Source organism: Geotrypetes seraphini, chromosome 2 (assembly GCF_902459505.1).
Source record: "Geotrypetes seraphini chromosome 2, aGeoSer1.1, whole genome shotgun sequence".
Taxonomy (NCBI): Eukaryota; Metazoa; Chordata; class Amphibia; order Gymnophiona; family Dermophiidae; genus Geotrypetes; species Geotrypetes seraphini.
Window position 1 is genome coordinate 262778292 of NC_047085.1, and position 72089 is coordinate 262850380.

The window sequence follows — 72089 nt, forward strand, 5'->3', positions numbered from 1 at the left end:
TTACCCTGAAGCCCTTGGGTCAAGTCCCTTATGAATATGTTAAAAAGGGATGGTCCCAGGACTGAGCCCTGCGGCACTCCGATGTCTCAGAGAGGGTGCCATTGTCCACCACTTTCTGAAGTCTTCCACTCAGCCAATCGTTGACCCACGCCGTTTGTTTCTCACCTAACCCCATCAATTTCATCTTGTTTAATAGTCTACGGTGTGGGACACTATCAAAAGCTTTACTGAAATCCAAGTATACTATGTCCAGAGACTCTCCCGAGTCCAGCTTTCCTGTCACCCAATCAAAGAAGCTGATGAGATTGGACTGGCATGACCTGCCCCTAGTGAATCCATGTTGACAGGGATCCCTCAGATTCCCCTCATCCAATATCGTGTCTAATTTCCCTTTAAGTAGAGTTTCCATGAGTTTACACACTATTGATGTGAGACTTACTGGTCTATAATTTGTGGCCTCCGCTCTGCAACCCTTTTTGTGCAGAGGAACCACGTTGGTAGTTTTCCAGTCCAGGGGGACTCTCCCCGTATTTAGGGAGAGATTGAAGAGTATTGCTAACGGTTCCGCCAAAACATCGCATAGCTCTCTGAGCACTCTTGGGTGCAGATTATCCGGTCCCATGGCTTTGTTCACCTTGAGTCTTGACAGTTCTTTGTAAACATCAGCTGGTGTGAACTCAAACTTCTGAAATGGGTCTTCCATGCTCTGCTCTGCTGCTAGCCGAGGCCCGTGCCCTGGCGCCTCGCAGGTAAAGACTGAACAGAAGTACCGTATTTTCACGCATATAACGCGCGCGTTATACGCGTTTTTACCTACCGCGCATACCCCTCGCGCGTTATATGCGTGAGCGCGGTATACGAAAGTTTTCAAACATAGTTCCCACCCCGCCCGACGCCCGATTCACCCCCCCAGCAGGACCACTCGCACCCCCACCCCGAACGACCACTCGCACGCGCTCCCACCCGCACCCGCATCCACGATCGGAGCAAGAGGGAGCCCAAGCCCTCTTGCCCGGCCGACTCCCCGACGTCCGATACATCCCCCCCCCCCGGCAGGACCACTCGCACCCCCACCCCGAAGGACCGCCGACTTCCCGACAATATCGGGCCAGAAGGGAGCCCAAACCCTCCTGGCCACGGCGACCCCCTAACCCCACCCCGCACTACATTACGGGCAGGAGGGATCCCAGGCCCTCCTGCCCTCGACGCAAACCCCCCTCCTCCCCAACGACCGTCCCCCCCCAAGAACCTCCGACCGCCCCCCCAGCCGACCCGCGACCCCCCTGGCCGACCCCCACGACCCCCCCACCCCCCTTCCCCGTACCTTTGGAAGTTGGCCGGACAGACGGGAGCCAAACCCGCCTGTCCGGCAGGCAGCCAACGAAGGAATGAGGCCGGATTGGCCCATCCGTCCTAAAGCTCCGCCTACTGGTGGGGCCTAAGGCGCGTGGGCCAATCAGAATAGGCCCTGGAGCCTTAGGTCCCACCTGGGGGCGCGGCCTGAGGCACATGGGCCCAACCTGACCATGTGCCTCAGGCCGCGCCCCCAGGTGGGACCTAAGGCTCCAGGGCCTATTCTGATTGGCCCACGCGCCTTAGGCCCCACCAGTAGGCGGAGCTTTAGGACGGATGGGCCAATCCGGCCTCATTCCTTCGTTGGCTGCCTGCCGGACAGGCGGGTTTGGCTCCCGTCTGTCCGGCCAACTTCCAAAGGTACGGGGAAGGGGGGTGGGGGGGTCGTGGGGGTCGCCAGGGGGGTCGCGGGTCGGCTGGGGGAGCGGTCGGAGGTTCTTGGGGGGGCGGTCATTGGGGGGGAGGGGGGTTTGCGTCGAGGGCAGGAGGGCCTGGGATCCCTCCTGCCCGTAATGTAGTGCGGGGTGGGGTTAGGGGGTCGCCGTGGCCAGGAGGGTTTGGGCTCCCTTCTGGCCCAACTACCAAAGGTACGGGGAAGGGGGGTGGGGGGGTCGTGGGGGTCGCCAGGGGGGGTCGCGGGTCGGCTGGGGGAGCGGTCGGAGGTTCTTGGGGGGGGCGGTCGTTGGGGGGGAGGGGGGGTTGCGTCGAGGGCAGGAGGGCCTGGGATCCCTCCTGCCCGTAATGTAGTGCGGGGTGGGGTTAGGGGGTCGCCGTGGCCAGGAGGGTTTGGGCTCCCTCCTGGCCCGATATTGTCGGGGAGTCGGCGGTCCTTCGGGGTGGGGGTGCGAATGGTCCTGCCGGGGGGGGGGATGAATCGGACGTCGGGGGGGGGTGAACGGAGAGTCGGGACAGCGCACGGAGAGGCGGGGCAGTGCACGGAAGTCAGGGGGGTGAACGGAGAGTCGGGACAGCGCACGGAAAGTCAGGGCAGTGCACGGAAGTCAGGGGGGGTGAACGGAGAGTCGGGACAGCGCACGGAAAGTCAGGGCAGTGCATGGAAGTCAGGGGGGGGTGAACGGAGAGTCGGGACAGCGCACGGAGAGGCGGGGCAGTGCACGGAAGTCAGGGGGGTGAACGGAGAGTCGGGACAGCGCACGGAGAGGCGGGGCAGTGCACGGAAGTCAGGGGGGTGAACGGAGAGTCGGGCAGCATGCGCGGTATAATCGTGAGCGCGTTATACCAAAGTTTTTGTGCTTATCATCGTGATTTCTGCGCGCTATACACGTGTGCGCGTTTTATACGGGTGCGTGTTATTTGCGTGAAAATACGGTAATCATTCAGTAGTTTGGCTTTATCGGAATCTGTTTCTACATAATTCCCGTCTGGTGTTCTAAGGCGTACTATCCCGTTTGCGTTCTTTTTCCTGTCGCTAATGTATCTGAAGAAGGATTTGTCCCCTTTCTTAATGTTCTTCGCTAGAGTTTCTTCCATATGAATTTTGGCCTCCCTGACTTCTGTTTTGACCACTGCAGACTTTTTCCTGTATTCAATGTTTGCTTCTTTTTTCCCCGTGCATTTGTATGAGAGAAATGCTCTTTTCTTCTCCTTGACGAGGCACGATACCTCATCTGTGAACCATTGGGGTTTCTTTTTTCTTTGTTGTTTGGTTACCGATTTTATGTAGCGGATAGTTGCTTCATGAAGGATCGATTTCAAGGTTGACCACATAGCCTCCACATTAGTAGTTACTTCTTGAACCTGCAGCGTCTGATAGACGAAATCTCCCATGCGTGCGAAGTCAGTGCCCCGGAAATTGAGTACCCTTGTTTTTGTTTGTGATCTAGGGGAGCCTTTCTTAAGGTTAAACCATACCATGTTATGGTCACTGGTGGCTAGCGTCTCTCCCACCGAGACCTCTGAGACGCTTTCCCCGTTCGTAAGTACCAGTTCCAGGATGGCCTGGGCCCTAGTGGGGCCCAGTATCATTTGTTTGAGCCATACTCCCTTCATGGACGTTAATATCCTCCTGCTATCACAAGTTGTCGCTGATAGTGTGTTCCAGTCTACATCAGGCATGTTGAAGTCTCCTAATAGTACAGCCTCCCCTCGTAAGGTGATATTTTCAATGTCTTCAATTAATTCTGCGTCCTTGTCCTCCGATTGTCTTGGAGGTCTGTATATCACACCAAGGTACAGTTGTTTAAGTCAACTCTTCAAAAGATAGACAATGGCGGTGACAGCAGATGCAGCAGTAGGGACAAGGGACTTGAGAGGCCAAATTGCCTGGGTGGGAGGGGGATGGGACTTGATATATCACTTATTCTAGGTGGTTACAATCAAAGCGGTTTACATATTGTAGGCAGGTACTTATTTTGTACCTGGGACAGTGAAGTGTTAAGTAACTTGCCCAGATTCACAAAGAGCTGTAGTGGGAACTGAACTCACAAGCTCAGGGTGCTGAGGCAGCTGCTGTAGCCACTAGGCAGAAGAACCCTGCCCTAAATTACTTCCTGTTTAAGTGCCAATTTCCTTCCATCCCTCTTGAAATAGCTAGGGAGTCCCATATGTGAGAATATGCTGCTTGCTTGTCCTAGGATAAAGCACAGTTACAAACCTGTAAACAGGTGTTATCCAAGGACAGCAAGCAGATATTCTCACAACCCTCCCACTTCCCCTAGTTGGCTTCTTAGCTTTTTTAAAAAACGGATGGTCCCGTGAGCTGACGTCAGGCAGAAAGGCACTCGCGCATGCGTGGTACAGGCAGTCTTGAGATTTCTAAAGAAGTTAAAGTGACAGCACACTTTTGCACTGTCCGAACCAGGGCTCTATGGATGACATCATCTGTCTGTGAGAATATCTGCCTGCTGACCCTGGATAATACCTGTTCCAGATAAATAACTGTGCTTTTTCCTTTGATTACTTCTGAGTCTATTACCTCTTAATTTCACCCTGTGCCCTCTCATTTTAGAGCTTCCTTTCAAATGAGAGACTCAGCTCATGTGCATTTATGCCACGTAGCTATTTAAACATCTCTATCATATCTTCCCTCTCCCGCCTTTCCTCCAAAGTATACATATTGAGATCTTTACGTCTGTCCCCATGTGCCTTATGATGAAGACCACTGACCATTGTAGTAGCCCTCCTCTGGTCTGACTCCATCCTGTATATATCTTTATAAAGGTGCGTTAGGGCCTTAACGCGCGGAATAGCGCATGCTAAAATGCCACGTGCACTAGCCGCTACCGCCTCCTTTTAAGCAGGCGGTAATTTTTCAGCTAGCGTGCACTAATTGTGTGCGTGCGCTAAAAACGCTAGTGCACCTTAGTAAAAGGAGCCCTAAATGAGATCAATACCTCATTGTTCCTACTGGCTATTGCTCTCCCTAAGCACCCAAGCATCCTTCTAGCTTTCTCTGTCATCTTTTCAACCTGTTTGGCCACCTTAAGTTCGTCACATTCTATCGCAACTGAGTCCCATTTATCTTTTGTGCGCTAAAGTTCGCCACCCCCTAAAACTGTACCTTTCCCTTGGGTTTTTGCAACCCAAATGCATGACCTTGCATTTCTTAGTATTTAATCTTAGCTGCCAAATTTCAGACCATTCTTCAAGCTTCACTGGGTCCTTCCTCATGTTTTTGTTTTCCACACCATCAGGGGTAAGTCCTTTTTATCAGTGGCTCCATTTGAGGCAAGAACTTTGTTTAAATTTGGTTGCATTCGCTTTAAAGTACTGTTCGGTCTGACTCCAGGATACCTATCCTCCCAATTTCAGTTACATAAGTCCAATAAAAATACTCAAAATAATTACATGTTTATGTATCCATCTTTAAAAGCATGTCGCTATAAGAGATTTCTGGACAAGACTTTTGCATTTCAGTTAGGAAAAATGAATTCCTAGTTAAGTACTCTGATTCCACAAGCACAATCATATTATGCTTTTAGGAAATTGTCAAAAGCATATCTGTTTGATAAGTTTGTAACTTGAATACACTTCTCCCTCCGTATTCGCTGTGATAGGGGATTAACAGAACTGCAAATACTGAAAAAACGTGAATAACTTTTTTATATGTTACTAGTCTTTAAGCCCGTTACATTAACGGGTGCTAGAATACTGTTCACCCTCTATGTTGCCCCTTCCATTCACTGCCCTCTCTTCTCTCTCCATCTCTCTCTTTCTCTCCCATATGGCCTCTCTCCATCTCCTCCTTCCTTTTGCCTTTGTCTGGCATACCTTCCTCCTTTCCTCCAAGCCATTCTCTCCCCCTCTGCTCCCTTTCCTCATTTAACTACTTCATTGGGCAGCAGCAGCATTCACAATTCATTGCTGTTGCTGGCTTCAGGTCTTTCTCTCTGGCCAGTCCTGTCTTCATGAAAACAGGAAGTAGGCAGGACCGGCCAGAGAGGAAGGCCTGAAACCAGCAACAGCAGCGAATTGTAAACGCTGCTGCTGCCTGAAGCACCCGAGGCAGACGCTTCTCTCCCCTCCCAACCCAACCCCTGCTGACTCTGTGACCCTCCCAGCAAGATGACTTTAATATCAAACCTCCCTCCAGCGTTGGCATCCGCTGCACGTTAAACAGGCTGCTTCGGCTTTATTCTGCAGTTGAGTCCCTCTGTTGCGTCATTGATGACGTCATCGGTGACGCGGCAGAGGGACTCAACTGCAGGAGAAAGGCCGAAGCAGCCTGTTTAACGTGCAGCGGCTACCAACGCTGGAGGGATGTTTGTACCGGTGCAGAAGCGATATGTCTCTCCTCCTCCAGTACCTGTGCAGCACTTTGCTGCGGCGTATCCTCCCACGGGGGGTGGGGGGGGTTTGCATAGTGGGAGCCCGTTGAGAGCGACGATCTCCAGTTGGGTTGTTTTTGTTGTTTTTTTTTAAAGTTGAAAGCCGGCGCTGCAGCTCCTCTCTCGATCCTGGTGCAGTTCGAGAGAGGAGCCGGTACCACTCACGGTGAGGAAGGCCACCGCAGCTGTGTAATTTTTTTTTTATTATTTGAAAGCCGCCGCGAGCAAGTGGTGACGTAAAACCCGCGCATGCGCAATCGTGTTTTCGCAACGGATCAGGGAACACGATTTTTTTAGTGCGCATGCGCGTCCTATCATTTTATTATATTAGATTTGCTGTTTTCTATTAAAAACCATTGTGAATATGGTGAAACCGTGAATAACATGGTGGGAGACCTGCCCTGTTTCTGAAGGAGAGGCAAAACACGGTGAAGAAAGCGCTGGGAATCAGCAATTTTTCTCTGTAAACGCTTGGAATCAGCGATTTCTCTATGCAAGCTGATGTAATTTGGGGGGAGGAGCCAGCAAGCTAAAAACTGTGAATAATCGAAACCGCATATGCTGAAACCGCGAATACGGAGGGAGAAGTGTATTGTTGTATCTCTGCCTATATTTCACTGATTGATGTGAACTGCCTGGAACTCATGGTTGGGTGGAAAAAAAGAATAAAGATTATTATTACTCTATTGTAGATTTTGATATCATCTGCAAAAAGGCAAATATTACCTTACAGCCCTTCAGCAATATCGCTTTCAAAAATGTTAAAAAGAACAGGCCCAAGAACTGAACCTTCAGGTGCATCCCTGTAACATCCCTTTCCTCAGAGAGATCTCAGTTGACCACTACCCTCAGTCACCTTCCACTCAACCAGTTCCTGACTCAGTCTGTCACTTTGGGGCCCACTGAATTGGTGCTTAGCACAAATCTTAATGGCGCCTAACTTTGAGTACTGCGTACTGAATCTAGCCCTATGCTCATATATCCTGTCTGTATATAAAGGGTAAAAGGTCATGGATTTAATATACCACCTTTCTGTACTACAACCAAAGTGGTTTGCATTTATTATATTGAAACAAACAGGAGAAACTGCCTTTACACCAGTGAACAGAAAACACAACAACAAAGGTGACCAATTGGTGTTCAGTCTCTTTTATTAAGATGGACTCTCGACATGATCGTGTTTCGGCCCGCAAAAGGCCTGCCTCAGGAGTCTTTTTATAATCAAATCGTACAAAATCCACAAAACTTCACCACATTCTATAGAAGACTGCAGCTCAATTAACTCGCATCTATTGCTCCCACCAATTGGTCACCTTTGTTGTTGTGTTTGCTTGCATTTATTATATACAGGTATTTTCTCTGTCCCTGGTGGGCTTACAATCTAAGTTTTGTACCTGGAGCAATACAGGGTTAAATGACTTGCCTAAGGTCACCAGAAGCCACATTTAACCCAGTTACCAGGTCCTCAGCCAATTGTCATAACCATTAGGTTCCTCCTCTACTTCTACTTTACCCTCAGATGCAGAAGGTACTTCTCAGGGTGAGTCTGGGACAGGTGTGCACTTATACTCACAGTAGTATGCATGTATGCCTATGGAGCCAGGTTGACCTATGGCGCCTGTCAGAAAGAAATTAAAACTGTATTGTTTGACAGATTTATCTCCTAAACAGAAGTCACACTAAATTTAATCATTTTATTCTGTCTATTTCTTGAGTAATATGTTGTACTTTCACTATTTGCATTTTGTAATTCGCTGACTGTCCAGCTGTCTTCAGTGTGAACCACCTAGAAATCATCTGATTATGGCGGTATAGAAGAACAAAGTTATGTGATGTGATGTATGTTATATTTTACTTCAGAAAAAGATATTGCCAATCCACTAGCAGTTGTATATGTGTGTGAACACAGTTTGCTTTATGTTTTGACAGACTTTAGAAACTTTGGCACAGGCCATACAGTGTGATGAAAATAGCTGTGGGATACATCTTGATTCCTGTGAGAGTAGAGTATCAGTTTATGCTGATGACTTATTGATTTTTATAACATATGCCTCAAGTGATAGAGAAGTGCTCCGATTTGTCTATGAGGAAAACTGAGGCAAGTTGAATATCCTCCCGCTGAATGTCGATTATGTAAAGAACCATTTTCTTCAAATCCCCAGACAATGCAGTCAGGAAGGCATTAGTCAATACTGCAGTAATGTGGTGGAGATAGTTTCATTTAATACATGTAGTGTAAAGCAGTGGATTTCAGGTTTTTGATGACAAATGATCTGAATTTGTCCTTGTGGGGAAGAATAACAGCTGAAACCCATATTGCCTCAGTTATTGCATGCGAGCCTCTTTTTTGAAAGCATTTTCATATATCAGTAGCAGTTTTGTGAAAGTGCTGTTACACCACATAGAGATTTCAAGGGGATATGGTGTGGGTGGGGCAAAAATCCACATGTGTATTCCCCATTTCGTATAGGGAATACACATCTGTGAAGAAACATATCTCCATCAGATTTCATACTAGCTCAGAGACACACGCAGATTTTTAACAAGTGCTCATTTGGCTAATCATTTTGGCTAATCATGTGGTGTAGTAAGGGGGGGAAGAGCACCCCAGACGCCAACTTGGCAAGAACTCCGGTATCTATCCTCTCTCATCCCAGCTCAGGGAGGTCTCGTAAATACATTCCCCACAAGTACCTCGTCTAGGGCTCCGTTTACTAAGGTGCGCTAGCGTTTTAAAGATTACAACGCGCAAAACCGCGTGATAGATGAAAATACTAATGCAAGCTCTATGAAGGCGTTAGCATCTAGCACGCGTGGCATTGTAGTGCACACTACTCCGCGCGTTAATGCCCTAATGCACCTTAGTAAAAGGAGCCCCTAGTTGTCAATGGTAGCAAGCAAGATCTCCCGGGCCTCCCTTCTCTGCTCACGCCAGCCTTAGTTCTCCCTCTGATGTCACATCCTGTTCTTGGGACCAGGAAGTGACATCAGAGGGCAGGTTCAACCAGCACAAGCAGCAGGTAGGAGACCCTGCTCATTGCAAGTGACAACTAGAAGTAGTACAAGGGGGATGCTGGGTGCCATCATTCCTTGCTGGTCACTGCTTTAATCCCATGCTGTGTATTTACACCTCTAAGATGAAATCAAATTAAAATTGCAGTCTCACTGCTCAGTTGAGGGCACTTACAAATGTAGGTTGTAAAATGGGTAACTACAAGTGCCATCACTTACACATGGAAGTGTGGGGACAGACTTAAAGATCTCAATATGTATACTTTAGAGGGAAGGCAGGAAAGGGGAGATATGATAGAGACATTTAACTATCTAAGTGGTATAAATGCACGAGTCGAGTCTCTTTCAATTGAAAGGAAGCGTCGGAATGAGAGGGCATAGGATGAAGTTAAGAGGTGACAGGCTCCAGCGTAATCTAAGGAAATACTTTTTTACAGAAAGAGTGGTAGATGTGTGGAACAGTCTCCCGGAAGAAGTGGTGGAGACAGAGACTGTCTGAATTCAAGAAGGCATGGCATAGGCACGTGGGATCTCTCAGAGAGAAAAAGAGATAATGGTTACTGTGGATGGGCAGACTAGATGGGCCATCATGTTTCTATACTCAATGGCTTGGGAAGTGTCAACAACATATTCCATGTTATTGTACATTGTCAGTAAATGAAAATGAGCAGAAAAACCTGGCATTTTGTTTTTATTTTATTTACAGATAATAGTGCATACTATTTCCCAAATTCTTATATGGCGTCTAAAGCTGTGTGTGTACAAATTGGTGCACACAGCTGATTTGCACCCACAGCTTAATTGTTTAATAAGCCTAATCGGTATCAATATTGGCAAATGACACCTCATAATTTGCACTAATTAGAAGTTATGCATACAACTTGGAAGGCACATTCTATAAAGTGTGGCACATCAGTTCTAGTACGTGACTGAAAAGGGGGCATGGCCAGGGGAGCATAGGCCGATCAAGGGCATTCCTAAAATGTATGTACCCTGCTTTTAGAATATGCCCGATTTGCGCACAAGTTAGATGGAGGTATTTAGACCTGATTTTCCTTGGATGTGCTTCGCATGATTCTATAAGGTAGATGTATCTTTTATAGAATCACGCTAAGTGCAATTCTGGTGAGCGCCAATTTTTGGGGCATCATATATAAAATATGGTCCTATTTGTATAGAGTGTGCCCTCTTTGCAAAGAATGTGAACTTTATGCAAAGAGGATGTACTCATTCAGAAAGAGGGTACACTCTTTCCCGACAGTACGAGAATGCATGGATCGTCACACCTGCACACTTTTTCTGACAGAGTGCACTCTTAAGAGGTAAGATTTGTCAATCTTTGGTTTTTTCCTTTGTAAATATTTGGAACGATCTTCTTATAGAAGTTAGACTACTTCCCTCTCTGATAACTTTTCGGAAAACTTTAAAAATTTATCTATTTCAGAAATTTCTAACTGATAAATAAGGGATTACAACTGATGACTTCTTTGCTCTAATAATTAATTTTCCTTGTCCTATTAGTTAATTCTTGTGCAAACCGAATAGAGCTCTTAGTTGAGATGACTCGAATACAAAACCAAGAATTGGATTGGAAAATGAAGACTAACCAAAACAAAACAAAGGCCTGGATTCACTAAATGGCACTGTTGTCTGCGGCCGCCGATCACATGCCAATCATGTGACAGCGCCGTTTAGAGAATCGTGCCTCAGAAAAGGTAGGCACTGGATATGTAGGCCAGGGGTTTCAAGGCCTACATTTTCAGCAGCTACTTTGATGTGAATTGTGCCTACGTAGGCATTTTATGGCGCCTAATGCCACTTCTGGCATTAGTAGGGTTACCAGATTTTACTCACATAAAATCTGGACCCATAGACCCACCCTCATGCCCACCCAATTCGACCCATCCCTGCCTCGTTATGCCCACACACTCCTAGCCCCACCCCCCTCAGCCTGCTTGTCGGGAGGAAGGGCATCCCCTCCCAACGCGATCTGCTTTTCAAAACCTGGACAAAGTGCCGGGTTTTGAAAAGCCGTCTGGGTAAATCCGGACGACTGGCATTAGCTACGCCTACAGCGACAATGGACGCTGTAAAGCACCTATGGAGGCATGATTCTAGTGCTGTTTTTTAGGTATCGGTAGGCATCATGGAAATCAGTTTAAGTTAAAGGTGCCGTTTATAGAAAATGGGCCAAAATGAATAAGGCTGCAAATGGCATGGGCAGGATTAACCAATAGGCCAAGTAGGCACGTGCCTAGGGCCCGAAATGGTCAAGGGGGCCCGATGAAGGAGGGCATCAACATTGTTTTTTCCAAACGGTGATGGGCCCCTCCCCCCCGATCGGCAACACGGGCCCCACCCCAATCGGCAACACGGCCCCCCCCCATCAACAGAAAGTAAGATAAGCAAGCAACGCAGGTAAGAAAGGCAACGGGAACTGTAATTGTGCAAGCGGTGCTGCTTGGCCAAAACTTCCCTCTGACGCAGCTTTCTGTTTGCCTGGGTGCATGGTGGGGTGGGGCGGGGCAGGGGGCCCAGTGTACTTGTGTGCCTAGGGGCCCTCGACAAATTAATCCTGCAATGGAGCAATTTTGAGGAACCCTTCCCTAGTGAGCACCAGAGCTGAAACTCTCAGCAGATGTTCAGTGCTTCTCAGCACCATGCATGCTGGAAATAGTCATTTTCTCTGTCATGTTTAGTTCTTTGACATTTGTTCCTTAATCAGTCAGTGTCAATGATTAACACATAATTACCAAATCTTAAATTCACTCAAAACTCTGCAAGGGAGGGGGGGAAACATTCCTAACTTGTACTGAGAACAGATATGAATTTTTCAACAGACTATGATGATATGGAATTTAATTTGCAGGTGATTATGCAAAAAAATTTTTTAAAAAGGTTGTTAATAAACATTTAAGAATGCTTGGGCATACAACTCATTTTTAGATTTTGTGGCCTAAGATCGTGGTTGCTGTAGGTTAGAAGGACTCTGGGATTTGACGGAGGGCTGCTTTTCATGGTGTGAAATGCTGTTCTCATCTGATTCTCATCTTCTGCAGCCTGATGTTCTGAAAGAGTTTAAATTGGAATCTCTAACTTCCATGTCACAGCGGTTATGGACCCTTCTAATGTGCTGTCTTCCTATTTTCCATCCCATCCACAGCTTCTTGATCTGGTTACGGAACCGTAGGATGCCAGAAAGTTCTTTCCGGCTCTCTAAAGCTATGACTAAGCTTTATCTGCCTGCTCCTGATTTTCAAATAAAAGAACTGTCTTCTCATTCAAATTGGTAACCAAACTTCAGGATTGCAACCGTCACGTTTGAAAGTCACTCAGAGGTATAGGGTTCTTCAAGAAGAGAGTTGCGCCCTCTAGTGATGAATCAAAGTATATTTTTCAGTCGTTGCAACTTTATTAGTTCTGGTTACGCTCCAAGTTTGATTACAAAAGTAAATAAATAAATAAATGTCTTTACAGTCTTTCAAACACTTGTATGAAAATACTTTGTTTTTTCTTATCTTTACAAATCTTTTCAAATGAACATCGCTCTGTGAGAAAATTGAGAGCAGCTTGATAATTCAGTTTATAACAGGTTCGGGGTCTCTGATAGCTGATCCTATGTTTTCTCTGACAGTTTAAATTCACAGCACCGACAGCGTTCTTTTGACGATGTTACCACATCGCAAACTTGAAGCATTCTATCAGCATTGAAAAGGTTTTTCAATTTACATACAATAGGGTCTCCTGAAGAAGGAATCGAAACGGGGCCACGTAGAGACCCCGAACCTGTTATAAACTGAATTATCAAGCTGCTCTCAATTTTCTCACAGAGCGATGTTCATTTGAAAAGATTTGTAAAGATAAGAAAAAACAAAGTATTTTCATACAAGTGTTTGAAAGACTGTAAAGACATTTATTTATTTATTTACTTTTGTAATCAAACTTGGAGCGTAACCAGAACTAATAAAGTTGCAACGACTGAAAAATATACTTTGATTCATCACTAGAGGGCGCAACTCTCTTCTTGAAGAACTCTATACCTCTGAGTGACTTTCAAACGTGACGGTTGCAATCCTGAAGTTTGGTTACCAATTTGAATGAGAAGACAGTTCTTTTATTTGAACTCTAATATTTTTCTGACTTCCACTAATATTTAACTATTAGTACCCCAGTGACATTATAAAGAAACTAGTGTTTAAGCCCGTTAGATTAACGGGTGCTAGATGTCTCCTGCTTTTGAACCTGGGCAGGGGCAGAGGCAGAGCCGGGGCGGGAGGGAGTGACGGTGGGAGAGCAATTTCAAAGCTTCAGCAGCGGCGGCTCCTTGACCAATCCGCGCTTACAACGTCCCCACACTTATGGTCTGGCTGGCTCCCCCACCAAAGCCCTTCGCAGCGGCAGCCCCTCCCGCATCCGTCCCCGTGTCCCAAGCCTCTCCGAAGGCCGGCTCCCACGAAAATGGTACCCCTCTGTCCAAAGCCGCGGCGGAAGCCTCCCTCAAGACACATTTCAAATCTGACATATTGTAATCACAAAACAGAAAATAAAATTATTTTTCTTACCTTTTGTTGTCTGGTCATTATTCATATCATGTAGGGGTCCCAGGCTATGGTTGGCTTTTGATAACTCGCTTGCCAGGGCCCCTTCTTTCTTCTTCCCTCCCTCCCTCCCTGCAGCTGAAGACAGGCACCTCCCCCCAGTGGTCTGAGACAGGAGGGAGCAGTTAGGAGAGGGTCTGAGGGCAAAGAGGGGCTCAACAGCACACAACCACCTTTCCTTCCCTCCCTCCATCAGGTGCTCCAGTGGTCTGAGACAGGAGGGAGCAGTTAGGAGAGGGTCTAAGGCTAAAGAGGGGCTCAACAGCGCCCAACCACCTTTCCTTCCCTCCCTCCATCAGGTGCAGTGAATCCACCAATGTTAAAAGGAGCCGCGTCGAAATCGGAGGCCTGCCACTGCTGTAGCACATTCCCCTCTGCCTTGGTCCCGCCCCTTCTCTGACATATGGGACCGCGGCAGAGGGAATGTGTTACGGTGGCGGCAGGGCTCCAATTTCAAAGCAACTCCTTTTAACATAGGCGGAGGTGAACTGTACCTGATGGAGGAAGGGAAGGAACGGTGGGCCAAATTTCGGCAACGGCAGGAATTGTTTTGCGGGCCAAGCACCGTGAAACTTTGTTTCTTTAGGCAGCCCCGGTTGTTTACTTGGATTCAATGTGAGCCGGGTGAGGAAGGCCGCCGCAACCTCGCGGCTAGGTAGGGGGACAACAATGGCGCTTATGCTCAAGCCCCCGCCGCAGCTCCTCTCTCGATCCTGGTGCGGTTCGAGAGGGGAGTCGTGGCGGCGGCTTGAACATAAGCGCGATTGTTGTCCCCCTACCTAGCTGCGATGCTGCGGCGGGGTTTCCTTGGCAACCCGATCGCGGATCTCAGTGTAGGGCCGGGTCTGGCGGCGCCGTGTAATACGGAAGCGGGAGGCGGGACTTCAGCACAGCGCCGCCGGCCCCCAGGAGCTCGAGGCCGGCGGCGGACATGCCTGGTGTGGCATGGTGCAGGAGGAACAGTGATCGGTGGAGAGCAGGTGATGACAGTGATAGGTGGCGCGAGGTGGAGAGTAGGTGATGACGTAAAACGTGCGCATGCGCACTCGTGTTTTCGGGACGGATCAGGGAACACGTTTTTTTTAGTGCGCATGCGCGGCCTAGCATTTTATTATATTAGATTATATTTGCTCCTGATTTTCAGCTGTTTTTTGAACAACCTAAGGTAGATTCCACTGTGGCACAGGTTACCTGGCACACGATCCTCCCTAGTGATGGGGGAGTAGTACTTAAGGACCCAGGACTGTAGAGTGGACATTATATTGAAAAAGCTTTTTGAAGCAGATTCTTCAGGTATCAAGGTGGTGGCAGCAGCTTCTTTTGCATCGTGTTCCTGTCACATGAGATTGCGCAGTGTGCCTTCTGCAGAAGTGGATGCCTGTCTCCAACTAGTGACTGATGGTGTGGATTATGTGGCAGACGCCCATTATGATCTTGTTCGAGTTCTTAGTAAGGTCTCAGCTTATGTAGTATCTGCGCACTGGACTGTTTGGATCCATCATTGGGCTGGAGATGCTGCCTCCAAGACCTCTTTAAGCAGACTTCCTTTCAAGGGGCAGCTGGATGACCTCATGGCCAGTGTAGCTGATCACCGCCTTAAGTCTCTCCCTGTGAACAAGTCTCACCGAACTTCAGGAGAGGACCATAGTCATTTTCATCCCTCCCAACAATTTTGTCAGGGATCCTCAGGCTATTCTCCCCAGAGATATTCCCAGGGATACCAGCTCCCTTGCAACAATTCCAATGCCAGATGTCCTCAGGACTCTGGATCCTAGGCAGCTACTGCTCCTAAAAAGCCCCAGTGATGTCAGAAATCAGGAGGGGCTTATTCATATTGGGGACCAACTTTATCAGTTTTACCAGGAGTGGACTCGCATATCATCAGATCAATGGGTGCTGGACATCATTCGGGACGGGCACAAGATAGACTTCTTTTGCCTGTCTCCAGATTTGTTTCTAGACTCGCTGGCAGATCAGCCGGAGATGGAGTCAATGGTCTGAGCAATTGAACCTGTTCCAGAACATGAATTGGGTTTCGGCAGATACTCCTTATACTTCATTGTACCGGAGGATCACATGATGCATTGAGGAGTGAGGTTGCAAACTCTGCAGCTCCCGGGCCCCCGCTGACACCTTGCTCATTTTAACTGGCTTCAGCGTGCTACGAGGCTTCTCCCTGGTGCACCTTTGTATGGACCAATTTGTGTCCGTCGGGGCGGGGGGGGGGCGGGGGCGGGGGCAGCATGATCAGCAGAACGGCAGCGAAAATCAAAGAAAAGACACGACCAGCCGATGATAAAATGGCGGACTTGGGCTTGCTGCATGCAGCAGAGTTCACTGAGGGTCAGTTGTGCCAGCTCACCACAGCAGTGACTTCTGCTTTAACACTGCAGAAGAAGAAATTGTCCACACAACTCACCCACATGGAGACTCTACTGGGGGAAACAGTGGCTTGCACAATGGAGCTTGAAATGAGAGTTTCTGTGGCGAAGGATTGTGCCCAAGCCATGACTGACCACCTTACTCACATAGAAAAACATCTGGCTGATAGCGAGGAGAAGGTGGAGGACCTGGAAAATCAGTCCCGGAGGGATAACCTCTGTTTTATTGGAGTGCCCGAGACTTTATCTGACAGGCAGCTCGGCATCACTTTCAAGAACTGGCTGGTTGCAGAGTTTCCTTTACCACCTGGCCTGGATTCCCTATGCTTGGAGTGCGTACATTGCGTGGGACGCGTGGCGGTGGACTATCAGCGATCCAGAGATAGTGGCGAAAATCCACAATTATCTCCATAAGGTGGAAATTTTGAGACATTACCGATTTCAGAGGGATTCGCTTAAGTATGGTGATGTGCCGATTAGGATCTTTCAGGCCTTAGGCCCCTCCCTGGTTCACCCCACAATGCCCTGAAGGGGCAGGTCCACTTCATTCCGATGGAGGTGGGCCTGCCAGATGGACGGAAGACCTGTCGGTCCATCCATCCTAACAGGGTAGAGGAGAGTCCAGGGAGGGGGGGTTAGGAGGGATTCTAGTGTGTATGTGTGTGGGGGGGGGGTGGCTGCACAATCTACGAGGGGGGGTTCCAGCAGGTGGGTTTGGGCATCCCTCCTGCCGTGTTCGTTCAGGTGGGACAGGCAGCCGCTAGTGCGGCCGCTAAACTTATCATGGCAGGGAGATCCCTTTGCTTGATAAGCATAGTGGTCGCATCTACTTACAACCCGATTCTCTAACCAGCATCTGTAACATGGACGTCAATTAGAAAATCTGGTTCACTTTAGGCGGCCTTAGGCCCGATTCTTTATAGGAAGCCCATCGGCATCAGAGACCGGGCGTCCTATACAGAATCTGGGCCTTAGTTTCCAATCCAGCCTACCATCTTCAAGCTAACCCCAGACTGATCAATTTATCTAGGATTCTCCTAAGTCCTGGTAATCCCATCCAGCAAGGGCTCTTTGTTTATGAATAGGAAATAAGCCAATACTTAAGTTATAGATGATACCTTTTTATTGAGTTAATTGTCTAGCTTTCAGACTCTAGGTCTGCAGCTGGAATATTTTAATTGTAATCACTTATAACCTGCTTTCTAAACTGTTCTTGAATCAGGTTGGGCAGACTGGATGGACCATTCAGGTCTTTATCTGCTGTCATCATCTACCATGTTCTGAGACTTTTGCTTTGTTGTTTTATAAGGTGGTGAAATATACATTAAGCTTGCCCTTTATAGGCAAGGTATACAGTAACATATAAACCTGCAACTGCTATATTTATTAATAAGAATTCCTCTTAGCTCAGGTGGTAGAAACATTACTTTCGGAGTTTAAGATAAACATGCTCTAATCAAGACTTTTTATAAGCAACTAAAAGAGATTTTCTTTAACTCTTTAAAATGTTGGGAATGGAAGAAGAGATGGTATCTGAGTGCATTTCCTGTCAGTTCTTAGACTTAAGTCTGACACAACCTGACCTGCGGTTATATATACTTACTGTACAAGCTTCAGCTATCTGTATAGCATTGTAAATTTTGTTTAGTGCAATAATGTGTCTAGATAAACAGAGACTTGCAGCTGTCTACTTTTCAGTGTAGGCCTTTATTCTCGTTCTTTTTGTAGAATCCTGACTCCACAAGCACCATTTAATTTTTTTTAAAAAAAGCATCATTTCTGATAAGGCTGAAAGGATAAACAGAAACTACACATTACAGCAGTTAGAATCTATGTAGTCTTGTTTTTTATTTTATGTTGCTTACAAAATCATAAGGGAAATGACATAAATTCCTGAATTCTGATGGTTCTAAACAGGAGAACTTCTAGACTCATAAACTGTACAATACCCCGATCCAAATCTCTGACTTATGGTTAAGAATGGGGCCTGGTCATAAAAGTGAATGCATATAAGAATGAGAAATCTGAGAAAAATCTGATCATTCTTCGAAAAGAAGCAATTCCTACTACTGGTACAATCTCTAATCCTTGGGATGCTGGACTACTGCAACATACTATACCTATCATGTCTCACGACCATGATGAAGCAATTGCAGACGGTGCAGAATACAGCCCTGAGACTTGTCTATTCATTAAAAAAATATGACCATATCACAGAGGCATACCATGACTCGCATTGGCTTCCAATAGAAGCGAGAGTGAACTTCAAATTCTACTGCTTACTTTACAAGGCTATCAACGGAGAAAGCCCAATTTACTGGAATAACAGACTAAATCAATCCTCCTCAATCAGACACAGAAGAACCCATTCACTATTCTATTACCCACCATCCAAAAATGTAATGTAATGTAATTTATTTCTTATATACCGCTACATCCGTTAGGTTCTAAGCGGTTTAAAGAAAATATACATTAAGATTAGAAATAAGAAAGGTACTTGGAAAATTCCCTTACTGTCCCGAAGGCTCACAATCTAACTAAAGTACCTGGAGGGTAATAGTGAAGTGAAAAGTAGAGTTAGAGGAAAAATAAAAATAAAATAAACATTTTAAAAAGACAGCATTGATCTAAATACTTTGGAAGGTAGAAGAGAGGAGAGAAAGGAATAGAAGCAGAATGGGTCAGCGTCAGTGATGAAGTGGAGCAAGTAAGTTTAGGAGGAGCGATTGACGTATCCAGAAAGGGCTTCTTTTGGCCGACAGTCCCAGGATGCCTATGTCTCCTCCCCTGCAATGTTCTCCCATCCATGCATTCCCTCCCAGACACACTGCCCGTGCCCCAGCCGCTCCAAGGAGGCTGCCCCAGATGAGGTCCACGGTGAATGCAGGATTCTCTCCTCTGCGGGAAAGCCGCCCGGAGCCGACAGTCGATCTTCTTAGCGGATTGCAGGGGGGGAAGAGTTCACACTCTTGGTAGGATCGGGTCTGAGTGCTCTCGGTGGTTGTGGCTGGTCTCATTGCTGCTTAGATGTAAAAGCAGTTGATCTCCTCTGCTGCTGATATTTAAAAGCAGGCAGATTGATCTCTCCAATGGACTGCAGGGGGAGGAGTTCACGCTCCTGGCAGGATCGGGTCTGTGGGTTCTTGGTGGTTGCGGATGGACCCGCTGCTGCTTAGGTGTAAAAGCAGTTGTTTTCCCAATGCTGCTGATATTTAAAAGCAGGCAGATTGATCTCTCCAACAAATTGTATGGCGAAGAGCATACATGTCTGGCTGGATTGGGACAAAGGCTCTCGATAGTGGCGGCTGGTCTTGGTGCTGCTTAGGTGTAAAAGCAGTTGATCTCCTACTTCTGATAATATTTAAAAGCAAGTATATTGATTTTTCCAACGGAATGCTGGGGGAAGAGCTTACTTGTCTGGCTGGATCAAACGAAAAAAACTTTATGACAACCTAATAGCCTCCAAAGCAGCTAAATTGGACAAACAACTCATCACTCTGTTATCTTCATCCACAGATTACAAAACCTTCAAGAAAGAAATTAAAACCATACTCTTCAAAAAACACGTTAAACCTATCCAGCACAACAATCCTAACCCAGCATCCAACACTCTATAAACCCTTAGTACTCTCTAATTTTCTAGTTATCAAACATTATCTAAAACCCATAATTCTCCCTTAAAATTTTATCTCATCGTTTATTCTATTACTTCAAAGTTGAAATGTAATTCTTGTTTTAGTTTGGATGTAATCCGCCTTGAACCACAAGGTAATGGCGGAATAGAAATCACTAATGTAATGTAATGTAATATAAACTGAGCCCTTTATTTGGAGCATCAATGTTTGTAATAGCAGAAGTGATCAATTTGTTACTCATAAAAAGTGAAATACAGGCATCACTGGCAGGAACATCATAAGGGTTTGTATTATGAGAGAGTGAACATATAGAAATGCAGCTTCCTTGTATGCAAACCTTATACATTTGTTTTACATTATTTTTATGATATCTGACTTTTTCAAAAGAGATTTTTAAAAATGATCTTGAGGTAGAATTCAAGTGTTAGAAATATGTAGCCTGTACTGATAGGTCATCCAGATTGGAAAATGGACTTTCAAGTTGGAATGTTCAAATATGCAATGTATTTTACAAAAGGCTCACTTAATGCTGAGTATTTTGTAAAATACACATAGGACTTCCTCTCTTCAAGAGATCCCACATGCCTATCCCAGGCTTTCTTGAAATCAGTCTCTGTCTCTATCACCTCTACAGGGAGACTGTACCACACATCTACCACCTAAACCATGAGGCACACTACTGGTAGCATTCCTTTCCTCAGAGTGATCTCAATTGACCAGTACCCTCTGTTGCCTTCTACTCAACCAGTTCCTGGCTCAGTCTATCACTTTGGGGCCTATACCGAAGGCACTCAGTTTATTTGATGCCTCTGTGGAACACTGTCAATGGCTTTGCTAAAATCTAAGTAAACCACATCTAGCACACTCCCTCTATCCAATTTGCTGGCCACCCTGTCAAAGAAATTAATCAGATTTGTCTGACAAGACCTACATCTAGTGAATTCATGTTGCCTTGGGTGCTGTAATCCACTGGATTCCAGAAACTGCACTGTTCTCTGTTGTAATAGCATTTACTTACCACAGAAGTCAGATTTACCAGCCTGTAGTTCTCTACTTCTTCCTTCCTTCCACTTTTGTGGAGAGGGACCACATCCACCCTTTTCCAATCTTCCGCTACCACTCTTGATTCTAGAGAAGCACTAAAAAACACTAAAAAGGTCAGCCATTGGAGATGCCAGAACTTCTCTAAGTTTCTTCAATACCCTTGGATGTTCACCATCTGGCCTCATGGCTTTGTCCTCCTTTTGTTTAATTAGCTCCTCACAGACACAATCCCTTGAAAATCATTAAGAGTCTACTACACCTTCATTCCTATTTGCATTTGTCTTCTGTAGTCCTTCCCCGGTAATTCAGCTATGAACAGAAATATTTGTTAAGCAATTCAGCCTTAACTTTACCAACTTCTACATATTTCTCTCCTTCATCTTTGAGTCTCACAATGCCACTTTTGCACTTCTTCCTATCACTAATATACTTAAAAAATGTTTTGTCCTTCCGTTTTACCATGTCAATTATATTTTCTTCCATTTACATCTTTGTTTTTCTAACTACTCAACCAGTCTCTCTTACCTTTTCCAGATACTTTAGTCTGTATTCCTCTTTCTGTGATCTTTTGTAGTTTATGAAAGCTAACCTCTTTCTCCTTATCTTTTTAGCTACTACTTTTGAGAACCAAAGTGGCCATCTTTTCCTCTTACTTTTATTTACTTTCCTTACAAAATGGTTTGTTGCCCTTACAATAGCTCCTTCAGTTTTGCCCACTGCTTTCCTACTTCTTTCAGATGTTCCCATCCCAACAATTCCTTGACGTAATCCCCCATCTGAACAAAATTAGTTTTTTAAAAGTCTAGAGCCATCTCTACACCTGTCTTAATATTAAATCATACTATGCAGTGATCACTGGATGCCAGATGATTACAACTGTAACATCAGAAACACTTTCCCATTTTGTAAGCACTAAGTCCAATATGGCTCCTATCCCGCATGGGTTCCATTATCAACTTCTGGAATAGTTCTCCTATTAGAGAATCCAGGATCTCCCTACTTCTAGAGGACCCTACAATAGGGATATGCCATCTGGCATGTTAAAATTACCTACATGTATTAGTATACTGTATATACTCGAATATAAGTTGATCCAAGTATAAGATGAGATACCCTTTCCCCCCTCCCCCCAAAAAGGGAGGAAAAAAGGTTGACTCGAATATAAGACCGGGGGAGGGGTTCATATTCATGTGCCCTGCCAGGATCTGTGCTCTGCCCCCTCTCTCCCCTGCCAGGCTCTGCACTCAGCCTGCCTCACTCCCTGCCCTGCCGGGCTCTCCACCCTGCTCCCTAACTCCCAGCCAGGCTCTTCTCCTTGTACCCCCCTCCCGCCTTTCCTCTCTGCCAAGCTCTGCACCCAGTCCCCCTCCCTTCCTGCTAGGGTCTCCACCCTGTCCCCCCTTCCTCCCTGCCAGGCTCTCCACCATGTCTATCCTTCCGCCCTTCCTGGCTGTGCACCCAGCCCCCTCCTTGCCCCTGTTCCCCCCTCTCTCCCGATGTCCTGTAGGCCTCCACCTGGCCTGCCGTTTGACCTGGTGGGCCAGAACAGGAAGGATCCCTTCTGTATTCTGTCCCAGCCAACTCTGTCAATTTTTTTTTTTTTAACCTCCCTCCCTCCTGTACCTTTTTGAATCCCTGGTGGTCCAGCGGTGTACCGGGCAGGGGTGAGCATACCGTGCTCCTATCCTGCACTGATCCCCTCTCTGAATAGAAACATAGAAACAGAAAAATGACGGCAGATAAGGGCCATAGCCCATCAAGTCTGCCCACTCCACAGACCCACCCCCCTAAGTCTGCTTTCCTTGAATGGCCTTGAGTTCTCGCAGCCCAGTGAACAGGCAGGAATGAGCTTTTACGCTCCTGCCCAGCGCTGAAGTGCTCACTGAATAGCTGCCCCGAGTTCTCACGGGACATGTGAGAATTTGTGTTTGTGAAAAGTGAGAGCCCCTTGTAATGTGAGGCCCTAAACTGTAGCTTGTCTAGCTTATACATATATTTCACCTCCTATGGTTGGAATTTGTTTAAGTGTTGAACATATCTGCATTTCTGCAAGGTCCATAGGTATCCTTGGACTTAATACCACTCTTTATATACTGTACATTTACTTTCAAAATCATCTAAGGAAAAATAACTCATTCAGACTTGTGTTGTGGGAGTTCTTTAATTAATACTTCAGTTTGCATAGTTTTGCTATTAGCCTTCAGAAAGAGATAAGATTAAATTAAAACCCTCAGAAATGATCACTGTAAAGGTTTTGAATTACAAATTAAGGACCTAATTTCCTAATTTGTGTTAACAATATAACACACATTAATGCAAGTTAAGCGTATAATTAATAAATAGGCCCTTAGACAAGGGGGTTGCATTATTTAACATGCACTAAATCACATTAATGCATATAAGTTACTAAACAAAGCCTTAAGTACGTGTTTGTTGAAATTAAATCCTTGTACATATTCTGAGAAAAGCAAACTGGAAGAAAAAAAAAATAAATCAGAGTTTGTCCTATGAATTTAATTGCACTCTGTGATGCAGCATCATACATATGTAAATTGAATTTAATGTAGATTGGTCTGTGCCACCGAAATAGTTCAAGCTTAAGCTGAATCTCTCCTGTTTCAGTTTGTGGATGATTGGTGCTGTACTGTAGTTGTAACTAGAAGCAACTGTCAGCTATTTCCATTTTATCAACCTGAGCATGCTATCCCTTTAACTTCTTTTGCTGATTCTTAGACTCACCATATAACTGGCTGGCTGCCTAAAAGAGCTGAGCACAGTTCTTATTAGTACTGCCCCTTTTATTCTAAAATTTGAAGTTCTGACTGTATTCACTTGCATGCAATAAGATAGCACTCTCTCTCCTTCCATCTGACCTACTCTAATCCTGGTAATCCGACTAAATCTTACGTGTCCGGCAAAGGTCAATCAGCAGGTCATTATTACCTAACCCCCTCTTTTACGAACACATAGTGCGGGTTTTAGCGCCGGCAGAAGCAGTAACTGCTCCAACACTCATAGGAATTCTATGAGCAATGGAGAAGTTACCACTGCTGCCAGCGCTAAAACCTGCACTATGCGTTCATAAGCGAGGGGGTAAGTGATATCACCGTTTTAAAATTTGAATATTGTATTTATTTCACTAAACCCCCTTCTGTGTCTTTTTTAAAATTTGGTCTAGTGATTATATGTCCTAATATAATTTTTTAATCTATCCCTTATGTTTGTAACAATTTTTATTCTTATGGAAACCGCCAAGATCAGTGGTCTCAAACTTGTGGCTGGCCAAGTACTATTTTGATGCCTTCGGTATGTTTATCATAATCACAAAAGTAAAATTAAAGTTTCTTGATCATATATCTCTTTAGCTATAAATTGCAATATTATTATTAAGACTTACCCAAAAGGAAAGATTTATAAACTCTAAAGAGTTTACCTCATGCAAAATTGTCATTTCTTTAATAAGACACTAACTACTTTTTTCTGAGGCCCTCCAAGTACCTACAAAGCCAAAATGTGGCCCTGCAAAGGGTTTGAGTTTGAGACCACTGGCCTAGACGTAATGAAAGGCATGATATCAAATACTTAATAATAATAATAATAAACTTGAAACTTGTAAGAAAAAATAAGTAACAAAATACATTTTGGTTTGTTGCAGAGATATTTTCAGTAACAGCAGTGTTGAGTGTAAAGAGCTACAGGGATAGAAGTGGATTATGTTGACACCTAATGGTAAACTTTTGCAACAACTATAGAAAATTAGAGGATTTCCAAGGGAGCTAGACTGTTCCACAGAATCCCTGATGGTTTGTGGCAGATATTTTAATGGATACAGTTCAAAATGTCAACAAAAGACTTGTGATGTACAGGGACTCAATTTTTATGGCTGTGGGACCCCAATTATAGAATGCACTCCCAAAGGAATTGAGATTGATCGAGTCTTTGAGTAAATTATAGAAAATCTTTAAAACATATTTGTTTTCACAGGCATTTTTATGAGGTAAAAAATGTTTTAGATACATCAAGTGTAAAACATTGAATATGTTTTTGTGAATGTTTTGAGAAGTGTTATGTATTAATGTTAATATATCTAGAAATGTATGTTGTAAACCGCTTAGATTTGTAGATTTGCAGTATATAAAAATTTCATTTTATTGTGGTGGAAAGATGGGATATTACCTATTATAGGAATATGTAAAATGAATTGGGAGTTTACTGCATTCTTATTTTACATCCTAATCTTTCCTTTCTTATATGAAAATTGCTAGCCCAAATGTAAAAAAGCTCAATAATCCCTTGAAACAGAAAAAAATACTACATTACCTGCAACATTTAGATGTTGATTGTGCTTACCTGTAAGAAACCCACTTATCTTATACTGAGGGCTCCTTTTACTAAGCTGCAATAGCGGTTTTAGCGCGCGCTTAGCGTGTACAGAATTGGCACAAGCGCTAGACACTAACACCAGCATTGAGCTGGCATTAGTTCTGGCCACGTAGCGCGGGTTTAGCACGCGCTAAAACCGCTATAGCAGCTTAGTAAAAGGAGCCCTGACTCCAAGGCATTTGGCAATAATATTTATGAAATAGTTGCATTTTCCCCAGCAGTATTTTGATCCTGATGAGGAAGCGATTATGTTATAATGTGGTCCTATATGCTTCAGATAAGGAGGGACAATGAGTCTCTGTACAGTGCCAAATTCAAGAGAAGTTTTTTGTTAACTAGCGTTTATGCCCCCAACATTGATGCTCCAGATTTCTTAAACAATTGGAAGGGCATAATAAAAAACATGTCTAAATCTGTTTGGGCCTAAGTTGCTAGTCGCCCAAAGTCGTCAGTGTCTAAAGTCCATTCTCGATAAATACATCCAAAATTATATTTTTTTCCGAAAATCATCTACTTGTACGACCAGCCGTTTGACTGCCCTGACCTCTAAGTTGTCTATCGTTATACCCCATTCTCGTACAAAAAATTATCCAAGTCAAAAACGCCTAGAACAAGACCTTTTGGGCATGGGAGGGGCCAGCAAAGTGATGGACTGGCCACCCAGACATGGCAACAGATTACTGGGGCACCTTACAGGGCACTGTTGTGAACTTCACAAAAAGGGTGCCACATAAACATTTCACCACAACTTCCTTGCAGGTCATAGTGAGCCCCCCAAACACTCCTAAAACCTTCTAGACCCACCTGTCTACCACCCCAATAGCCCTTATGGCTGCAGGTGCCACCTATATGGCAGTACAAAAGGATTTTGGTGGGTGCACGGGTTTCACCATGAATGCAGTGGTTAGAGTGGCTTATGGGTCTGGGTCCTCCTCTCTATGGTTCACTAGCCCACCCCCCAGACCACTTAAGCCACCTCTGTGCAGCTCTACTAGGCTTTCCTATGCCAGGTGCTGATGTTCTGGAAGCAGGTATGTATGTTTTTATTCTGATTTTTAAGGTATTGGGGGGGGGTTCAGTGATCACTGCGGGAGTGTGTGGGGGTCCGTACCTTGTCCCTGGTCACTTTGGATACCTTTTTGCCACTTAGATCTGTTTTTAGATGGCCTAAGTCACTACGTATAAGCTCCGTGTAGGCAGCCTCGTTGAACTTTTGGTTATACTTGAAGCACAAATAAGCCTAGGTCAGCCTACGGACAGCCTACGGACAGCCCAAATCCTGCCCTGACCACTCCAGGGATTGGATCGTCTTGAATTTTATTGTGTCGTGTCGCTAGATTTATTTATTATTTAAAAATTTATATACTGTATATTACCTATACAATTTCCAAAGTAACAAGCATAAAATGTTAAACAAACATACATTGTTCAGTTGTTAAAAACAACACTCTTAAAAATGGTCGATAAACATCAGAAATCTTCAAATCCAGTTTGAATATAAAATTTAGCTTCTGGTGTTTCTGGTGTGTTTGACAAATGTTGAGCTTCAGCTGCTGAAATTATCAAAGCTCAGAATTGGCGGTGAGGTCATATCTTGGTTCTCTTTGTATGTTTTAGGACGTTCATTTAGTGTTCAAAAGGGGTATTCGGTTTCTGATAAAAAAAGTAGTGGCGAGAGGTGTGCCCCAGGGTTCAGCCTTATCGGCTTTACTTTTTAATATCTACACTGGGAAAAAGGTTCTGCTCCCTGGGGGTTGAGTACAGGATATATGCAGATGACATTCTGGGGGGGAGGGAGGGGTTCCCCATGAAGATGACCAAGATTAACAATTGGATGGATGAGCATGGTTTGCAGATGAATGTGGGGAAAACAGAGATCATGGTTGTGAGTAATGAATGTGATAACACTCTGCCAGTGTTGTTTAGGATCTTGGATTCCCATTTGATGGTTAGGAAAGAACCAACAGTGTTAGGTGTTACCCTGGACTCTGTCCGCTTGATGGGGAAGTAGATTGTTAAGGTCATCCAGGGAGCATACACACAATTACATATTTTGCATAGGTTGAAACCAATGATCTCTCAATTTGACTTTCGATCTGTGGTACAGGCGTTAATACTCACTCGACTTGATTACTGTAATATGTTGAACCTTGGCTTGCCTAAGATGAAACTTAGATCTCTGCATCTGCTGATGAACTCTGCTGCCACTCCAGGTGATATATTCTTCTGCTCCAGCATGTTTTCAAAACCCCTGGGAAGTCTACCAACCTAATCGTAGGTTACGATCCAGGGCTGGTATGAGACTGGTGAATGACAAAGAAACTAGAATTCACTATAAGAAAATGAGGGATACCATGTTTCCAATAATGGGTATAAAACTTTGGAATTCACTCCCTGGCATTGAGACTATGTGATGATCGTATGAATTTTAGGAAACAACTAAAAATCCAATTGTTGACACCTATATGTAATACGTATAGATGAAATATTGATATTTTCTGGCCATGCACGGTCCTTAAGGAATGACATTGCAGAAGTAGTAGACGAAGTAAGAACGCCAATCTGTAAATTATGAAATGTTAATGTAAATTTCAAGTTTATATTATGGACCTTGGTGTGTTTCAATAATATGTATGTGATTTTGTACATCGCTTTGGCAATAAGCGGTTTATAAATCTTTTAAATACATAAATAATAATGAAAAATATATCCAATCACCAGTAATCATTCAGTAATTCATAATACTTGCAATTAGCAGAGTGATAAAAAATGGAGAAAATATCTCACGTCAAGAACTTCTCAGAATATTTTCAATAGCTTGGAAAGAATAAAAAATATCATAGGCCAAAACCTCCAATACCCACCCCTACATATTGATCAAAAAGTCATTTTTAACCCAAATTCAAACAATATGACAACATATAGAAAATAATTTTCACTTAGGGGTCCTTTTATTAAGGCGCGTTACCGATTTAGTGCATGCTAAATGCTAAGGTTTCCATTATATTCTATGGGCGCTTTAGCATTTAGCGCGCGCTAAATCGGTTAGCACACCTTAATAAAAGGACCCCTTAGCTTTCAAAAGACATATATGAGGTAAGGGGAAGTCAAAACTCTCCAATTCACTCTTTAAAACTTTCAACGTGTGATAATCAGATAGTTTCAACACTAGGGCATCCACTCTCAATTTGTCCATTTCTCAGAGTTTTTCAGGTGCTACTTGTGAAGTCATCTTTCCAATGTGCCTCTCAAATGCATCTTCACAGCAATCAATGCCGTTAACTAAGATTCCCGACAGGAGCCCCATTTTGCTTCTGCTGCCTTAGGGTAATCACTATAAACCAAAGTATATAAATTAAACAATAAAAATGTTTTTTACTTCAAAAAATGTAAGCAAGAAAATATAAACTTACCATCATGCTAGAAACTCTGCATTTCAAAATGGCCAGCTGGCAGTTAAAGTGATTTTTTTATAGGTCAAATCATGAGCATATGATCTAAAAGTACTTAAATAACTAACGAGTTCGTTCAGAAAAAGGCTCTCCATTCAAAGGTCACATTCAAACCAACTGGTTCCAGTATATGCAAAGATTACATCCATTTATGTTCTTAATGTAATTCTTACCAGATGGATTAAATCCTTACATAAATGGTCAATCCAGCACTTGAGTATAGGAAAGGGAAAAAGAAGGTACCAAGCCTCGAAGAAAACAAAATTTAAAAAAAAAAGAGGCACTGGAGATGCCAAATCCAACCAGGTGGTCAATGTTCCTTTATTAACAGTTTGTATCAAGATTATAAAAAAAAAAACCCAGCAAAATGCCCAAAGGTGAAGTCTTGACTAGGATCCGAGTTTTGACAAAAGCATCGCCTTCCTCAGGGGACAATTGTTAATGTGTCGGCGTCTCTTCAACTAAAAGAAGCGCCAATCCGGCACTTACCAGCTCTCTATGCAATCACAGCTTTTGCTTGCAGTGAATCTGCTACAGCTGTCAGAAAACTGCTTACAAGTGGGAGTCAGAGAAAGTCACAGGTCATGTATGTAGATTTCAAAAGTTTAAAACTTTACTAAAGCAAAATAAAGACTTCTCTGGAATACTAAAACATTAAAACCCCTATACTAGTCAAATAAAGCATAGTTATTGCTAAAATCGACCAAGGAGCCTCTAAAACAGCTGTGTTCAAAATTGCTAAAATATTGAAAAGGCAATAAAAATCAAAGCCCATGGGTATAAATGGAAAAGCTGCCTTTAATTAGCAAAATTGCATAATTTTATCATTTTTAATGTAGAATTCAGTGTAAAAATGCTAAAAGTCTTGATTGTTATGAGTTCCAAATTCTGCATTCCAATAATGTCACTGAATTCTAATAATGTCATCATGTCTTCCAACATTCTGCAGTAAAAAGTATAAAAACAATGCTATTTTACTAATTAGAGGCAGTTCATCCATTTATACCCACCAGGGCTCAGAAAACACAACTATGTACCATAACAGGTGTTATCCGGGGACAGCAGGCAGATATTCTCACATGTGGGTGACGTCATCCACAGAGCTCAGTATGGACAGTGGTAAAGGTGTATTGCCATTTTAAGTTTTTAGAAACTCCATGACTGCCCGCACCACACATGTGCGAGTGTCTTCCCACCCGATGCCAGCTCACGCTACCTCTGTTTCATAAGCAAGCTAAGAGCCAATCAGGGGAGGTGGGAGGGACGTGAGAATATCTGCCCCAGATATCACCTGTTACGGTAAGTAATGGTGCTTTATCTTAGGACAGCAGGCAGCATATTCTCACATGTGGATCTCCCTAGCTTACTGCAATGGGATGACCATCTTGTCTGGAAAAGGAATCCAGACAGTAGTGAGATATGAATGTGTGAATTGCAAATTTCATCAATGGGAGTGGAACATAAGAAAGCCACAGAGGCTGCCTTAGCTCGGACCATGTGTGCTGTAATGAGCCCCTTGAGTTGCAGCCCAGCCTGAACATAGCAGAAAGAAATACAGAGCGCTAACCATGTGGAAATAGTTCTCTTGGTTACAGACCGGCCCAGTCTGTTAGGATCAAATAGATGAACAATTGAGGTGAAGTCCTGTGTGGCTTAGTCCGTTGTATGTAGTAAACCAAAGCATGTTTGTTAGGAAGAGGATGGCTTTTGAGCAAGCTTCCCCAATGCTGGAATAACTTTTGATGTTGATGCCAGTGTCCCTCCTGCCATTGATTTTTGGGGGTGGGGGGGTTTCTGGCAGGAGGAACTGGGCATCCCTTCTGCCGGTGATCTTTGGAGGGTGGTGGCAGGAGGAATTGGCCACTCCTCCTGCTGCAGACATTCGGGTAGGGGAACTTCAGGGGTTCTGTCAGGAAGGATTGGGTATCCCTCCTGCTAGGGATTATTTTGGAGATTGTGGTAGAAGGGATTGGGCATCCCTCCTTCCAGGGATTGTTTTGGGGTTTGCAACAGGAGGGAGTCGGCATCCCTCCTGCTGGTGAATTTCACAGGAGGATGGGTTCCCGGCTGCTAAACTGATCGCCGCAGGGAGATTCTCTTGCGGTGATCAGTTCAGCAGCAACACAATTCTCTAACTGGCGCCTGTGACATAGACGCTGGTTAGAGAATCGGGATGGTTATAAAGGGTTAGACGAGATGCGATTCTATATAGGATGTCTGTGTGCGATTCTCAAAAGCTGCTTAGGTGGTTGCTGAGACTAGGTGTCCTATACAGAATCCAGCCCTTAGAGTGTGTTGATGGTGATGATGCTTGAGACAATGCCAATGCATGCTTGGAGGGGGAGACATGTTTATGCTTCTTAGCTTACTTACAAGGTTCTCCCTGATGATGGTAGCCCCGATAATGAAGATGTGGAATAAGCCGTTGATGCTGTTGGCGCTGGTGTCGATGTTGGAGTAGCATGGGTTGTACATCGCAGTCTCTAGCTGTAGTTGATGTACCCAAAATTGGACCAAAAAGTTTATCAAATTGCAACTTCTGGGATTTAAGCAACGTCTTATGCAAATGAAAACAGAGCGTGCAGGAGATGCCTCGATGATCAGGACCTAGTTACTGTACACACTAGTTATGCAGTTTTATACCTGAAATGGTCTTGTTGCATCAAGTACACTGCTTGAAACTGCTAGGAGCCTTGGGCATTGATGGTTAAGGGGCTGGAGGAGTTGTCGTATAGTGAAAGATTAGAGAAATTGGGCCTTTTCTCCATCAAACAGAGGAGATTGAGAGGGGACATGATCGAAACATTCAAGGTACTGAAGGGAATAGACTTAGTAGATAAGGACAGGTTGTTCACCCTCTCCAAGGTAGGGAGAACGAGAGGGCACTCTCTAAAATTGAAAGGGGATAGATTCCGTACAAATGTAAGGAAGTTCTTCTTCACCTAGAGAGTGGTGGAAAACTGGAATCCCTCCAGGGATTCAAGATAAAGTTAGACAAGTTCCTGCTGAACCGGAACGTACTCAGGTAGGGCTAGTCTCAGTTAGGGTCTTTGACCAAAGGTCCATGAGCAGACTGCTGGGCAAGATGGACCACTGGTCTGACCCAGCAGCGGCAGTTCTTTAGTTCTTATGTTAACCTACTGACACAAAATCAAAGGACTCTATGATCTGGGGAGGTTGAATAGATGGAATACTGAAAAAATGTTAATGTTCCTGGCCTGAAAACAGGCTGAAAAGAGTACACAGGCCCAAAAAACGAAGTTAGTTTAAAAAAAAAAAAAAAAAAAAATCAAATTTTTTAAACTGAACAGAGGGGAAAGAAAAGAAATGTAAAAATATGACTAAAAAGAAAAGAAAATATGAACAGAATGGCAATAAGTTTGATGCACTTATAGAGACTCTAAATAACAGCTTCTCAGCTCTATGGAAAACTGAAAACAGATGGTCCCATGAGCTGTTATCAGATGGGAAGGCATCAGCACGCGTGTGGTATGGGCGGTCTTAAATTTTTAAAGTGACAGTATCCTTTTTTTTTTTTAACTTTATTAATTTTCAAACTAATACAGAGTGCCATGAATTTTACATAAGCACTTAAATTCCATCAATAACAATACAGAAGAAAAATATCCCACCCCTTACTTCCAACAATTCAATCAAGATATAAACCAAAAGATATCCCCCCACCCATCCACCCCATCCTGGATATGCATAAAAATGAACAGAAAATTAAATAAAGACAATTATGTTGAATTAACAAAGGATGTCAACGGGCCCCATACCAATTTAAATACTTTGCTATACACCAACATATCCGCATTCATCCTTTCAAATTTATAGCCTAAACATAAACTGGCCCACCAAACTGGGTTCTGTGGATGATGTCACCCACATGTGAGAATATAATGCCTCCTTGTCCTCGGAGAATATTTATACTACAAAATACATATGATATAATAATAATAATAACAGCTTATATACCGCAATACCGTGAAGTTCTATGCGGTTTACAAAAGATTAAGCAAAGGTACAAATTGACTGACTTCAAGAGGGGAAGAAGAAAGAGAAGTAATTAGACAGGAAATTCATTGTTGAGGAGAAATCTCAAAATCATCATCTCAAAATCCATATCATGGAGAGAATGGAAAGAAGAAAAAGCAAAATTAAGAAATATGTCCAGAAATAGAGTCCAGTTCAATCAGTAACTCCAAACAAAGCCCTCACGTGTTCTGACCCTTTATATAGGCATTAAAATGTAAAAGGTCAAAGAATACATAATTCCCTCCCTGTAATACCACCACACTGTTAGCTAGACTGGATGCACAACTCAATCCCCAAACACCTCGATTCCAGTCACACTATTTCATTTCACAGCAACACTTTATTTTCTTATTCCTGTATCTTTGATGCAATATCAACGGGAGGCATTCAATATAACTACTTTTGTTAAAACACATTTTATATTTCTTATTCCATTCTTTTTTCTTTTAAATTCTTTATTGATTTTCCAAATGTCAATAATGTAAGACACAAATATATAACATATAATAAGTCAATAAAAGCACAACTTACAAATGTACAGAACCAATCATTTTATCCTACCCACCCACCCACCCAATGCTTAATCAATAAAACACACAAACATAGACTTTTCCAATAACCTTACCCTATTCAGATTAATACTATCCTCCCATCCTTCTCCCACCCTCCCAAATACTCAAAGGTCAAAATTAGGACAGTAATAACCCCCCTTCCCTGGATGTGTACGAAAATAAACAAAAATTGACATATAATCAAAGAAGTAATATAAGATGTCAACAGGCCCCAGACCAGTTTAAATAAATTACTGTGCCCCAAACTATCGGCATTCATTTTTTCATACCTATAGCTGGAGCACAGATTTGCCCACCAGAAAGGAAAATTTAGGCTATTGTAATTCTTCCAATTAAGGGTTATCATCTGCATGGCTACCCCGGTCATGATTAAGAAAAGACGGCATTTATATTGATCCATAGGGGGCATTTCATTCTTTTTTCTGGTTTTATTATTTGGATCTTCAGATGGCTGACAGGGTATTTGACTCCTGTTCTTCCAGCCTTTCTCCTCATTGATCCATTTATCTTATTTTTTTATCATCTGCTAACATTTACTTTTTTATTAACCGTTGATTAGTTTAATTATTGAAGTGACTTGTCTTTAAAGCAGTGCTTCACCCCTCTTGCCATATATGAGAGCTTATGGGAGAGTGTGGCGCAGTGGTTAAAGCTACAGCCTCAGCACCCTGGGTATGTGGGTTCAAATCCACACTGCTCCTTATGACCCTGGGCAAGTCACTTAATCCCCATTGCCCCAGGTACATTAGATAGATTGTGAGCCTTCCAGGAGAGATAGGGAAAAATGCATGAATAAATTCATGTAAACCGTTCTGAGCTTTCGTGGGAGAATGGTATAGAAAATTGAAAAAATAAATAAATAAATAAATAAATAAGATGGCTTATGATGGCTCTTGGAGAATCCTTGAAAAAGCGATATAGCAAAACATGTTGGATCTAGTCTTCCCAGACCGTAGACAAGAGCATATTTAAAAGATAAGTTTGTTATGCTTATTCTGAAAAATATTTACGGTAAGCACTGAACACTTTGTAAGAAGTTTTGAGTCATTCAATGGGAAGAATCAATTAAGAATATATATAATATGGATCTATGACTATAAGGCACATAAAGCTAAACTGCTATGAGAAATATTGAGTGGTGTTGCTGAGATCCTGAAGAAAATACTGTATAGTAAATGTATGTGTGAAATAACTGCAAGAATTGAGGTTTCTGTATACATATTCTATAGAATACTTGAAATACTGAACAGATCTCGGGTCATATAGGAGATATTTCAAGTATAAAAAGTATAAAATCCATATACCGTATCTAGGATGGACTACAGTATAAACAAAGTAGAGCATTGAAAACATATTTTTTTGTCAGCTATTTCTTTACTGAAGTTGGCTGAAAAAGAGGGTTTTTTTTAACCTTTCTATTGTAGTTGTACACTACTGATAAGATTTCAGCAGCCTGTGGATTTCTCATCATAACATCAATGGCCATGGCAAACTCATATTGGTGGCCCAAGCAGGCAGGAACCCTGTGAGCCCTTTCAGTTTTAAACAGGTTTTCACAAGTCAGTTGTAGCTATGGTAGAATCATTTTCTCCCCAAACTATATCAGTGGCATGCCTTTAAAGCCATCAGAACTTCCAGCAATGTGCAAATTGCTCCTTCAATTGTCTTTGCAAGGTTTAATACCATTTTGGGAAGTTTGTCGATAGCCTAGAGTTGGTAAAGCATCACTAAGGGCTCCTTTTCCTAAGGTGCGCTAGCGTTCTTAGCGCACGCAGCAGATTAGCGCGTGCTATACCCATACTATGCGGCTAGAACTAACGCCAGCTCAATGCTGGCGTTAGCGTCTAGCGCGCGGGGTATTGTAGCGTGCGCTATTCCGCGCGTTAAAGCCCTAACGCAGGTTAGTAAAAGGAGCGCCAAGGGTCTGGTCTCTGAGAATATTGTGCTTTTATCTGAAAGCAGTTTAGATAGGTTGAAGCTGGCCATGCAATGCAATAAAGGCCTCTGTGGTCTTTTCTTTATTTAAATAGGGATTCTCAACCCAGTCCTCAGGACACACCAAGCCAGTTAGGTTTCCAGGATATCCCCAATTAATATGCATAAATATTTGCTTATAATGATGGTAGTGCATGCAAATCTGCCTCATGTATATTCATTAGGGATACCCTAAAAACCAGACTGGCAAGGTGTGTCCTGAAAACTAGGTTGAGAACAGTGTTCCCTCTAAGCGGGCGGGTGTTGTGAGCAAACTTTTTTCACTGTGAGCTAAAAATATCGGGCGCCAGCAAGTTATGAGCCAAATAAATATGTTGCTTTCTACCACAGAACTTCCTTACGTTTGTATGGAATCTATCCCCTTTCAACTTTAGAGAGTGCCCTCTCGTTCTCCCTGCCTTAGCTACTAAGTCTATTCCCTTCAGTACCTTGAATGTTTCTATCATGTCCCCTCTCAATCTCCTCTGCTCAAGGGAGAAGAGGCCCAGTTTCTCTAATCTTTCGCTGTACGGCAACTCCTCCAGCCCCTTAACCATACGTGACAAAAAATCAATTCATGTAGCAAATGCTACATTTATCTTTTGGCATGGCCCATCATGTAGCAAATGCTATAACTGATGGGCCATGCCAAAAGATAAATATATATATACTAAAAAATAAAAAATAAAAATAAATATATACTAGGAGTAAAGGGGCATGCAATAAAGCTTTTAAGTAGTAGATTTAAAACAAACCTGGGAAAATATTTTTCATTCAACATGTAATTAAAAAAAGATTTGGATAATTTCCTTAAAAAATCTGCATGACATTATTAAGATGGACTTAGGAAAGCCCACTGCTTATTCCTAGAATAAACAGCATAAAATCTGTTTTACTCTTTTGCACTGTTGTGCTTTCAGCAAAATGTTTTAAACACAAAAACAGAAAATCACATGCACAGGCATTAGGTCACCCAGGCATCTAGAATTAGCAATCTTGCACAGCCAGCCTATGATTGACAGGAGCTGCCAAATCACATTGAAAAGGATGATAAGGAAGGCAGATAAGAGATGGTGGAAGGAAGACAAAACGAAAAGGCAAGAACAAAACTGAAGTAGAAACGAGCCAAACATACAGTATAGCATACAAAAAATTTATGTTTTCCTTTGGCTTCCAAAAACTGATTGGCATCCAAGTTCCCTAAAGTTTCACACAGTCATCTTCTAATAATGTCACCATATACAGTTGGCTTGCCAGAAATATGTTTAGGATGCCACTGCAACTCTACCAACAGCATATTAACTTAACAGTGTAGCTTCAAAATAACTGCATCTCTATCCTTCCCTCCCCCCTGTGGTTTTTAGCATATCTCTCTTCTCATTTCCTCCACTCAGATCTGATCATTCTCTGCTCTCTCTTCCCTTTTCTTCTCTGGTCTTCCTTCTCTATTTTCTGCCTCCATCTAAATTAAATTCTTTCTTACTATTTAGTCCCGTTTCCCTCTTTTCACTGTGTCTACACACAGCTTGTCACCCCTTTCCCTCACCCCTCCATTATCTTACTATTTTCTTCCCCCTTTATTTATCTCCTCCTTCCATCCAGTATGTGTTCTTTCCCCACTTCCATTCAGCATCTGCTCTCCCTTCTCAACTGACATCCATCTGCCTTCTGCTCTCTCTCCCTTCTTCTCACTTCCATCATCTGTCCCCTTCTCTCTCTCTCTCATCTCCTCCATTCCATCATCTGCCCCTTCTCTCTCTCTCTCTCTCTCTCTCCCCCCCCCAACTTCCATCATCTGCCCCCCTTCCCCTCACCTTTGTGGGTCACTTTCTTTCCCCTGAGGGTGGCTCATGTCACAGGGGAAGCTTTGGCCGAGCAGAACCGCTTGATTGACAGTGGAACTTACTTGATTGATGTCGATGCTGGGGCCCGTTGCCGTTTGAAGGAAAAAAAAAAAGGTGGAAAAAAGGAACCTGTAAAGGCGAGAGGAAGGGAAACCTCCAGGACAGCTGCTTTTTGCCCTCCTTCAGCGGCCCAAGAGTTCAGACCAGCAGCGGCAGCTCTGTATGCTTTTAACTTCGGCACAGAGCTGCCCCTAATCAATAGTTTAGCGCGGTTTCATGAGGCAGCCTCGGGGCCTTTGATAGCCGGCCCGCTTCGATGATGCGATGTGGGCCGGCCTAGCAAAGGCCCCGAGGCTGCCTTATGAAACCGCGCTAAACTATTGATTAGGGGCAGCTCTGTGCCGAAGTTAAAAGCATACACAGCTGCCGCTGCTGGTCTGGAGGTGCGGAGACAAGGCAGGAGGCAAACGCGGTGGAAGGCAGGAGTCCCGGCGAAGGCAGGAGTCCCGGCACAGCGACTACAACAGGAAGTTGCAAGTCAGCTGACGCCGGCCTTTCGTTGCGGCGGGGACCGAATCCTTCGCGGACCGGCAAGATTTTGTTTGCGGACCGGCGGTTGAAGAACTGTGCTCTACACTGTGTGCGCTGTGACGAGAAACTTGTGCGCTGCGAGGTAATATTTTGTGCGCCAGCGCACCCCAGCGCAGCTTAGCGGGAACACTAAGAACCCCTGCTCCATTGTGTTTGCAGGGAGAAGGGGGATTGGGTTTTACTCCTGGATATAAACACCTGATTTGTTACTAGGTGTTAGTTCAATTCAACCTCCAAATAAAATGAATTGAAGAAATTTGATAAATACATAAGTATACTTGAGGAATTTCTTCAACACGAACTCAAAAGCACCTTCCTTAATGGGTTCTTTTAAAGAATACTATGGGGCTCGTTTTCAAAACAGAAAAACATCCCAAAAATGGCACAAAGCAGCAGATGGGTGTTTTTTTTTTCAAACAAACATCCAAATTGCTGTTTTCAAAACTAATTTTTAACCTTTTCCTATCGTAATAAATTTTACGTTACGCTGGTTCCAATCATAATTATTTTAGCAAAGTTATGTATTATTCACCGTTGTCATTTACGGCTATTGTAAACTCAATGGCCCAATAGATGAGACAAATGATAGAAACATAGAAAAAAGCAGCAGAAAAGGGCTATAGCCCACCAAGTCTGCCCATTCCAAATATCCCCTTCCCTGAATTTACTCCCTTAAAGATCCCACGTAAGTATCCCATTTTCTCTTAAAATCTGTCACGCTGCTGGCCTTTATCACCTGGAGTGGGAGTTTGTTCCAATGATCCACTACTCTTTCGGTGAAGAAGTACTTCCTGGAGTCGCCATGAAACTTCCCTCCCCTGATTTTCAGCGGATGCCCTCTGGTGGTCGAGGGTCCCATGAGCCAGAAGATATCATCTTCTGACTCAATGCGTCCCGTGATGTACTTATATGTTTCAATCATATCTTTCCTCAAGTGAGTACAGCCGCAATTTTTTTAATCTTTCTTCATATGTGAGATCCTTGAGCCCCAAGACCATCCTGGTGGCCGTTCGCTGAACTGACTCGATCCTCAGCACGTCCTTTCGGTAGTGTGGTCTCCAAAACTGAACACAGTACTCCAAGTGAGGCCTCACCATGGCTCTGTACAACGGCATCATAACTTTAGGTCTCCTGCTGACGAAACCTCTGCGGATACACCCCATCATTTGTCTTGCCCTGGAGGAAGCCTTCTCCACTTGATTGGCAACCTTCATGTCCTCACTAATGATCACCCCTATATCGCGTTCCGCCGTGGTCCTAGAAGGTGTACTGTATGTCCCATGACATGGGACATATGATGGCAAAAACAGTTTTTGGAATGTCCCGTCATCCGGGACACACAATAGGAAAAGGTTAAAGATGTTTCTATTCAGTTCATCTGAATCTCAAGGGGGTGGGCTGGAGGCATGTTTTGGGCTGGAGTTTGGCAGGCTTATGATTTGAAATGTATTTCTACAATAACAAACTATTACAAAAGAAAAAAAGTCTAAAACAAAAAATACTCCCCCCTCCTGATATTCAGTAGCAGTCAGCATGTTTTTATACACTGATTGCTGCTAACTAAATTATTCAGTGATATATGAGAAAAGAATAATTCAGTCAGGTAAAGTAATGAAAACAATTTTTAAGGTTTATAGTTAACTAATTTCACACTAGTGGCTGCCATGCAGCAATGGCCCTGAAGTCCTTTAAAGCCCTATGGGATTTAGGGCAGTTACCGCAGTGGCTTTGCAAAGCGGCCCTTAAGTTTCTGTATCAGTTTTATCATGTACTCTAAAATCTTCAGCAAATACAGTAGTTCGGCCTGCTTTTTTTCAATCTAAGGTGGAAAAAATATGGCAATCTTTTGATGTACAGGTTTCAAAGTTATTAACCGAGGTAGAATGAGAATCTACGGGATCCCCGACAACATGGATTTACTAAAGGGAGATCATGCCAATCCAACCTGATCAGCTTCTTTGACTGGGTGACGGGGAAGCTGGATATTGGGGAGTCCCTGGCCATCGTGTACCTGGACTTTAGCAAAGCATTCGATAGCTTACCACACCGCAGGTTGCTGAGCAAGATGAGTTCTATAGGATTAGGTGACACATTGACGAAATGGGTTGGGAACTGGCTTGGAGGTAGGCTTCAAAGGGTAGTGGTGAACGGCACCCCCTCCGAAATGACGGAGGTGATCAGTGGAGTGCCACAGGGCTCAGTCTTGGGCCCAATCCTATTCAACATCTTTATAAGGGACTTGGCAGAAGGGCTTCGAGGTAAAATAACATTATTCGCCGTGAGTCGTGGCGCATGGCGCGTGGCGCGTGGCTCGTGGCCAGCGTGTTGTTTATGGTACGATGCAATGGAGGTCAGAAGCATGATAGTGCAGTATTTTTGTAGTTTTTCGTATGATTCTGGGTAATTCTAGTTAGACAAACATCTGTGTTAGTTAAGGACCACGCCCAAATAGAAGCGTACGAAAAATAGGTGAATAAAACATTTAAATATAATGTAGCTAAGGCCAGAAGAAAGAAAAACACACTAAAGATTAATATAAGGAAAAGAATGGTGTTTTTTTGTGTACTTTGCTGTTGAACTAAATCATGGTGGAAATCATGACTACATGAGACATGGAGTCCAGTTTAGATTCTTTTGTATGTACTATGACTGTCCTGTCTTAGGCCAGCATCTTGTGCCAGTGAATAGTTTCTGTTCTTTGTTCAGCTTCCCGCCTTTAGCCTCGTGGTTCTAATTGAAAACAGATGTGCTCAGGCTAGTTAGAAAAAGCATATTAGATTCCATATTCCAAACTGAGATATAAAATGTATGAAGTATGAATGGCCAAGATATGAATGAAATTATGAATGTTTGGGGCCCATGAATGAAATATAAATGGTTTTATAAGCAGAAACATTAAGAAAAAATCCTGAGCATAACATCTGGAAGTAATTAGAGTCAGTCTCAAGAATAGGGAAAAGGGGGGCATTGGAAGCCCATGCTTCAGGAAGAGGAGAGGGGGATTTAACCCCCCCTTTTTCTCCTGAGTAAGATTTCTGTGTAAGGCTGTGCAATTTGAATCTGTCAGCTTGGGAGTTTTTTTTCCTTTAAGGCTCAGAACTTGTCAGCATGGAAGGACTGAGAATTTACCATGTTAATAACTGTGAATTCTTTTGAATGTTAATGTTAATTCAGAAATCATCTGAAAACTTTGTATAACTTTTAAACATGGAGGAATGTTTCTTTGTCTAAACTTTAAGACCACCCAGAGAAATGTTATTGGTCGTCAAACTTGATGATGTCACTAAACCAAAAGTTATATAATAGACTGTAATGAGATAGAAAGACGAGACCATTGTGAGAAGGCCAGTCTTTGGCCACGATGATGATCTCCCATGAGCGCAACGTAAGCAATTATGCTATTCTTTTGATCTAATAATGGGAAAATAGAACCAATAATTCAATAAATCCTGGTTATAATTTTAAAACCTTGCGCTGGTGTCATTTTGCATGTAGAATTATTTTCAAACCTGAAGCTTTCACAAATGGCGTCAATGCCCCATGCTCAATTGGTGGCGAAACCCGGGAACTAGCTAATTTGACGCCTTGAAAAAGCTTATAGGTTATTCATGGAAACTCTAGGAGCTCTGGAGATTTCGCATGGTTGTGTAACAAAAGGTGGTCACAGGTTGACTGGCTGCGCAGGAATATGGTGGAAATTAGAGATAAAACGGGACCGGAAAACTGGAAAATTGTGAGTATTACGCCTGTTTAAAAGAAAAAAATTATAAAAAAAAAAACAAAAAAAAAAATTAATAAAAAAATTAAAAATATTAAAAAAAAAATATTATTTAACAATAAGGAGCATGCTTGTATATATCTGTACATAATAAATTTGTGGGTAGAGGGATATGAAGTTAGTGGAAATTAAATATTAATGGAAAAAGAAAAAGGAAAAAATTAGAAATAAAAGTAACACAGAAAGAATGTTGTGAAAAGAAAGAAAAAACCTTGTAGTGCTGGCATTTTTCCATCTGGCTTTTAAACTGAGCAGTGCAGTAGAGAGCAGGTCTCCTCTGTGAACGTAAGTTTTTGCTTGTCTGATAACAGAAGTTACTGTGTCTAAGCTTTGTCTCTGAACTAACTCTTTCTCTCTGTGAAAAAGAAAACTGTCTGTTTTAATCTGACTTTGAAAAGTTTCCCTCTGTCCCGTCTTTTTGTTTGAAAAAACGGGCTGAGGGCACCCCCTCCTTTTCAGTGCCTATCTGAAGTAACTACTTTGAAAAGAAAAAAGAAATTGTGTTTCTCAGCTTTGTCTTTCTAAACTCCAGTTCTGTCTCTCTCTGTCGTGCTCTGCCCTAACTGTTTCTCTTGTCTCTGGAAAAAGAAAAGAAAAGTTAATGGTATCTTACAAGAAGTCCTATCGTTCTATGCGTTTCCTTTGTTTGAAAGAGCGGGCTGCAAATGGGGGATTTTCACCCCCACCTTTTTCCTTCCTCGATGCCTTCCACAGAGCTATCACGTGAGGAAAGAGGGGGAGGGAATGGAACAGCAATGAAGTCCTTTGTCTCAGGGCTACAGATTTTCCAACAGGTATTTGCTAGTCAGTTAACGAATTTAATTCTTCTTTTTTGAGAAGTCTCGGAGCAAATCTGTTTGCATATTAAAAGGGTTTATTGAGAACTGGTAGTTTAACAAGACATGAGAATCCTATGTGTGAATATCAGGATAAAACTTTAACAGGGAAATGCATGCAGGTTGGAGTTCCGATCAGCCGGGTAATTGTTTAGTAAGGCACTTGAAGTTAATTCAAAGTGGTTTTGATGTCGAGAAGTTGAATATGTTGATTTAAGTTCAAAATGCAGTGTATTGGGAGAGCAGAGTTTACATAGCTAAGTGATCCCTGCGGTGTTGGGAACAATGGAGGTACTTTGGGAGAGTTTCAGAAGCTGTTTGTAGCCTAAGGGCTCAGTACAAGATGCATTCTAGAAAAAAAAAAAGACGTTATGTAGCTTGAATTTTTCCCTTGTTCCTTTATATTTTAAAAAGGTTATTAGAATGTTGGAAGAACAGAACTGTAATTGGAAAGTGATTTTTAAACGAGATGGTTAAGTGAAAAGGAAAAGAAAGTTAAATGTCAGGCGATTTCAAAGCAGGGAGATAGTCTGTAGAACGAACGTACAAGAATGTGGAAGAAAGTTTTGTGAGACGTGTTAAGGAAGGATGTGCTATGAATTATGAACTGATTGTAAGGGATCTGATATGGAGAAGTTTGATAGGGAAGATGGGAGAAAAGAAAGAATTCTGCTGGAGTTGGGAATGTATTCAACAGTGGAAGGATAATTTTGTGGAAAAGAAAAATATTTATTCCAAAAAACAGATACCATGCTTAAAAGCAGGCAAGTGTGCATAAGGGAAAAATAAAATCCCTGCCTTTATATTTTTATCTCAGGGTTCAAATTAATTTTGAATATGAATTTTTGTGCCCCTGCATGGTTTATAAAGTATTTTTAAACTTGTGCATTGTCCGGAATGTATGATTAGGGAGTAATTAAATTTAAATACATTTTAAAATTAAAATGGGAAGTTTAAAATAAAAAGATTAACAAAAGTAGAGGTTAAGTACCTATATTTTTTTGAAAATCGAAATAAATGTGAAACAAAGGGCTTGCTAACTTAGTTAACTTAAAAGAACAATTATAATAAACTTTTATGTAAGTGGATGAATTCGGAATTGAAATTTTGCTTACTTTTTACAAGTAAGCTCTTCAGGATAGGAACCTAATAAAAAATATGGAATTGAGAATAATTCCCTGATGTTAGAAAAAAAGAAAGTCTAATTTTACCATGTAGAGAATGTGTCTGCATGTTTAAATTTTCCTGTAGCCATATTTTGGTACTACAGGACCCTGAAAAAAAGTCTATTTAATCTGTATGTTTTGTGTTTCAGTTAAGAACCTTCTTTGAATCCTTTCAACAATTCAACACAGAAACTGTAACTCTGCAATACAAGAATTAGTACAGTTTGCAGAGGGGTGCTATGTGTTTCTCTTTTCTTTGTTCTTTTGTTAATGAACATGTGCTTTCCTTCCAGGATTTACACTGACCAGCAGTACCACATACCACCACTAGAGCTGTGGAGAACACAGAGAAAAATTCCGATGCTGAATTTTCGGCGGGAATTTCAGTGTTCCTTTGTCTTCAACTAATGAGCTGTGCTTACCTTTCAGTTGTACCAGTAAAGAAAAGCAGTTCCATAGTTACAGAAAAGCCAAGCTTGAATTATGAAAACGTTGCAGCATGAACTTTTTAAAGCCATGATTTAAATTTCACTGAAATTAATTTAGAGACTCCGACCTTACAAGTTGCTAAAACTATTTGCAAAAGACATTTCTGAACTCATATAAAAAATTTTGAAAGAAAAAACAGACTTTATCTTAAACCACGTTACTTTAAATCACTTCATTTGAATTAGGCTTCTGAACTTTAATTATGCTTTTGCATAATTTCATAGACTTATTCTGATATTGTATTAATAACTGTATTTTCTTTATCATTGTCTTCATGCATTGTTCTCAGAAAATATTTTGTTTATCCTGTATTTTAAATTTTATTTCATATGACTGTATTTCCATATACAGTGGCAGCTTCTAAGCTGTTACACAGTGCCACAATATTGTTTAATTGGGTTTAACAGCTGATATCATCAGTCCTTTTAATGATTTTAATTTAAATTTGAGAAATGAGTTCCTGCAACACACACAGAAAAAGAAAACTTATATCTGATGTGCATGCATTATCTGCACATAAGTACATTTCCATATTAAGCATATATTTGGGTTTTCTTAACACTGTGCATTATTTTACACTTTATTGATATAATTCCAAGGTTTTATAACATAACACTTTTGAGCATAGGGACTATTTAAATTAGGTAATACTGAGGTTCTCTTTATCTTAGGGAAATCTAGGGTTCTATTTTTCTTTAGCTATACTTTCTCTAAATTTTCTGACTTTTAAACTTTAAAAGTACTGGAGTTTCATGAATACCTCTATGAATAAAACAACAGACGTCTCTGCTCTAGGACTGTACTTGCACCTAGAACAGACACTGACTGTCTAGCTATCACTGGAATGGTCAGTTTCCTATATGATATGGTTTAGACAGCAACTTACATAAATGTACACTTGAATGGGTTTTATCTAGAATAGTGGATGGGATTTGCTTGCATTCTCACTAGAGAATTCAAGTAAGCTTTGGGTAAGATCTTCTAGGCACCTGCCGTTGCAGGCCTAGGTAGTACATTTTTCTGGCTTTTGCTATCTAATTGGCATTTAAAAGAATATACTTGCACAGACACACTGATCCATAAGAAGAACCGTACCCTGAGTGAACCCCAGCGCCACAGATAAGACCACGAGCTCAATTATGAATATTACTTCATAAATTCAGTAATATCCAAGAGGGGACTGAGTCGTGGCGCATGGCGCGTGGCGCGTGGCTCGTGGCCAGCGTGTTGTTTATGGTACGATGCAATGGAGGTCAGAAGCATGATAGTGCAGTATTTTTGTAGTTTTTCGTATGATTCTGGGTAATTCTAGTTAGACAAACATCTGTGTTAGTTAAGGACCACGCCCAAATAGAAGCGTACGAAAAATAGGTGAATAAAACATTTAAATATAATGTAGCTAAGGCCAGAAGAAAGAAAAACACACTAAAGATTAATATAAGGAAAAGAATGGTGTTTTTTTGTGTACTTTGCTGTTGAACTAAATCATGGTGGAAATCATGACTACATGAGACATGGAGTCCAGTTTAGATTCTTTTGTATGTACTATGACTGTCCTGTCTTAGGCCAGCATCTTGTGCCAGTGAATAGTTTCTGTTCTTTGTTCAGCTTCCCGCCTTTAGCCTCGTGGTTCTAATTGAAAACAGATGTGCTCAGGCTAGTTAGAAAAAGCATATTAGATTCCATATTCCAAACTGAGATATAAAATGTATGAAGTATGAATGGCCAAGATATGAATGAAATTATGAATGTTTGGGGCCCATGAATGAAATATAAATGGTTTTATAAGCAGAAACATTAAGAAAAAATCCTGAGCATAACATCTGGAAGTAATTAGAGTCAGTCTCAAGAATAGGGAAAAGGGGGGCATTGGAAGCCCATGCTTCAGGAAGAGGAGAGGGGGATTTAACCCCCCCTTTTTCTCCTGAGTAAGATTTCTGTGTAAGGCTGTGCAATTTGAATCTGTCAGCTTGGGAGTTTTTTTTCCTTTAAGGCTCAGAACTTGTCAGCATGGAAGGACTGAGAATTTACCATGTTAATAACTGTGAATTCTTTTGAATGTTAATGTTAATTCAGAAATCATCTGAAAACTTTGTATAACTTTTAAACATGGAGGAATGTTTCTTTGTCTAAACTTTAAGACCACCCAGAGAAATGTTATTGGTCGTCAAACTTGATGATGTCACTAAACCAAAAGTTATATAATAGACTGTAATGAGATAGAAAGACGAGACCATTGTGAGAAGGCCAGTCTTTGGCCACGATGATGATCTCCCATGAGCGCAACGTAAGCAATTATGCTATTCTTTTGATCTAATAATGGGAAAATAGAACCAATAATTCAATAAATCCTGGTTATAATTTTAAAACCTTGCGCTGGTGTCATTTTGCATGTAGAATTATTTTCAAACCTGAAGCTTTCACAAATGGCGTCAATGCCCCATGCTCAGCCGATGACGCCAAACTAAGTAATGTAGTGGGCAAATGCACAACGGACGAAGATTCAATGCCCGACAACATGATGCACGACCTACTCCTACTGGAGCGCTGGTCTAGGACCTGGCAACTCAACTTCAATGCCAAAAAATGCAAAGTTCTGCACCTGGGCAGCCAAAATCCATGCAAGTCTTATACCCTTAATGGCGAGATCCTAGCAAAAACGGTAGCAGAACGAGACTTGGGGGTAATCATCAGTGAGGACATGAAGACTGAGCAAGCTTCATCCAAGGCAAGACAAATCATGGGTTGCATACGAAGGGGTTTCGTCAGTCGTAAGGCGGAAGTCATTATGCCATTGTATAGATCCATGGTGAGGCCCCACCTGGAATACTGTGTGCAATTCTGGAGGCCGCATTATCGCAAGGATGTCTGGAATCGGTGCAGAGAATGACCACCCGGATGGTCTCGGGACTCAAGGATCTCCCATACGATGAATGGCTTGACAAATTACAGCTATACTTGTTTGAGGAGCGCAGAGAGAGGGGGGACATGATCGAGACGTTCAAGTATCTTACGGGCCGCATCGAGGCGGAGGAAGATATCTTCTTTTTCAAGGGTCCCACGACAACAAGAGGGCATCCGTGGAAAATCAGGGGCGGGAAACTACGAGGTGACACCAGGAAATTCTTTTTCACTGAAAGGGTGGTTGATCGCTGGAATAGTCTTCCACTGCAGGTGATTGAGGCCAGCAGCGTGCCTGATTTTAAGGCCAAATGGGATCGGCACATGGGATCTATTCACAGGGCAAAGGTAGGGGAGGAACATTAGGGTGGGCAGACTAGATGGGCCGTGGCCCTTATCTGCCGTCTATTTCTATGTTTCTATGTTACTGAAGTTGGAATTCCAGGTGATTTACAATGGAAGATTTTTTCTCCAGTTTCTGAACAGCCATACTGGGTCCGACCAATGCTCCATCTAGCCCAGTATTCTGGTTCCACAGTGGCCAATTCAGAAACCCAAATAGTAGCAATATTCCATTCTACCGATACAGGGCTTCCCCTATGCCTGTCTCAATAGCAGACTGTAGACTTATCCTTTTTTAAACCCAGGTAGGTTAACTGCTGTTACCACAATCTTTGGTAATATAGTCTGCAGTGTTCTAGGGTATATTGGGCCTTTGCACTGCGATTATGTGCTTAATGGCTAGGGCAGACATGGGCAACTCCGGTCCTCGAGGGCCGGAATCCAATCGGGTTTTCAGGATTTCCCCAATGAATATGCATGAGATCTATTTGCATGCACTGCTTTCAATGCATATTCATTGGGGAAATCCGGGCTGGAGTGCTGCTCTTATTGCAGCGTCCTGGTGAGCTATATACATAGTGACTGTGGAGTTGCTCTTCTAGAAGTAGGCCACTTGTCTCTCTTCATACCTTTCCAATGTCCTCTGGATTTCCTGAATAATATCTTCTGGGATGCTTTCTCCAGCAACCAAAGGTCCCAGAGCCACTTTAGATTTCTCCCTGCTGGGGTTTGTTTGGGTTTTTTTTTTTTTTTTTTTTTTGGGGGGGGGGGGTTCATTTTATTAAACATGTCTTGGATAGTTGGACAAAAAAAATTGATCCACAAATTTAAAGAGAGATAAATTGCTCACCAAAATTAGTACAAGTTATAAGCAGAAGGATTAAAAAATAAGAACTGTAAGCTTGTATCTAAAAATTTATATACCGTATATTACCTATACAGCTTACATAATAATGAGCATAAAATGTTAAACAAAACATGCATATTTCAATTGTTACAAATCAAGTTTCAGATTTATTTGGTCTTGATATACTGCTTTTAAATGTGAAGCGGTTTACAATTATACATTTTAAAAATATAAAAATGGTAGGAAACAGACTTACATAAACAATACAGACATAACATGCTACATAAGGGTAAGTGGTGAGATAGATGACAGGAGTCTATGGGAGACTTTTACAGATTGTGAGACCTATTCCTGCATTTTGCTAGAGTTGCTGAAGTCACGGTCTTGTACAAACTGGTTTCAGTTCAGATGCTGAGATGCTAATGTATGGCATGCGAGACGAGTGTGTAGATTTCTTGCTGTGAAGAGTTTCTCAAGGACACCAAACAGTGCTGGAAAGACAATGAGCTATTTAACAGTGCTGAAAGAAAATGCAAGTCAGCAGGACACTACATCCGGGAACCTAAGAATTGATAAAGTGATGCCAGGCTAATGCACTGAGGCACTGATACTGATGTACCCGTGTGAAGAATGGAAACTTCAAGAAGAAGAAAGTTCCAGAAGCTATGCCTGTCCAGGGCCCCCCAGGGATGAATGGAGGCGTGGACTAGGAGAGGGCTAGATAGGCAGCATATCTGCTCCAATAGGGTGATACATATTCATAGCCGGGGGTTGGTCTAAGACAAAGAACTTTCTGTATAACCCCCCATGCTTTGGCAGAAGTTTCTTTAGAGAAGCTGCGCCATACTTACAGAAATATGCTGGCACTGTTTGTATGAGGGGTTTTTTTTCTCTCCATTGTATATGTCCAAACTGATTTATTTCTGATTTGCCAAATGCTGCTATAATACTTACTACTAGAATAAAAAGTTATTTACTTTGGAATATACAATGCAATCTTGTGGGGGGGAGGGGTTGTTTTTGTTTTTCCTTCACGATGGATCCCCAGTGAGGTAAAGTAAGCAGCCTTTATTTCAATGGGAAGGATACATTGCATGAAACTAAAAGAAAGGGTAAAGGGAGTCTTTAATGTTAGGCCAATTGTCTTTAAAATGCAGTCAGCAGTCACGGAAGACATTTTCAGTTCCATACTAAATATCAAATCTCAACACTAGAAAGCATTAACATACAATTGGGTTTTTTAAAAAAACATTTTCTTAAAATTCATCATAGCAGTACAAAAACGCAAGATTCCTGGCAGAGCATTCCAAAGCTTTGCACCCTCTGGGGTTTTCAACAGAGCTGTTCTACAGGGTTTCAGCTTGCTAGAAGGCCTCATGTGACACCAACCACTTATAATACCATGAGATGCAGGAATGAGTTAACTAACCATCATCTTCTCTATGAACTTCTTTCCTTATTATGTACATCTTCCTAAGGCCTGGCAGTCACAGTGAGGAGGGGGCAAATCTATAACTGGGCATCCCTTGTAGGTGCACAGGGAGCATCTATTCTTCAATGGACACCCCAGTTCCATTATAGAATACTAAAGTATACCTAGATTGGTGCACTTAAATGTAACTGCACCAATTTATGCCAGGCAGGGCATAGGCCCAGCTACGTGGGCATGTCTAAGTGCGTATGCACATATGACAGCCTCAAGCCTACCCATCCCATGCTCCTCTCAAGTGTATGCCCCCTTTGTTGTTATGCATGATAGCAGTTACACACGCCCTTGTGTACATACATATGCCTTGCACATGCTCAGTCACAGCAACTGATCAGGGCTTCTGAGCTGTTATACCAGCTCCAAGTAAAAATATTCTGCCTTGCTCCCTTTTCACATTTGGTTGAATAAAAGTGTTGTTGAGGTTTATAAGCAAAATATTTTCCTATTTTTTTATAAATGTCTTTTCTTCTATCACTGACTGTTACATCCACGGGAGATTAAGTAAAAGGCACCAGGTCAATTGATCCATGCCTTGGTTTAAGCCCTTGCCATTCAACACGAATGAACAGCTAGCAGGATAAAGGACTGCTGTCATGCTGAAAACAGGAACTCATATATCACTCTGGTACGCAGTTTTTTCCCCTTTTAGGTACAAAGACGTCAGTATCTTTGTAGCACTGCTATCTGCTCGGTTTGTGACCTGGTCATGTTTTAAAACACCTGCCAGTTTTTCAGTACTCAATTATTTGAGCCACAGGGAAGCTATAAGTAGGCAACAAGATATGACAAGGTATAGGTTATAACAAGCACAAGCAACAGAATAATAATAGCTGCCGAGTCTCGTGCCTTTAGTTTCCTAGAAAGTGTGATTACTACAGCACAAGTTAAATGGTGGCATCACACAGAGGCCAAAGGATTTAATTATCTGTAAATATATTAAAAAGCAAGTCGTTATTTTTCACATAGGCTCAAGGGCTAATGCAACAAGCTACCATTAATGAGCAGTTTACCTGCTTGTTAGTGGCTGCTGTTTGCTAAAAGGACTTCTGTACTCCCAGGTAGACCACACAGAATATACTAAAATGCATATTACATAGCTGATCAGGCTACCCTGTAGAGCTGTGCACTGATGTCTACCACTGGGGTTCAATTCCAGGAACCTATCACCAGTTCTGAGACTAGCATGGAGCCCCTGCAGTCAGCATCAGCCCCATCTCTTTCTCCTCTGCCCCATTTTGGAACTCTCCCTTGCCCCAAAATTACCAGACCCTGTTCCCTCCACTCCCACAGCAATATAAGAAAAATTTCCCATGGTACACACCTCCCCCGACATGGTACACACCTCCCCCTCCCATGACCAGCACTCTCTCTCTCTCCTAAACTGTATCTAATGTATCTAGTGGTACCCCTCCCTCCTCCCACTTGCCTGGAATTAAAAAAAAAAGAAGTCCATGGTGTCTAGTGGCACCCCAACCTGTCCTTCTGTCTGGAAGCCCCCCAGACCAGGTACCTCTTGATGGGGCAAGAATGATGCTCACTCCCTCTTGCCTCAAACACCATCATTTTCAAAATGGTGGGCCCTGCCTCACCTGGTGCATTCAGGAATGCACTGGGCAGGGTCAGTCCCCTTCCCTCCACTAATCCATCAACTTTCTCCCTCTTCCATTGTCCCTATTTCTCTCTCTCTTCCCTCTGCTCCTTCTCCTATCTCAACACCTCTTCCCTTGTTTCCCTCCTCCTGAGACTAGTCTTTCTTCTCTATTTCCTTTCCTCCCTATGTTTGGTATCTGTTCCCCTCTGTTCTTCTCTGCACTGGTCTCTATCTCTCCTTGTAAGGGTCCAGCATCCCAACATCTCTCCCTCCCCACTCCCACAGCATGTCCAGCATCTCTTCCTCCCCTCCCTTCATGGGTCCAGCATCTGTCCTCCCCCCCTCCCTTGGGTCCCTCCTCCCTCTCTTGACAACATTTCTGGGATCTAAAGGCAAAGGAGAATCAGCATGGCTTACTAGAGAGGTGAAGGAAGCCATAAAAGAAAAGAAGGACTCTTTTAAAAAATGGAAACGCACGAAAACGACCGAAGCTTGGAACAAACACAAAGATGATCAGAAGAAGTGTCACAAGGCAGTGAGGGATGCCATAAAGGACTATTAGGAGAAAATAGTGCAAGAGGCCTTCTTTAGATATGCAAAAGGGAAAAAACCCGCAAAAGAGGCGGTGGGACCGCTGGATGACCAGGGAAGAAAAGGGTACATCAAGGAAGACAAACAAATTGCAGACAGACTAAATTCCTTCTTTGCGTCTGTCTTTACGAAGGAGGACACCACAACAATACCAGAAGCAGTGAAAGTGTTCAAAGGAGTAATAGAGGATAGCCTCACTACAGTAGAAGTGGACTTGAACCAGATATACTACCAGATCGACAAACTTAAAAGTGACAAATCCCCTGGACCGGATGGAATTCACCCGAGAGTCTTAAAAGAACTGAAGGTTGAAATTGGAGAACTATTGCAAAAACTTGCCAACCTGTCAATTAGAACTGGACAGATACCGGACGACTGGAAGATAGCAAATGTCACGCCTATTTTCAAAAAAGGATCAAGAGGAGAACTGGGCAACCACAGACCTGTGAGTCTTACGTCTGTCCCTGGAAAGATGATTGAGGCACTGATTAAGGATAGCATAGTCTGGCACTTGGATACACATGACCTGATGAGAGACAGTCAACATGGCTTCAGGAAAGGGAAATCATGTTTGATGAATTTACTTCAATGTTTTGAGACCGTGAACAAACAAATTGATAGTGGAGACTGGTGGACATAATATACTTGGACTTCCAGAAAGCGTTCGACAAGGTTCCACATGAGAGACTTCTCAGAAAACTACAAAGCCATGGAATAGAGGGAGATATACTAAGATGGATAGGCAAATGGCTGGAGAACAGAAAGCAGAGAGTGGGGATTTATGGGAAGTTCTCAGACTGGGAGACAGTGACTAGTGGTGTACCCCAGGGCTCGGTACTTGGGCCCATCTTATTTAATATTTTCATCAATGACCTAAAAGAAGGAACATCTAGTGAGATCATCAAGTTTGCAGACGACACAAAGCTATGCCGGGCAATCAGATCGCAGAAGGATAGCGAGGAACTCCAGAGTGACTTGTGCAGTTAGAGAAATGGGCGGAGAAATAGCAGATGAAGTTTAATGTGGAAAAGTGCAAGGAACACGTGTATAGAATGTCAGGTGCAACTTTGGGTAAGAGCGAACAAGACAAGGACCTGGGTGTACTGATAGATAGGACTCTGAAGCCATCGGCACAATGTGCGGCAGCGGCAAAGAAAGCAAATAGAATGTTAGGCATGATAAAGAAAGGAATCACGAGTAGATCGGAGAAAATTATAATGCTGCTTTATAGAGCAATGGTCAGACCACACTTGGAATACTGTGTCCAACATTGGGCTCCCAACCTAAAGAAAGATATAAAACTGCTGGAGAGGGTGCAGAGATGAGCAATGAAGCTAATAAAGGGTACGTAGAACTTGGAATACGAGGAATGACTTAAGAGACTGGGATTGTTCTCCTTGAGAAAAGGTGACTGCGAGGGGATATGATCGAGACTTTCAAAATACTGAAAGGAATCGACAAAATAGAGCAGAAAAAAAAATTATTTACAATGTCCAATGTGACATTGACAAGGGGACATGGACTGAAGCTAAGGGGGAACAAGTCCAGGACAAATATCAGGAAGTTCTGCTTCACGCAACGAGTGGTGGATGCCTGGAATGCCCTCCCTGAGGAGGTTGTTGCGGAATTAACCGTTCTAGGATTTAAAAGCAAACTAGATGCACATCTCCTTACGAGAGGCACAGAGGGATATGGGTGACTAAAATTGGCCACCGCGTGTGCGGATCGCCGCACACTTGATGGACTGAAGGTCTGATCCAGAGATGGCAGTTCTTATGTTTATATGTTTCCCTTTCCCCAGCACATCCAGTATCTCTCCCTCCCTTTCCCACTGTGGGTCCAACATTTGAGAGATTGAGATTATACTCCACATAACCTAACATAGTATTAAGGTTCAATTATTATCACTGTATATACTAAATTAATCCATTTGGAGACATTGCTCCCTTGGGGTGAGGTTCATTCTTGTTGTAGTATGCACAAAATTATCTGACTTGGAGCTTTGACCCTGAAAAGCACACCTCACTCGCCATCTTGCTCTACCCACTATATTCTCTCGCACATAAACCTGACCATGTATCCCACTTATTTTCCCTCATCCATCACTCACCTCAAGCTCCTCACCTACCATATATCAGTTTTTAATTTCAAGGGCCTTTCATAAGTCATGGGCTCAGCATGGATTTTGGTTGCTTCTATGTGGTAGGACTGCTGAACAAGCCCCTCCACTGAGGCAGTGATCTCTTGGGAAAGGGGATTATGGCAGAGAGTAACTATTGGGAAGGAGGAGGAGTGATTGAGTGAAGGAAACATTGACAGCTAGGCAAAAACAGGACAATTTAGAGAAAGAGAGAGAAAATCAGGGCTGTGGACAGACAGAGGGAACTGAGATAGTGAATTATGGTGACAAGGTGTAGAAAATGAGTGACAAGAGTGTGTGCTGCAAATGGGAGAATTGATAGAAAGATAAAGTGTGCGTAAGATGGTGACAGGGAAGGGACTGGGGTGAGTTCTGTTTCAAGTCTATTGAAAAAGTTTCTCTGTTGAGTTTCAGCGGGTCTCTTCTAGTAGACATAAATGACTAGAATACTTCAGCTGTGGTAAGATGTACAGTATCTCTGATATCTTTGCATTTAGCACAGTACAGGAAGAAATGCACTTCTTTTTAATTTCTCCAGTGTTGCAGTACCCACTAGGGATATGTTTTCATTTGAAACAAAGCAAGAAATGTAATTACATGTCCTGTCTTGATTCATTTGTATAACAAGATAGAAGAAAAATTAATAAAATGTCTTCATTTTTTGTTCCAGTAAGCAACCACCAGCACCAGTTAGCCATTGCAAACAATGTATTTTTATTTATTAAAAAGTAATAATAATACAGTACTGCTTGTAGCCAGGTATCAATTTAATGTACAATCTAAAAGAAAGGGAATTGCATCATGACGCATCAGAAGGATACAAGAAACGATAGGTTTTAAAGATAAATGCTGCCATTAATAGTCAAGTCTTTAAGGCTTTTTAAATTTTTGATTACTTTTTTTTTTTTTTTTAAACTTCATAAGTTAATGCATTGCACCATAAAGGAGCTACACAGAAGGTTGATCTCTAGTACTTCATACCTCACCCTCATGGCAGAGGGTAGTTTTAATCATGATCTTAATACTCTTGTTGGATTATAAGGGATTAGTGGTGCTGAGAGATAATGAGGTAGTCTAATTCTTGGAATAATGAGAAGACAATGTTTTGCCTGGAGCAAAGGTGTTGTATGGGTGTATTGCCTTGCAACACATAGAAACATAATGCTAATGTTTGAATTAGCTGCAATCTTTTTAAATTTGTCACTGCACCCCATCATAAATTGAATAGTACTTCAACTGCAATGTTAAAATGAATGTATCTATATTCACACAGATATTGTGGCTAAAAGGGGTCACACTGCTCAAATAATTTGCAAATAAAACATACACTTCTTTGTGACAAATATATGAGCACAAAAAGCTGACTGCCAAATACAACTCCTAGTAGTTTAATAGTATCTGGATTTGTTGAGGTAAATGGCAGAAACAGAGGTTTCCTTGAAATCCACATTTCTTGGAATTGTTTCCTGTTTGGGTAGCATTGATGTTATGGGGTTATAGAAGACTGGTTATTAGATCGGACAAATACGTTTGTAGTTTTTGCTATAAAACGACAATTTGTTTGCTGCCATTTAACTTTAGCAGTCTTGTACATGATTGTATCGAGATGGTTGCGTTTAAATATTTTAATGACAGCATGTCATATTAGTTGGGACAGTGATGTGGCTGATGCATTATCTTGTTTTCATTGATTCCGTTTTTGGTTGCTTGTGCTGGATGCAGAGAAAAATTCACCAAGAATGCCAGAATAATATTGGAGAGCTTTACTAATTTAGGGCTCCTTTTACTAAGCAGTATAAGAGCATTTTACCACGTTCATTGAATTCCTATGAACGTCAGAGCATTTATCATGCCGGCCCATAGTAGAATGCTCTTACACTGCTTAGTAAAAATCCAGCATTAGTTTTGAAGATACTATCTAAGTCTTTATCAACTAATACCTTGAAGTCTTATGCAATGGATAGGAGGAAGTTTGGGATGGTGTTGAGGACCTCCAGATTAATACTGTACTTGGCTTCCTTGTTAAAGAAAGCTTGATACTTGAATTCATTGTGAAAATAGCTGGGGAGGGTTGGTCACAGTCAGTAGTGTTGGTAGCTTTGGTAAGTGTTGTATTTTACTGCAAATATTGTGGGGAGAGAGAAGTTTCTTATTCTTTGTTTGGCAAAGAAGTTATTGAAAGGAATATTTTCTTCTAGTAATGCGGTTTCTGATTATAGGTGATGCGGACTAAGCATATTCTCTTTTGTCACCACTTGAGAATTAAATGTTGTGCCTTATTAATTATTTACGATGGCATATAATCCAAATGACCCCTGGCAAGGGCCAATGATAGCCAAAAGTGATGTATGATATCAACTGGATTAGTATGGTATCATCTAGTCAAGCAGTTAAGGAATTTACAATTTTGATGTTTGGCTGGAGATAAAATGTATGTTTATTGATGCTTTTCAAGTTATATAATAAGGCTGCAGCCCCATTATTCCATATTAATTTGCCTACTGTGATTCATGGGGGGAGGGGATGGGGTTGTGAGTTGCACACATTGAACAAAGTCCCAGAATTTCCTGGGGCAGAATAAGGGGTGCACAAATACCCATCCCCCCCCCCCCGAGTTTTTACCTTAGATAATGGAGGGCAATTGTGACTGATGGAATCTGTAGCCAATGGGGTTCCTGGTGTTTTCAGTGGCATTCTGTCAGCAGGAAGGGAAATTATGAGCTGATTATGTCCCTCCCACCCTCCCTGTTGGTTGGGGAGATTATTCGGTGGGTGGTTTGTCACAGTTTGGTGTTTGTAAGGAATCCCTGACATATTTTAGCAAGAGATGTTTAATTAATTGATCTTTAAGCCAGTGGCGAACCTAGCATATGTGACACCCAGGGCCCATCATTTTTTGACACACACACACACACACCCTCATCTATATGAAAAATATGATTTTTAGGAACAATCCACATAGCGCACAACAAGAGTGTACCTAGGAAAAGGCAGCATCTTAGACACTGCAGTGAGCCCTAGAACACCAACACATACATTGTAAAACTAAACAAGCCAGATCCTGCACAGTCAATTGATCCTGTACAGTCAATGCCAACAGAAAACCATGTCCTTTTCATACACACAGAACAGAGATACACCCTCGCCCAATATGGAATAATCACAAACTAAAAATAGAAATATGAAGACAAAAGTTAAACTGAACCACCAAGAAACCAGATTCTACATACAATGCAACACCACAACACCATAGAAACAGTGACACATGTCCCCTAATACTGTGCAAAATATAAAGCCAGTAGATGTAAATTTGAAAAAACTGATACAGAACAATCAATAATAGAAATAAAACCAATACAGTGGTACCTCGGTTTACGAGTGCACCGGTTTGCGAGTGTTTTGCAAGACGAGCAAAACATTCGCAAAATCGGCGCCTCGGAAACCGAGCTTGCCTCGATTTGCGAGCAGTGCCCTCCGCGATCCGGCACCCTCCCCCTCGCCAGGTAGGCGGATGCTATGAATGAGCATCTCGCTAATCTGGTTGTGGAGCAAATTGCCACCCGGCAATCTCACAAGAATTTGCAGACTGTGCTTACTGGCCAGCTCATCGTCCAGGGTCACACCCCTATAGATCAACCAACCCTACAGGCCTCCTCCAGGCAGGCCTCTACCAGCCAAGGGTCCTCCCCTGGCACATCTGGTCAAGAACATAGGCGTGTGGCCGAGGCTGGGGTAAGGGGCCCCATTAGGGCCCACTATGGCCTCTGCCTCCCTCTCAAGGGTAGTTGGGTCACCATGGACCCTTTGACTCTGCAAGACTGCCTCTGCATTGATCCACCACCAACTCTACCTCACAGTGGTCTGATTGCAGATCCAGGGTCCAGATAGCAAGCTGAACACATGCCCAATCCTGATCAGCTATGTATCCCATAGTGGGCCTCATAGTTGTAGGGGGGGCGGGATGGGAGGGGAGAGGATGTGGGACCCCCCCTTCTGTGAGGCAACAGAGGGATGAGGTGGGACCCCCTATCTGTGAGGCAACAGGGGGAGGTGGGAATGGATAAATGGGAAGGGGGAAGGAAAACAGGAATTGGAAGTGGGAGAGGAAAGTACTTGGGACCTGGGTTTGGCACAGAGGGAAATGTGCAAAGAGTAGGGTTACCAGATTTCTGGATTTATCTGGACATGTCGTCCTGAACTGGAGGGAGTGCATCCGGATTTTCAACATACTCTCTCCAGTCCAGCTCCCACATTAAAGAGAGTGTGTTCAAAATCTGGACATACTCCCTCCAGTTTAGGAAATATCCAGACACCCGGACAGTCCTCTAAAAAGAGGACATGTCCAAGTAAATCCAGACATCTGGTAACCCTATTCTTTGCACATTTCCCTCAACTTGGATTTGGGGATGGTTCTTGTGAGTCTCCCGTGTCCCCACATAACCTCTTCCAGTGCTGCCATTTCCAAACTTTGGGCAGCTTCCTGGAAGGCTTCACTCTGCAGTGGGTGCCCATGTGGGAACAGGAAGTGCTGCAGAGTGAGGGCTTCTGGGGCAGGACAACGGTTAATGCTGCCATCTGCCCAAAGTTTGGAAATTGCTGCACCAGAGGAAGTACATGGGACAGAGAGACTCGCAAGAATCATCTTCCACCCCTAGATGGCCAAGGTAGGGGGCTGGAGATAGAGGTAGAGCTACCAGACATCCATGGAAATCTGGACATGTCCTCTTTTTAGAGGACTCTCTGGGTTCCTGGACAGCCTTTCCTAAACCTAGCAGTTTGTCTGGGTTTTGGAAAGCCCTGACAAGCTCTGGTTGCATCTTGAGGTTCTCTGAGCGTGTGCAGATAACGTCACACACATCCATGCAGGCTCCAGGTCCTGCAGATGAAGATCGTCGGGGAAGACAAAAAAAGGCTTTGTAAGGGCAGGATTGGGGGAAGAACGGGGTGGCAACTGCAGGCTTAACAGGGTAGGCCCATATGTCCAGAGATTTACCCCTCAATATATGGTAACCCTAGATACAGAGATGCTCGGCCAGGGGGTTTGGGTGGTGTAGAAGTGAAACTAGGGATAGGCAAGGGTGGGACAGGACCCTGTGGGTGGGCTAGGTTTGAGACTTTGTGTGTGTGTAGGGGGGGGGAATGAGCAGGGTATGGGTGGGGCTGGGATGGTGTCAGATGTTTATTTGTTATGGACTTACCAAATCTGGTACCCTTGCACACAGCAAGTTGGAGGGGGGGGAGAGGATGGGGATCTGAAAATGAACCTGTCTTGGGGGGGGGGAGAGTAGTAGTGACAATGGAAACTGTGCTTGGATAGGGGGGGTCTGCCTCTGCATGCACTTGGGACTCTGGATCTGTGTGAGGGGTGGGCTAACATGTACTCTGCAATTTATGGACTGGAGAGATTTGAATGAACTTGTATTTCTTTTCTTTTTTTTAATGTCTTTGTTATGTTTTAAATAGATGTGTATTTTTGGAATATGTCAAGAAACCTTTATTTTCATTGAAACTGTGTGTGTATACATTACTGCTGTAAACACATGTAGTCATCTTTAGGGTCAGGAAGGGGGGGGGGGGGAGAAGCTGTCCCTGAGATGCCTCATAGACTTTGTGTCGGGTATTTTGGTGCAGCAGGAGAGAGTGGGCACGATGGACCACTGGTCTAACCCAGCAGCGGCAATTCTTATGTTCTTATTTGACAGGCAGGGCCCCCCACTCCGAAGCAAGCAGGTAGGCAGGGCCCCCCAATGTGCACAATCTTTCTTCTCTTCTTCACTATCCATGTGTACCTTTTCCTCCCCTTCCATTAAGTATAACATCTCTGTATCTTTATTCCTCCCCTTTCCAGCATTATTCCATGTCCCTGTCCCTATGCTCCCTCCTCCTTCAGCATTTCTTTGCTCTGTCTCTTTCCCTCCCCATATCAAGCTTTATTTCCTTCCTCCTGTACTCCTCATCCCCACCCCCCACCCTAAGGCAAGCAGGCAGGCAGGGCTCACCCCCCCCCCCCCGTACCCCCTCCGAACTCTCCCCGTACCTTATTTTCCTCCTGGAGCTCTGGTTAGACATGTCCAGCCTGAGACGAAGGGAGTCAGAGGAACGGCGGTGGAGGTGGCTGAGGCCCAAAAGTGCTGCCCAGCGCTGCCATGGGGGAAGGGAGGGAGGCCATCGGGAGGCCAAAACCCACCGCCACCGCTGCTATAGCCACTGGCTCTCTTGTCAGGGCCGTGCCACCATGCCAGGACTCTAAGCAGCTTCCAGTTCCAATGGCTGCTGCTTGCGCCCTGTCCGCAGGGAAGCTGCTGCCCGTGTAAAGAAACGGCTGCCTCTCTAATGGCAGAGCAGCACGCATGGCTGCCTGCCTGGTTGGCTGATGCGGCAGCCTCCTCTTCCCTTCTCTAACGGCAGAGTGGCGCACAAGGCTGCCTGCCTGGTCCCGCACCTCTTCCCGCATTAATGGAAGCGGTGTGGGAACAGGCAGGCAGCCTTGTACACCGCTCTACCACTAGAGAAGGGAAGAGGAGGCAGCTGCATCAGCCGACCAGGCAGGCAGCCTTGCGCGCCACTCTTCCACTAGAGAGGCAGCTGCGTCCAGCGAGGGAGGGCATCAGAATTAAAATAAGGTAACTGGGGGATGGGAGTGGTGGTTTGGGTATTTGCTCCATAAGATGCACCCTTATTTAAACCAATTTGGGGGGGGGGAAAAGCGTGTCTTATGGAGTGAAAATATGGTAATTTTTTAATGGCTGCCTAATTTTTTGGAGGTGCAGTTTTATAGAATTGATATTTCTTGATAGGCACCTAATTTTCAATTATCGCCAATTAAAGAGCTTAATTGAGCTTGTTATTCAATTTAGATAGCCGCTTATCGTATCAGACACCCCCCCAAAAAAAAAAAAAATGGGCACCTAAGTTAGGCGCTGTTTATAGAATTTGGGCCTTTATACTTATATACTAGTATGTATACATAAAAGTATCTTTATAAGTCAATGAAAATCCACAGATAAAGAAGATATACATTCACCAGTTGCCAGTAATTAGTCTGATAGATTTTTAAATATGAACTTAAAGCTAGGTGCTATCTTGTCAGGAAAGAGTATTCTTCTCTATCATTCCATATGCCTAAACTTAATATCTGATTGTTAGTCTTGACCAAAAACTGTTAGGATGATAGCACTGGATTCTGATGAATGAAAAGTGATGAGATGGTCTTGAATTGCCATATCTGTGTTCTAATGCTCAGTAAAATATGATGGCTTGATGTCACTAATGTTTTCACACTGGGAGCAAAGACAAGCTCTCACGCTGCTTTGATGTCATCCAGTCATGATGGTAGCTGCCAAATTAAAGCAACTAGATCTGTGTGAGAGGCAATTTTCAGAGGGTTCAATTATAACCAGAAACCTCAACTTTCCCACTGAGGGGAGGGAGGTTGATCAGGGATTTCTGGTTCAAATCAGAAGACTTAATCACAATATTCACATACAATCTGCTGTATTTTAATGCTATGTAGAACATTCCAAGATTTGCTTCTGCAATTAAATAAGATAATGCAAAATATGATACATATTTTATATTTTAATAACACTTTAATAAAATATACATAAAACACCATTATATATCACAGTGTACTATATTTGTATATTATTGGGAAAAATATAAAAGATTCCCCATTTAAATGTTAGAACTTCTCAAATATGACCTCAATAACAAGTACAAGAGGGTGCTGAAAAGTTCTCAGCCCAACCAACCAACTTCCTAAATTCTGAGCATTATTTTAACACTGTAGCTAAAGTTTTCTCTTATTGTAAGTGCCAATTGGCAGAAAGAAAATTCTCTGTTTTGACATTATTTCAGATCACTTATTGAACCGTATCCATGTCATTCTCTTCTTGGTTGGGCTGAGAACTTTTCAGCACCCCCTCGTGTTCTAAGGACCCAGTTTTGTTACTTTTGCTTTAACAAAATATTAGTTGCAAAACTGTAAAACAGCAGCAAACATTTACCTGTGGGAAACCAGCATAAAGTCCTGTTAAAAAAAAAAGATTACAAAAACAGTTCACTCATCAAAAAAAGTCCTGTTCACTTATTTCAAGCAATAAAAAGTATTGAACAGAGGAGCAGAGATAGGCCTGGGAGCCAAATTTACTGTCTGAATTATGCACTGATAAAAGAATCCTGGCGTAGTGTGACTCAGTAATGAGAACTCCAAGGGCAGTACAGGGGCAATCTCTCTGAACACAAATAAATCTTTTGTTTTTGGTTAAGCGATGGTAGCAGTATCTCATCCCAATGAGGGAAAACTCTGATTTATATTAATGTGCTGGAGATCAGCTCATTAAAATGCGCAGTACTCCAATTCTGTGGAAAAGCAAATCCTTTCTAAATTGCTATTGCTAATAAGAATAAAACTAGATATAAATAATAATGGGACAGTTTTGATCAGTCCTGAGAGTTTTATTGTGTGCTTGTTTAGTTGCCTAGTAAAATGCCAGAGAATTCCAGCTCTTGTTCGCTGAGTTTAAGTTGTTGGAAAGAGGTGCAGCTGAATAATTATTTCTAATTTAGTTTCCTTATGAAATAATGATTGCAAATATTAGAATACTTTAGAATGTAAGCTAAAAAACCAGGACAGAATTTTTATTAGTTCAGTTCACAATATACAAGTATCTATTGTTTGAGCAAACTGGAAGTATAAATTAAATAAATAAAAAGCAACAGTAACTATGAAAATAAGGTAGAAGACATTAGAACGTGACTATTTAAGTAAACACCTTTTTGTAAGAAACCTTTGCTAGATACATGCTTTCTCTCAACATGTATATAAATGTGTGTGCGCAAGTTGTCTGCATTTTTATTCAAATTAATTATAGTATCCAACTACAATGTGTTATGAAAATGCAATAAAGAAGAACTGTAAACGATATAGTTATTAACGTATTAACCTGCTTCATAATGGTCTCCAACTTACTGCTCATAAATCTTCATTCAGGATGTGTTTTACAGGCCTATTTGCTCATATTTTAAACTAACAGACATATATTATCTCTAATAGGAGGGATGATAGGAAGATTTGTTGGTTATGGAGCTGAAATTCAAATGATTAGCTCCTCTCCTATTCTTTGACAAAAGTTTGTCTACACAAAATCATTACATTACATTGATGTCTTCTATCCCGCCAATACCTTTCAGTTCTAGGCGGTTTAAAACAAGAAATTAGCCTGGGCATTCCCAGGGAGATTACAAGGTTGATAGCTATAATATGCGTCGGGATCTGGGAAGGGTCAATATGGTTTGGCTAGATCATTTGACAAATTTCTTGAATAGTATGGTTTTCAGTTCTTTCCTGAATGTTTTGTAGTTGGGCGTCGTGGTCAGCAGATTTGAGAGGTGGTGTCCAGTGTTCCCGCTAAGCTGCGCTGGCGTGCGCTGGCGCACAAAATATTACATCGCAGCGCACAAGTTTCTCGTCACAGCGCACACACGCGTCGCAAAGGTAAGGGGAGGCTGGGGGAGGAATCGGACGTCGGGGTGGGGGTGCGAGGGTTCACGGTCCTCTGTTCTCCCTAGAGTGCGGCTCGTCTAGAGCAGTGGTGCCCAACCTGCTTCCCTTCCCTTCTCACTGCTGCCATCGGGGATCAGGCCGACACCGTGTCTTTGATCTCCCTGCTTCTCTTCCCTGCTGGGCTGACCAACTCTCGTGGCGGCCCGACGTCAATTCTGACGTCAAGAGGACGTTCTGGCTAGCCAATCGCTGCCTGGCTGCCCGGAACGTCCTTTCCGACGTTAGAATTGACGTCGGGCAGCGAGAGTTGATAGGCCCTGTGCAGAAGAGAAGCAGGGAGATTTCGGCCTGTTCCCGATTGCGGCAGCAGCAGCCTATTCCGCGGCGGTGGTGGCATGGGGGAGGTAGGAAGGAAGAAAGAAAGAAAGAAGGTGGGGTGGGGGGGACAGGGAGCCAGAAAAAAAAGCAAAAAATGGGGCACGGAGGAAGGAAGGAAGAAAGAAAGAAGGGGGGAGGACAGGGAACCAGAAACAAAGCAAAAAAATGGGGCATAGAATCAGAGAAAGACAGACAGAGAAAGAAAGAAAAAGTTGGGGGAGGGAATGAGGTCTGGAGGAGAGGAAGCATACAGGAGGCTGAAAGAAGGGAAGAAATATTGGATGCACAGTCAGAAGAATAAAGTGCAACCAGATGAAATTACCAAACAAAGGTAGGAAAATGATTTTATTTTTAATTTAGTGATCAAAATGTGTCTGAATTTATATATGCTGTCTATATTTTGCACTATGGCCCCCTTTTACTAAATTGCAATAGTGTTTTTTAGCGCAGGGAGCCTATGAGCGTCGAGAGCAGCGCTGGGCATTTAGCACAGTTCCCTGCGCTAAAAACTGCTATTGTGGTTTAATAAAAAGGATGGGGGGTATATTTGTCTATTTTTGTATGGTTGTTACTGAGGTGACAATGCATAGAGTCATCTGCCTTGACTTCTTTGAAAAAAACCCAGAATAGGACTGATAATTAACATTTTCTCAGCATATAGTGTGCTTTGTGTTTTTTAATTTTATTTTTGGTAGATCATTTTGACTTGGTCATTTTAAAGTAGCTCGCAAGCCCAAAAAGTTTGGGCATCTCTGAGCTAGAGCGTTGAAACTGTGTATTTCTATTTTATCCCCCCTTTTACAAAACTGTGGAGCGTTTTTTAGCGCCAGCCGTGGTGGTAGCAGCTCTGATGCTCAGAATTCTATGAGCGTCAGGGCTGTTACCACCGTGGCTAAAATCCACAGTACAGTTTTGTAAAAGGGGGAGGGGTTAGTTTGTGATGACATATTCCATACTAGGCGAAGGTGTTTTCTGTGTTCTGTGTGTTTGAAAGACATGGTTTTCATTAGCAGTTCCAATACTCTGGATCCTTTCACTATTTTGGTTGTATACAAATGATTGTAGATATGGATTTTTTCTACACCAAATGTTTTTACTCTGATTCTATGTGTTTGAACTGCTTTCTGTATATTTCTCATAATATTCAATAAAATTATTGAACTAAAAAAAAAAAGACATGGTTTTCTGTTAGGATTGACGGTGTAGGATTGATCTGTGCTGGTCTGGCTTGTTTAGTTTTACAATGGGTGTATTGATGTACTGCTCACTGCAATATGTAAGATGCTGCCTTTTCCTAGGTACTCATGTGTGACGTGTGGTTTGTTACTAAAAATCATGTTTTTCTTACAGATGGGGGGGGGTGCCAAAAAATGATGGGCCCCGGATGTTACATATGCTAGGTACGCCACTGTATGTAAAGATACCAGAAAGCTGGCGTAGCAAAAACTTCTAAGTTTTGAGTATTTAACCCTCCCACAATCTCACGGGCACTCGTTTCAAGTTTATTGAGATTTTGATTTAAACGCAATATCAAATATTTTCAATGCGTATAACAAAAATAAATTTGGGGAAATAAATAAAACCATTTGAACAATAAACATACAAACATATCCATAGATGATTAAAATTACATAAGTAGTACAAGGATAAACTACATTTGTTTAAAAATGCTCATAAATTTGTGGAGTATGTAACTTGTCGCTCATGCATATTTTTTTTTGCACACACCTCATCAAACCTTAGAGGGAACATTGGTGGTGTCTATTTTTGCTGCTCTTGTGGCTAGCAGACCATCATAGCTATGAGACAAAAAGACACTAGTTTGTGGCTTGCCCAGAGCAGGTTTTTCAATTTATCCATCACCAGCCTTTTTACTAAAGTGTGCTAAGCAGTTAACACATGAATTACTACATTCTGTAGAGCCCAAATGAAAGATTACATTCTTACCTCGATGATAATCACATGAGTCCTGAATCTGTGGGTAATCCATCTTCACCCGCGAGTACTGCAGAAGAAATCATCTACATTTTCTACTCTGCCTCCCTGCATCTGGGACTTCTACCACCTGAATCTGCAGCAGCTGTTGCACTGTTGCCTGTACTCTGGCTGCTTTCTCTGGCCAGGAAGTCTATAAAAAAGTCCATTTGAGCTTGTAACCCTCTCGAATAATGTCCAGCACCCACTAGTCTGTGCAAATCTGTTCCCAGGCTTTCTGATACTATACAAGTCTCCCACCTATCCATGGAAGATCGGAGAGGGATTAGCAACATAGGGACTTTTGGGGATTGGTTGCTGAACAGACACTGGATGCAGAAATATGACCCAAGGAACCAAACCTCTGCCTAGACCCTTGAAATGACCTCTGCATAGAGAAGTTCACTGAGGACTGTCAAGGTCACCTGCATCCTTGAAAGGAGCCACAACTTGGCCCTCTAGGCATATGTGGCTTGTTATCTGGGAGAGACTTAGGATGTCTGTCCATTACACTGATCATAAGGCTGTCCAGTCTTTTGCCAAAGAGCATCTGCCTTTTAAAAGGTAGCTTGCTCAACCTGGCTTTAGAGGCTGAATCTCCCATCCATTGTCTGATACAAAGCATCCTGCATGCGGAAATTCAATAAGCAGACACTTTGCTAATGACTCTGAGAATGTCACACATATTATCTGCAACATAATCTGCCCCCAACAGTACCGTTTGGGAGTATGCGCTCGCCTTTGAAGTTAGAACCTGGCATAGCATTTTATGGCAGGTGTGTATCACAAAGGAAGCTGCTGCTGCTGCTGGCATCACCCAAAGCCAAGGACTCAAATTGCCTTTTGAGGATGAGATCCAGCCCGTGGTCCTGCACATCCTTCAGGACAACTCAGCCTTCACTAGGAAGAGAAGTACAGCACAGTTACTTACCGTAACAGGTGTTATCCAGGGACAGCTGGCAGATATTCTCACATGTGGGTGACATCACTGATGGAGCCCCAGTACGGACACTTTAAAAGTGCATCACCACTTTAAGACTTTCAGAAAGTTCACAATAGCCCGAACCGAACATTTGTGAGTGCCTTCCCGCCCGATGTAAGTGCGCGGTTTCTCAGTTAAGTAAGCCAGTTAAGAAACCAACAAGGGGAGGTGAGTGGGTTGTGAGAATATCTGCCTGCTGTCCCTGGATAACACCTGTTATAGTAAGTAACTATGCTTTATCCCTGGACAAGCAGGTGGCATATTCTCACTAATGGGTGACCTCCAAGCTAGCCATGAGGGAATGGTGGGAGAGTTGACATATAGGAAAATAATTTTGTAACACTGACTGGCCGAAGTTCCCATCCCATCTGGAGAAAGAGGTGAGGTGAATGTATGAACCGAAGACCAGGTGGCAGCTTTACATATTTCCTCAATAGGGGTAAATGTAAGAAAAGCTGCTGAGGCTGCCATAGCTCTAACTTTATGGGCTGTGAAACGACTCTCCAGTTACAGTCCAGCCTGAGCGTAACAGGAAGCTAGCCAGTTGGAAATAATTCTCTTGGAAATAGAATGCCCCAGCATGTTAGGATCATAGGAGACAAAAAGTTGAGAAGATGATCTATGCGACTTTGTTCTTTTGAGGTAGTATGCCAAAGCTCGATTGCGATCCAACGTATGAAGAGCTGCTTCTCCTGAGTGAGAATGAGGCTTACGAAAAAATACAGGAAGTACAATTGATTGATTTAGATGAAATTCCATAACAACTTTTGGTAGAAACTTTGGATGTGTGCGCAGGACCACTTTGTCATGGTGGAACACAGTGAATGGTGGGTCTGCTACTAATGCTTGAAGTTCAGGCACTCTTCTGGCGGAAGTGAGTGAGATGAGAAAAACAACCTTCTAGGAAAGATACTTGAGATGAGCCGTAGACATTGGTTCAAATGGAGGCTTCATCAATTAAGCAAGAACTACATTAATGTTCCAGACTATTGGAGGAGGTTTGAGAGATGATTTCACATTGAAAAGTCCTTTCATAAATCTGGATACCAAAGGATGAGCAGTGAGAGGTTTATCCTCTACTGGTTGATGAAAAGCTGTGATAGCACTGAGATTGACTCTATTAATAGATGTAGACTTGAGACCCAACTCTGACAGATGAAGAAGGTAATCCAGGAATAGTGAAACTGAAATGGATTTTGGATCATGATGATGACAAAGACACCAGGAGGAGAAATGTGTCCACTTCTGCTGATAACATTGAGTGGCTGGTTTCCTGGAGGCTTCTAGAATAAGTCTCCCCAGCTGAGAGAGGCCAAGCTCAGTTGCATTCAGCCCGAGAGATACCAAGCTGTCAGGTGTAGAGACTGAAGGTTGGGATATAGAAGTGCACCCTGACTCTGCGTAAGAAGAGATGGAAATATAGGCAGAGACATGGGTTCCTTGGAACTGAGCTGAAGTAGAAGGGAGAACCAAGGTTGCCTGGGTCACCGAGGACCTATGAGAATCATGATCGCTGACTCCTGCTTGACTTTGAAAAGAGTCCTGAGAATAAGAGTAGGTGTAAATGCGTAGAGAAACTTGTGTATCCAATCCAGGAGAAATGTATCTGCCTCCAGACGTTGAGGTGAGTAAAATCTGGAACAGAACTGGGGCAGAACTGGGGGTTGTTGTGGGGAGACGCAAATCAGTCTACTTGAGGAATATCCCACTGAGCAAAGATGGGATGGAGAGCTGCCAAGTTGAGTGTCCATTCGTGAGGCTGAAGAATTCGGCTGAGCTTGTCCGCTAAGCAATTCTCTTCCCCCTGAATGTAGACTGATCTCAGATATATGTTCCAAGAGGTCGCCCAAAGCCAAATCTTGTGAGCTTCCTGACAAAGAAGGAGAGATCCTGTGCCTCCTTGCTTGTTGATATAGTACATCACTACTTGATTGTCCGTGCGAAGCAAGAGGACTTGACTGTCGATGAGATGCTGAAAAGCTTTGAGTGTAGTAAATCGTCCTGAGTTCCAGAAGATTGATATGGAACTTCCGTTCTTTAGTGGACCAATGACCTTGAGTTTGTAGACCATCCAGATGCACTTCCCAGGCATAAGTTGATGCATCTGTGGTCATAACTTTGTGATGAAGAGGAATGTGAAACCAGAGTCCCCTGGAGAGACTGGATGAAATCATCCACCACTGCAGCAACTGTCAAAGAGACGATGTCACAGTAACATGGTGTGAGAGAGGATCCATCGCTTGGGACCACTGAGAGGCTAGAGACTATTGAGGGGTTCTGAGATGGAGTCTCGCCAGAGATGTTACGTAGACAATAGATGCCATATGGCCCAGAAGAACCATCATTCACCTGGCTGATATGGATTGGAGCTGGTTCACTTGATGACAAAGCTGGATCAGAGCATCCTGACGAATCTGGGGAAGGAATGCTCTCATTTGAGTAGTGTCGAGAATCACTCCTATAAATTGAAGCCTTTGCGACAGAAGAAGCTGTGACTTGGGAAAGTTGATCTCTAAACCCAAGTTTTGGAGAAACAAGATGGTATGATTTGTTGCTAGCACAACATCCTGACAGGACAGGTCCTTGATGAGCCAGTCGTCCAGATAGTGAAACACCTGAAGACCCTGAGATCTCAAGGCCGCTGCCATTACAACCAGGCACTTCGTGAAGACTCTGGAAGAAGATGCCAGGCTGAATGGCAGGACCTTGTACTGATAGTGGTAAGAAGCCACTTGAAACTGAGATATTTCTCGTGAGCCAAGAGGGGATACAGAGTGGCTAGAGATAGCATTCAGAATTTTTCTTTGACAAGAAACTTGTTGAGAGCTCTGAGATCTAAACTAAACTAAATCTTGGGTTTATATACCGTGCCATCTCCACATTTGTGGAGCTCGGCACGGTTTACAGGAATTATAAAGAGAAAGGAATTCCAAGGAAGGGTTGGGTGAAGATCGGAGAAGTAAGAATGTTAGCGGGCTAGGATGTCAGAAGGAGGGAGAGTTAGGTTTTTGAGAAAAGCCAGGTTTTCAGACGCTTGCGGAAGGGTTGGAGAGCACTCAGGTTCCGGAGAGGGGAGGCAAGGCCGTTCCAGAGCTCGATGAATCTGAAGAGGAGGGAAGTCCCCAGTTTTCCAGGGTGGGAAATGTCTTTTAGTGAGGGGAAGGATAATTTTGATTTTTGGATAGGTCTGGTGGTATTAAGGTTTGAGGAATTCCAAGAAAGAGGAATTAATGGAGGGAGGATGCCGTGGAGGATCTTGAAAGTTAGGCAGATGCATTTGAAGTGAACTCTGGAAATCATCGGGAGCCAATGGAGCTTGGAAAGGAGCGGTGAGACGTGGTCGAATTTACTTTTTGCAAAGATGAGTTTGGCTGCGGCATTTTGAATCCGTTGGAGTTTGTGAAGGTTTTTCTTCGTTAGGCTGATGAAGATAGAATTGCAGTAGTCCAGTCTGGAGAGGATGAAGGACTGGACGAGAACAGCAAAATGTTTTTGATGGAAACAGGATCTTACTTTCCTCAGCATGTGTAGGCTGAAGTAGCATTTTTTTACCAGGGAGTTGAGATGGTCAGTGAAGGACAGTGTAGAGTCTATGATGACGCCCAGGACCTTGCTGGAGAATTCGAGCTGCAGAGTGGAGCCAGAGGACAGTGGAATTGAGGTGGGTAGCTGAGCTAATTTTGGGCCGAGCCAAAGTAGTTTTGTCTTGGATTCATTCAGTTTCATTTGGACGGTGTTGGCCCAAGATTGGAGATTCGAGATACAAGAGGATATGTTCTCTGAGAGATTGGTGAGGTTCGAGTCAGTCTCGAGAAGGACGAGGATGTCATCAGCGTAGGTGTAAATTGTTTCAAGGGGGGATAGATGGAGGAGTTTTAGAGAGGTCCTTGCGTGACTCCGCAGATTGGTGACCAGGGGGGGGATGAGGTGCCATTCCTATTGACAATGTAGGATAGGGAACGGAGGAATTTAGAGAACCATTCAAGGACTGTAGAGGTGATACTGATCTCGGAGAGTTGGTAGATCAGAATATCATGGTGAACAACGTCGAAAGCGGCGGAGAGATCGAATTGCAGGAGGACGGCGAACTTGTTACGGGAGTGAAGTTGTTGAACCTTGGAGATTAGGGAGGTCAGTAGGGATTCGGTGCTGAAATTGGGGCGAAAGCCATATTGGTAAGGTAGGAGAATGGAGAATTTCTCAAGATAGGATGAGAGTTGGGTCGATATGATGGTCTCGAGCATCTTGGTTAGGAGAGGAATATTTGCTATTGGGCGATAGCTGGATGGAGAGGAGGGGTCGAGGTCGGGTTTTTTCAATAGAGGGATTAAGGCGATATGGCCCATTTCTGGGGAGAAAAGGCCCGAATGCAGGGCGGAGTTTAGGAGTATGGTAATGGAAGAGATGGCCTGAGTGGGTATTTCCTCGTAGAGGTAGGAGGGGAAAGGGTCTAAAGAACAGTTGCAAGATTTCAGTTTGGAACAGAGTTTAAGGATGATGGATTCGGGTACGTGCTCAAAGGCTGCCCAGAATCTGTCGGCAGGGATATTGCTAGAGGCCGTTGGAGTAGGGAAGGGGTCAATGAGCACTAGGGCGTTGTAGGAGATTGCGGGTGGGAAGGAGCAGCGTAGGGCAGTGACCTTTTCATTGAAGAATTTTGCTAGAGCTTCGGAAGAGGGAGAGGAGGGGAGAGAGGTGGAGTCTTTTTTGGAGGTTAGGGAGCGCCAGATTTTGAAAAGTGTACTGCTCTGGTTATTGGATCTGGATATAGTCTCGCCGTAGAAGTTCTTCCTAGCTTTTTTCAGTGCTGATCTAACATTGGTCGCAGACCTCCCGTCTGCTTCAGCACTAGAAAATAGTAGGATTAAAACCCTTGATGTTGTTGATCCACAGGAATTTCTTCGATGGCATTGAGGAAAAGAAGGAATTTAACCTCCTGAAGAAGAAGAAAGGACTGTCAAGGGTTGAAAGCAGACTCTCTTGGAGGATGATCTGTAGGGAGGACGGTGAAATGTAGAGCGTAATCCTCCTGAGTGATTTGCAGTACCGAAAGGTCTGAAGTGATAAGTTCCCAACGATGGATATAAAGCTGAAGACGTCCCCCTATTGGCTGAGGAAGAGGTTGACTTACAGAGATTGAAGCTATGCTCTCCAGTTACAGGTCAAAAGGACTGTGTGGATTTGGTTGGAGCAGCAGGCTGAAGTTTAGCAGGACGTTGTTGCTTCTTCTTCCTCTGCTGAGGCCGTAGTTGAGCAGAGGCTTTATCTGGTAAGATAAGACAGGCTTGAAAGGTCTCAATGGGGCTGTTTTTTTCTTGGGCTTAACTAACGGGTCCCAATGAGTCTCATGAGCTGAGAGCTTTTGAGCCATGGTGTCTGCGGAGTCCCCGAAAAGCTCGTCACCCAAGCAAGGGAC